At 40.9% G+C, this 72,089-nt stretch overlaps 1 protein-coding gene across 5 annotated transcripts; it reads left to right on the top strand.

Moving 5' to 3' along the window:
- The first annotated feature begins 36,116 nt into the window (after positions 1–36,116).
- Positions 36,117–65,043, top strand: PPARA (peroxisome proliferator activated receptor alpha). 5 transcript variants are annotated; one of them, XM_083859761.1, is made up of 9 exons: positions 36,117–36,187; positions 38,664–38,786; positions 52,576–52,820; positions 54,468–54,628; positions 55,637–55,779; positions 56,204–56,289; positions 58,227–58,429; positions 61,769–62,216; positions 62,394–65,043. In XM_083859761.1, the coding sequence occupies exons 3-9, from the start codon at positions 52,613–52,615 to the stop codon at positions 62,639–62,641; spliced, it is 1,497 nt and encodes a 498-aa protein (XP_083715887.1). In that variant the 5' UTR covers positions 36,117–36,187; positions 38,664–38,786; positions 52,576–52,612; the 3' UTR covers positions 62,642–65,043. The 5 variants fall into 5 exon arrangements, with proteins under 5 accessions (XP_083715887.1, XP_083715886.1, XP_083715890.1 ...); XM_083859760.1 differs by having other exon boundaries at positions 36,172–36,276; XM_083859764.1 differs by lacking the exon at positions 56,204–56,289 and having other exon boundaries at positions 36,172–36,276; positions 55,637–55,775.
- The last annotated feature ends 7,046 nt before the right edge of the window (positions 65,044–72,089 follow it).

Here is a 72,089-nt window from a genome sequence, read left to right as displayed (position 1 = left end):
TAATAACAGATCTTATAGAAAATAGTGTTACACAGAGTTTATGGTACTTTACAAGTAATTATCTCAACATCATTATGAATTAACAAACTACTGCTTTTGTGGGAAAATATACACTAGGCAAGATTGTATCAGCACAGCACCTAGAGAAAAGAATCTCTAATATCATTATCATAGAAAATAAGAGCATCCTATAGAAATGGTTAATTAAAGTTCACCATTTTTTCTACAGGGATGAACATTGGCCAGTATCCCACTTAGTATTGCCCCCAAAAGTGTAAGTGAAGTCCAGATGTATTAAAAACAGGCAGTGTAAATCCCTAGAACATAGTCCAGAATGTTGCTTTTCTTTCAATCTGTATTTCTGTCTCTTCAAGTCACTGAGATCAACTGTAAGTGTAGGTTCTTCATCCAAAATTCCCTGTCACTGGAGTTGGATGGGTCTGTGGGGTAGTTTGAGCTTTTCACTACTGTGAATGCATCGTTTTAGAGCCAGGCTGGTTCTTTGAACTGATTTCACTGGACCATCCAGCATAAAGAGTTGTTATTCTGAAAGGTTACATTGTTTTTTATCCTTCCACTATAAAGTAGATGCTTAAAAAAGTCACACTTTGAAGTCACACAATACTCAGCTTTCCTCCAATTATATTATGTAAAGCTGTTCTATTGATATAAGCACAGGGTTTATTTTACACAGAAAACACTTTCTGAGAGGTGACTGTGCAACACATCCAGCCTTGCTGAAACTGCACAGAAGTTTAGCTCCACTTCACATTCTTGCCTCTTAGGAAACATACTGACATCTCTGATTGCACACGTAAATAACTTGTTTATTTTTATATGTTTTATCTAAAAAAACAGGTACAAGGTAGGGATATTTTCAGAGGATTATTGGGAGAGTAATTGACCATTCCTAAAAGCTGGTACTCAGAAAATTTTGAGATTTAAAACCCCTAAGTACACAGAGAAGACTATCAGGCTTTCTGCTGGAGAGTTTTCCAAAGGGTTTTTTTATAGAGGTTAAGAGTGGCTTCTGGTACCAGTTTGAGGGAGAATTACATTGATGAAATGTAAAGTCTCTCAAGGTATTCCTTCAGTATGGTATTGAAAGAATATCACCCTTTTTGGCCTGCAAGGGCTTTGAGGTTCCAAGAGGTGAAATACAGGGCTGGACGGTGTTTTCTTCCTTGCAGTGATTTCAGCATGGTCAGAGTTGAAACCTGTCCTGTTTTGTCCAACAAGTGGCACCATGTGCAGTTATCAGCCACCAGTGACCTCTTTCCACATGGTCACAGCCCACTATAGTGAAATGATCTTTGACATTGATGGCATAACACTGTCCTTTATAGATTAACACATTGGTGTCCAATTTGGTCAGATACCTGCATTCTCCTTCCTCCTCTGCTTTGTTTAAAAGTGTTTGTTCCTTGAAGGTGAAGTACCTGATACCTCTCTCTGCCTGTCTCTGCAATGCTTATAACAGTCAAGTCAATCTAATAAAAAATTATTCTCTTTTCACTATACTTTCCTCTTGCCTGTCTCTTTTTTCATGGTTCCCATGGGCTGTGGTGTAATTGTGGTGGTAACAGGTGAATGGGAAAGCTGGTGCTGTGTGCTGTTCTCCTGGAGAAAGAAGCTGCTCTCTGCTTTTGCACATGCTCTCACCCACCCCATAATTGTTCCAGTGTGCAGTGAAATGCAATTGAGATGTGTGTGTTTTGTCTTGCTCCTCTCTTTTCAGATCCCCACATTAGTGATGCTGAAAACCAGGGCAGATGGCTTCATCCCCCTGCGGTGTGACCAACTGGCCTCAGGGTGGGATTTGCCAAGTGAAACAACTCTCCTTGGTCTGTGTGGGGCTGATGGATGCAGCATTTATTGTGTTCTTTAATTAACTGGCAAAAGGTTAGTTTGCTGATTAAGGTAGGGTGTTTGTTTTAAAAGTTTGCTTATTTATTAAAGCAATGTTTATATTAGATATCTCAGTTATTCCCACTTCTTTAGATCTGCCCTGAATGGGAGGTGGTGTTGTCTATCAAACCAGGTGGCAGGGAATAACAATCCCCTCAAACTCGAGTATCAGTTTGAGGCTGCAGAAGCTGATGCTGTAGTGGCAGTTCTGCTGATCTCCCTAACCAAGGCCTGTGTGGTACAGTGGGGTGTGTTTAATTTGGTCATCAATTCAGAGCTGGATTACTGCCCAGGTAGGAGTATTGCTGAGCAGGCCACAATTCCTCACAGTCCTGACAAATTCATTGCTCAGTCTTTGGGGTTTACCTGTGCAGAACTTGGGAAATTCACTTAGAGAACCTCAGCTCTTCCCCATTAGGATAATGGAGGAGTATCTGGAAGCATGTTAAACAATCCCTCTAAGTCAGCATCCATTCTTAGTCATAGTGATTCCTTTCCCTAAGTGACAAACTGGTTTGATAAGGTACAGTCATGTAGGAGCTGGAAGTACACAAGTGCAGTTATTAAAAATGAATGCTGTATCCTGTTTCCCTTGTGTATCTTGTCACTGACATGACTTCACAAGTTCCAAATCTATTAAACATTTCAAACATGGAACTGGAGCTCATTAAGCAGAATGTTGACTGGTATATAACAAACTGTTTCAAATTCAAAACTGTTAACATTTGTCTCCAGAGTTTTTTTATCTTCTAGGTTGTCACCAAGCAATCTAGCTGTCTGGGAATACAGCCTGTGCTTCCTGTGATCAGAGTGTGACTGTCCTTTGGGGTGAGGTAGTAGGTTGTATAGTTTTAGGGCTATGCCCTGCCTGTCAGATAACTATACAATCTACTGTCTTTCCTGAAGTGGCTGTGATGTCAGCGCTGGATGTCTCCGAAAGACAATACAGATATTTTTCAACTGTACCATTCTCTGGGCTCTGTCTACGTGTTTGGTTCCTGTACACAAATGTCATTAGAGTGTTTAGGTTCCTGTATTTCCCATTCAGGCTCAAAAACCATTTATTTCCTTCTGGCATTTTGGGAGAGCAGGTGGGGTGTGAGTTCCAGGGCACAGAGGTACAACCCAGTCCACAATGGATTTGCTCACACACGGCTGTCTGGGACTGCCACGGAAACAACTGATCCATTTCTCCCTTGTTTTCTGGCATTTGTGTTCATATTAAACATAAAATACTTTCAAACATAAAGTACTTTTGATTCAGCAGCTGTTTAAATCCACTTGGTGTAGGCTGTTTGAGAAGCGACAAAAGGATGAGCTGGACAAAACCCTAAGAGGATGTCTTCTAGTCAGTCATGGTCTGGCCTGGAACTGGTAAATTCTTGAGCCCTGAGTAAGAGGTCTCTTCAGTCAGTTTTGGATGCTGATTTAACTCACTTTTTTGTTACATATTGCTCGTTTGGGAGGGACAGTGTTTGTCACAGCAGTTCTCTTGTCTCTGGGGTCCCTCCACCAGTTCTGTGTGACTCCCAGGCAGAGCTTGGGGAAGGGCTGAGAGGTCACACATGGCCTTTCGGAGGCTCAGAAATGTGGGCTGGGGAGTGAGAAGGTAATTTACTTACCAATGGTGAAATATTTCCTTCAGAAGATGCTCGTGATGCTCTAACAGGATGAGGTAGTAGGTTGTGTGGTTTCAGGGTAGTGATTTTGCCCCAATCAGGAGATAACTATACAACCTACTGCCTTCCCTGATAGGCAGCATAACAACATCAGTGTCTTAATTCACAGAGAAATGAGAGCTAAAATGCACTCCTGAGATACACTTCTGAGACCAGCAAAGTAAGTCTAGATACAATTGTTGCTATCCTGTCCCTAATAGCTCTAAGTTTAGATTTTAAGTGTAGATTTTTGATAACTGCCTGCAAAATAATTACCCTTTTTTAAGTCTTTATCATGAAAAATTGAATTAAAGAGGTTTTATTTATTTCAAAGTTTACCTGCTCTCAATCTGTTTCATTTTTGGTTCATTTGGGTGGGATGAAGTTACTGGGGGAAATTATTCCAAAAATGCTGCAAAGTTGCATTCAGGAAATTTGTATTTCCTTGACATCTAAGTTTGAGTGCAACAAATTTTACTCACAATGCTCTGGTTTAGTTCAACCTTACCTCTCCCTCAGGAATCTTGCAGTATTTTACAAATAGTACCAGGTTAAGTCACACAACATTCTTCAGCAGGTAAGGTTTACTTTGCAAGGGAAAAGCTGTAACAATGAAAATCAAGAATGAGAATTAAAAAACCAAAACCAGACATCTGTTTAGTTCCTCAGTTTCTCATAACAGGCTCATTTAATGACATTTACTACCCCTGAAAGGATTCTCTACTATCTAAAAAGCACAAATTGCATCTGAAAAACAATAGGCAAAAAACGTTTGGTCATTAAAGGTGTTTTGAGAGTGTGAACTTTAGAGTCTTACAAGAAAAATCTATGGAAGAAATGGAATATGACAACGAGGTGCTGAGTTTGGTTGTAGGCATAGAAGTTGTTCTCCTATGTGCAAAATACACCCAAAAATAGGAGTCCTGTAAACCTTAAGGTTACCTTGAGACCAGAGGTATCAGACTGGTTTTATATAACCATTAGGATATATTTTGATTATAGAGCAGCCTGTTACTGTTGACTGGAGTCAAAATTGAAGGTAGTTGTAATCCTGTGTTTCTGTCTGCCGTGCTCCACAAAGGCAAGCCCACCTTCCCTGAGCTTTCCCCTCATCTCTGTAGCTGGGAGAGCTGTGACATGCATGGTGAAAGCAAATGGAATAACTCTTGGTACAGTCAGCAGCAAAAGTGGGTATTTTATTGCCTCTCTGTCCAAAAATGCCACACATTATCTGGAGTCAGGTGGTACTTGCGGTCATTCAACACCTTGAAACATTTTTGTTCATACCTTTACCAAAGGTTTGGAAGGTTTGATGATTTGGATTCAGGGAGACAAATGAAGGGTGTTGGTACAGGAGGAAAAGTTGGTACATGTCTGAAACACCCACAGGAGTGGTTTTAGTCTTCTCCATTCCTCTGGCTGTGCATCTCTTAATGCAGCACTGCAGGTCCTGAGCTCTTCCGTGCAGCCTCAGGGCTGCAGTGTGAACATGAGGCAAGCTGGGGTAGTGATTGCATTGTGTGTAGCCTAAAGCATCCTGCTGCTCTCCAGGGTGCACAACAGGCTGCATAGCACAGTCTTGCATTCTGTAAATACAGAGAGAATGTTCTCTCTGGGACACTGGGGTTAACAAAGGGAAAACACTGTCCACGTTCTACAGCAGCCTGTTAGACCTCAACTCTGAAGTAGCTTTCAAATCTTCTGGGTCTGCCTGGGTCAGCATTTTGCTCTTGGTAATGAGCTGTGAGTTTTCAGATTCTAGTCATTCTGGCAATCCCATTAAAATAAAGGGCCAAAAATATCCACAGTGTTCTCCTCTCTAGGATCAACTGTAAATGCAAAACCATGTGCCTGTACTTGGCAGCGTGTGAGCCTGCAGATAATCAGTGCTGTCCTTAGCAGTGGCTGTCATTACAGCTAATGACACTCCACCAGAAACTTGAAAGCACAACTCAGGGGCACTGACTATTTCCCAGAACTGCATACTGAAAGTGTTTGTATCCAAATGTAAGCAGCGGCTTGGCCTGCTGGAATCACAAGGGAAGAACAGCTGGGATTTTTTAAAACTCCAGTCAGCATTACCACTTCTTGAGGTTTCCATGCTGTTTGTTGCACGCATGAGGTGTTAGGAAAGAGCCTAATCATGAGTACACATAACATCACTTGAGGAATGTGTGTCATGGCATGCACTTTTATATAGTATGTGTCCACTTAAACACCTCTTTTCAATTTAGTGTGCCAGCAAGTATTCATTGATGAGCAGAAACTTAATGCCTCTTGCTGGAACAAAGCCTGTACTTTTGCCTATAACAGGCCAGGTAAAAAATGGTGGGTGTGGGATTTTCTGTGAGGCCAGGATTTCAGTTATTACCTTCTCTTCTGTGAGGAAGTTATTAGCTTTCCTGGAGAAAATGTGTGGTGTTTTGAAATAAGGCACAGAGAAGACGTGAAGCAGCTCTCTGACATTGAAGCCACCATTGAACTTTGGATCTCCACTCTGTGGATGTGTGTTCTGCCTCTTCTACCTTTTCAAGGCTCTTACACTTTTGTTGGGTTTTTAAACATGAACAAACCTCCTTTTTCTCTGAAACCAGTTACTCAGTGTAAAAATCTTTACTTCATTTGGCAAAACACTAAAGCAAAGGAAGACATTTACAAAAGACCCCAATAACTACCCTGATGACGTGTGCTGCCAGCCCCACCTGAGAACATCCAGCTTTGCCCCCATGTGTGAGTGCCCTGGAGTGCAGCTGCTGGGGCTCTTCCTCCATGGCTGCAGCAGAGGCAAAAGCATAGAACACAGGACTGGTTCCTGGGCACTCTGCTTAAATTTGCAAATTGCAAAGAGGTATTTATACTGGGAGAGCATCCAAAAGCCCAGTGAGACTGTAACTGGTGTGCCAGTCCATGCTGGAACAGGTAGGACATGGCACACCTCATCTTGCTGAACAGGAGGGGCAGTTGTGGCTGCAGGGAGAGAGCTGGTGCTCGTTGGGAAAATCAGAAAGCCTGGATTTGGGCTCAGAAAGGGTTTCCCACACAGGGCCTGGTCCCAGCATTGTGCTCTTACTGGGAGGTAATCAGTAGACTCACAGAATATCCTGAGTTGGGGAGGACCCATAAGTATTGTTGAGTCCAACTCCTGGGCCTGGCCAGGAGATCCCAACAATCCACCCTGTGCATCCATTGTCCAAACTCTCCTGGAGCTCTGGCAGCCTTGAGGCCGTGACCATTCCCTGGGAGCCTGTTCAGTGCCCGACACCCTCTGGGGGAAGAACCTTTTCCTGATATCCAACCTGACCCTGCCCTGACACAGCTCCAGCCGTTCCCTGGGGTCTGTCCCTGGGCACAGAGAGCAGACATCAGAGTTGCCCTTCAGGAGGAAGCTGCAGACGGCAATGAGGTCCCCCCCTAATCCCCTTTTCTCCAACTGAACTGACAAAGTGCCCTCAGCCACTCCTCATATGGCTCCTCCAGATCATTCACCATCCTCATGTCCCTCCTTTGGATGCTCTCTAAGAACTTTAGGTCTTTCTTATTGTGGTGGCCAAAACTGCCCAGCCCTAAGAGCAGCACACTGATCTTGAATGACAGGAACATTAATAAAATATTCTAAAGCTATATTGGCATTGCTGTGATCCATGTGACTCATGGATGGTTATCCATGAAGCCATCCAGGTATTAACTTCCATTACAAAAACTGGGAGATGGAAGCCCGGGAATTCTGGGATTCAGTGATGTGCATGCTCAGATTTCACAAAAAAATCAGCTCAACAAAGCAAGACAAAGCTACCAAAAAACCTAGGCCAAAATATCCAGTGGTTTTCAAAGAAATCTCTGTTCCTAAGTGACATGGACACTTTCAATTGTTCTACAATTAAAAGTAATGAGCACCAGTCATGCTAAGCATTTGATGGTATAAAGACTTGTTTGGTTATAGGATACTGTTCATGCCTAGTCTCCAACACAAATCAAAACTCAACAAGGAACCAGGTTAAGTGACAGTTGCAAATAAGTTCCCTGATGTGTCTTATGTTCATATTCCAGAGGTCCTTGCTCTTGGATTTTCCTTGTCCAGTTTGCTTATACAAATGTAAATAATAATATTTCCATCTTCAAGGAACCCAAGTGAGATTTTATAAAACAAACAAAGTGTGTTCAGAAGGTTTCTCAATCAGCTGAAAGTGAGCAGCTGTTTACTCATTAATATCTGGTGTTAATTAACACTTGGAAGAGAGTGAGAAACACTTGATGCACTTTGAAGTAAAACAAATAAAAGTACCACTCTTAGACGGTTCTTAATATAAACATCTAAACTGAAAATAAAATTGTTCCTGATAGAGTAAATTGGCATTTCCCTTTTGTGAAAAAAGGCAATTTAACCCTTCCTTTACACAGGGAGACGGGTCCTTTGAACATCTTACTTTAGGTGATGAAAATGTCTCACTTCTGGTGAAATTGTTAAAACACACTTCACAGCACCCAGGGATCTGGGAGGTTTCAGTCCAGTCTTGGACTTTACAGTCCTTCCTGAGCAGATTATTCCCATGTGGAAGCATATACTCTTCTCTCTGCCTTCAGCCTGGATTTGGTACTGTATTTCTCACATCTGGTAAAAAAACTACCCTGCAAGCTTGACAAATGATACTATAGCAGTGACTATTTGAAAATCAGATGGGGGATCCCACAGGTCCTATTTTTATTTAGGCTTGGCTTGCTGGCTCATTCCAGTGACCTCCGCTGAGGTTTGGCATAGGATACTCGTGGTTGAAACATACTGTTTTCCTCCTTTTTATTCAACTTTTTCCTCCAAAGTTTCAACATGGCCACAACTTTGGTTATATTTTCTTTTTCTCTCGTCCTTTTTTTGCTTTTTACCAAGGGGAGAATAAAATGATTGATGGCCCAGGATTCAATGATTTACCTTTTATTCCTCATCTTAGCAAAACTTAAGAGTTGGAATTTGGAAGTTCAGATGGAGAAATATGTTTTCATTTCATTCAATCCAATTCAATGCAATTAGTCTTTTCCAAAATTTAATAAGTTTTAACTGCAGCACAAAGAAACCTTATAAAAATATTATATCCATCATATTATACCATCTGGCAGAAAAAAAGAAAAAATTATTCACAATTTTTTTAAAAACTTGAGCAAAATTGTGGTTAGGAAAGTTTTCCCTTGGAAAACTACACTTGAAAGTTTTTTCCCACTGGAGCAAAGAAAAAGATATTTTCCTGTCTAGGATATGGCAGCATATCCCTAGTGTTGCTATTGTACACCACGACGACACAAAGACTCCGACTTCAGAAGGCTGAAGAAGTGACTCTTTTATTCTTGGGAAGCATTTCCCTTTTTATACTCTTTTACACAGACCAGTTTGATTGGTGACAAGAAGACAAACCTCTTCAATCACATTGGTCAAACCAGAGGGACATCAGAAGAAGCCCCTCCTAGTGGAAATATGTAAACATCCTTGCCGTTACCGAAACATGTCTCTTGTTTACAGAAAGTTCCCTGGGAAAAGAATTTCAGAAACCACAATATGTCAGGCACAAACCAGGGCTACACCTTAGCTCCAGCTCTTCCCAAATTTCCAGTGGAGGAGCTGCATTTCCATTGGTTTGGGTGAGTGTGTGGGCACTCAGATACAGCTCAGGTACAGCTGTGAAAGGCCCACGATGCTGGTGGAGCTTTAGGGAAAGCTGGACCTGGAGCCGTGTCTGCACAGGGACACCACAGTGCCCTGGCCAAGGTGAGCCCAGCCAGGTGTAATGTTTGGTGTCCCCAGGTGATGCCTGGGGGAGGTAAAACCTGGAGAGGCACAGCCTTGCTCCCGCCTGCAACTTGTGGCACATCCCACCAAAGGCAACTGGCTGTGCTTCTCCCCAAAGAGTATTTAAAGCAGTTTGTTCACTGCTCAGGTCTGGGGACATCAGAACCCTTTATTTGTGAGGTAGGTGTGCTCACCTCAGCCTGAGGGCAGATGGAGTCCAGTGGCATGGGCCAGGCTTTCCCAGCCTCCCCTCAGTTCTCCCATCTGAGGCCTCTCCAAGGTGATTTACGGCTCCCTGCCAGTGCCTGGGATGGAATTAGAGCGCCTTGTATTACACGGTGCCTTCCCTGTTATTCCTGCTGCACGGCCCAGATTTATGGCAGCTTTTAAGCCAGGCAGCACGTAAAGAAATATGATCCTAACAAAATATAGAAGGGACCAAAGGAGGGTCAAAGTGTGGGAGCTGAACACTATACGGTGATCCAGGATTTCCTTTTATTTACTGCTCACACCTTTTCGGTCTCAAGTGGATTTGGGCTGTCTCAGGCAGCCCTACCCCACGTAATCCTCTGAGCCCAGAGACTTTGCCATCAGCGGATGTCTTTCATTACCATTTAGCACATGTAGGAAATCCCAAAATGCCGCTGGTGAATTAAATGAATTTTAGACACAGAGTGCCAGAAAGACACACAGCATCAGGGTAGGAAGGAACCCTACGTTCATCTGGCCAGGCTTTCTGTCTCCTGACTTCTCTTGCTGTGGCAGCAGCTGAGTGTTTTCCAGGTCAGTGGTGTCCTGCAGAGCTCCTTTGTTCTCAGGGCTGAAGGGGAGTCATTTATGAGAGTCTTTCATGGAGATGTGGAGCAAAAGCTGTGCCCAATTCCATGGCTAGGACTGTGGGGCAAGGAAAGTAATGCTGTAAGCAATTCTACTTTATAGCTTTATTTACAGATATTCATCAATTATTCCTAAACTGTGGCACATAAAAAGAATAGAGGCCTTGCCCTTAGCCTGCAGATGGATGATGTGAGACCTGCAGCAGGTGCAAGGTGTCTGGAGCACAAGGGCAGAGCTGCAGGGAGTCACCTGCAGGACCATGGCCTGCCTTAAACACTGCCTCAAACAGCAAAGTGAAACAGCTGGCAAGAGGGAGGGAAGCTGTAATTACAGCCCACAATTGACTCTTGGGCCAGTGACTACTACTGAGAGCCTGGTCTTGAACCAGAAGTGAAGAACAGGAGCTTTTTCTTTCTTGGGTGAGGGCTGTAATCCCCTGCAGCTACAGTTATCATTCTCTCCATTAATGAAACAAGGTCTGTTGTGCTCCCTTTCATTCAGACTTATTATCATTATTTCTCCATCTGAGGAAAGGAATTTATCTCTCTTCCAGCCTAGGGCTGTAGCAAGGTTCCCATGGCATGGGGGTTTTGTTGGGTTTATTTTTGGGAGTGCTACTGGTCTGTTTCTTTATTGGAAGGCATAGAACAGTTTGCATAATAGTTCCCCTACTCTTCTGAGCTTCCAGAGCAACATCCTCTCCAGTCCTCCAGCTGCTTGCTGCTGCTCACATTGCACTTTCTAGAATGAGGAGAGTTGAACCAGGCTGGTCCCCAGATGTTCTTTGGGAATCTCACAGGCCACAAGCCCACATCTGAAGCACCTTTTTTTTAGAAGCCTGGACTCTTGTGAGATGTAAGGCAGACATCAGCACTAACAGTCACTACAGAACTGCCTCCTCTTAACCAATTCACAGGTGACTCACATTTATAAAGTAAGCAGCACCCCTTTAGTTTTCAAAGTAGAATATGGTATAAACAAATAAACTAGTTGCTAGGAGTAATTTGCAGGAGGTTTGGTGCTTTGTCATCCATTGCTGTTGTCATTTCTTTCCCAGGTGCAGTTCCTCAGAGCCTTGGGCTTTGCCTGAGAAGCTCTCAGCTCTGGGTGTTCTCCTGAGATTCCAGGTCTCTTCCAAGGTGGCATCCCATGAAGGGTGAGTGATGCCACCTTGCCAAAAGGGGACCTGTGTGGCCTTCCACTGACCTTGGGATCCTCGTGTTCCCCAGCTCTTTGTTTTTGAACTGATTACTGAATTTCTCGTGCTTATATCCTCACAGTATGTGCTGTTTATCTTGATATCAAAACCAAAACCTCTTGGAAACACTAACACTACTGCACAGATTTAAGTGTAGCATCTAAATCAGTCAGTTCTTGTGTATTTTGAATAAGCTGTATCACTGATAATTTGACATATGGCAAGACCTGGTACAATATGAACATCTTTTCTTCCTCAGTGTAGTTTTGATGACTCCCCTCAATTCCCTGGCTGCAATAAATGCTGCAAGCTCCAGAGCCAAGCAAAAAGATTAACTAAAAGTAGATAGATAGATAGATAGATAGATAGATAGATAGATAGATAGATAGATAGATAGATAATCTGCTGATGCAAACTCTCAGTCTGAAATTTCACTCTGAAGTATAGAGACCTCTTCTGGAGGCATTGGATGATTCAGATTTCAGCCTCCCTGAAGAAGCCTCTCAACTGTCAGTGTCCAGCAAGTGCCTTGCACATTCTGTGTAAAGACTTTCTGATCACCAAAGGCATTGATCTCCCATTACTATGCATGCCTGGCATTACCACCTCATGAGTTATTTGCCTCATCTGAGAGACTCAGCAACGCTTTCTGTGCTCTGAGTAGCCAGGCATCACTGGAATTTTAGGAGGGATAGTTCATGGCTATAGCAGCACCAGTGCACTGGATGATATTTTGGCTTTCAGGAAACTTGGTGACTTGGAGGAAATGTTTTGCTGATGCTTTAGCACTAGATAAGCTCTGCTCTTCTATAATCATTTAATGAAATGCAGCTTTTTGTTGATTTGTACTCTATCCTAGCACTGCACACTGCAAGCTGAACTTGCCTCTTCTTCCTTAAATGCGATTATCTAGGGGATTGTCAAGCAAAATCTTTAGTGTTTCCACTAAGGAAGGTCCCACCTCTTCTCTGGGAAGCCTATTTCTGGCTGAAGAATTATTTTTTCCTATACCCAGAAGGAATTTCCCCTAAACTGTCTTGTGCCCACAGCCTCCTGTCCTGGCACCAGGAATCCTTTGGAAAAGAGTGTTTCCATCTTCTCTAGAACCATCTTCTTTGGGTGTTGAGACACTGACTAGACTCACCTTGGGCCTTTCCTTCCCCAGGCTGAAAAAACCCAGCCTGGGGAATCCTTTAGCCTTTCTTAATATGTCAGGTTCTCCAACCCTCCCTCCAATGGACCCTCTCCAGTTCTTTGGTGTCTTCCAATGTCTTTAATTTTCTTGAGCTGGGGGCCAAAAGTGGGCATTAAATTCCAGGTTCATCCTAATATGTCCTGAGTAGCTGTGGCCTGATCAATATGTTCATGACATGTTGGCAACTGGCACTTATTCATACTGGAATAAAAGTATTAAAAAATCTAAAATTCAGCTTCAATATACAGAATTAATTTCTTTCCATGCCAAAACAAGTTCAGAAACAGAGATTAACTCTCTCCTATGGCAAGGTTCTTATACAAAAATGAGACCTCAAAAAACAAACAAACAAACAAACAAACAAAAAATCAACAAAAGGGGTGAAGCAGTGAGATATTTGTTCAAATCATTTAAGAGATCCCAATATTCAAAGCATAATAAAATTCTGCGAAAGACAGAATTTAATGGATGTTCTGAGGAGAAAATTCTACCCATCTCTTCTTACATTCCTTCTGGTTGAATGATAGAGTGAGTTTATTAAAGTATTTATTAATTTATCTCTTTTAAGTGTGCATTGCCTGACGTGCAGGAGTTCCTGGAGGCAGAGTGAGGCCTGGATGTGCACTAATGAGTTGGTGTTTGTAATTAATGCCCTGAATACAGAACTGTGTCCAGCCTGATTCTAAAGCAGATTTTTAGTGTGCTAAAGGTGCTGCCAGCCAAGCTAAGAATGAAACCCTTATGACGATACTTGTCCATTCTCTCCTAAAGGAGAAGGAAATCCTGAGAATAGAAAATTAGAAGCAGGAGGAAGGGAGAACACAGGTCATGGAAATTCAACTGAGATTGCATATGTGCAATATGATCAGGCTGGAAAAATAATTAGTTGAGCTGGGAGCAAAATGAACCTCTGGTGGAAGAAGTTGGCTTAGTCAGGAGATAGAAATCTGATGCTGGAGAGAGTCTGAAGCTGAGCCTGATCAATCTGATTTGAGTTTTTCAAAATACAAATTCCTCCTGCTCAGCGGGACATCTTCTGGTGAACAGAGTAGACATTGGCTTAAAATAACTCCTCCCAAACTGGTCTTCAAAGTGAAAGTTTGTCTCAAGCAGTATCTGAACTCTTGAGAGTGTGAGATTCTGCAAACCAAGCAGAAGGACCTCCTGCAATTCAATATTCAGCAGCTGTCAAAGCTTTTCAGTTCCTCATGTGAAAGAGGCCGTCATGGAAAACAGTCAGGAGAAAAGAGGTTTCAGAAACACTGTCACTGACTTGCAGGTGTAAACATCCCCAGGAGAGGGAGGTACAGGGGAACTGGCAGGGAGGCTTGGGAGAGACACGAGGAAGCTGCTCAGATCATGTTTCAGCACTGCCAGGACTGTCAGTGTGTCTATTAAAGATGGCAAGAATGAAAAATTAAATACTAGATGAATATAGCACATCAAGCTGAAACAAACTGGATCTGAAGAGAAGCTGAAGAATGGTCAGGCTGGGGCATCCACAGCCACAGCAGGGATGGATGGATGGATGGATGGATGGATGGATGGATGGATGGATGGATGGATGGATGGACGTGGAATCTAATGTTAAATCTACAGATGCATCCCAACTACAAAATAAACATTTCAGCTGCCAGACATTGGGAATCTGGAGTAGAGCTTCAGCTGTCAGACTTGTGTGAGAATCTGGGAGATGCACATGAAGCTCCCTGGCAAAAGGTAGAAACTGAGGCATCTAAAATATGAGAAAATTCTGTTTAAGGAAGTCCCTAAAGAAGCAGTATAAATTATAAAGAACAACTCTGAAACATTAGCTGTGACTTACAAACCCCCAGTATGATTCTGCCTTAACATCTTCCTTCCTCCCTTCCTACTTATTTAACAAGTTTTCCATGTACAATAGTGCCTTTATACAAAGTTTCGATTCTTTTGCAGCAAGTGTTACTGACTTAATATAAAGCTGCTCTTTGAAAGAAGTTACTTTCCCTGTCAGCACTTCTAAATATTTCTGTTTCGACTTTGTGCTCCTTTCCCCCCAAAATATGAATTACAAAACTACTTACTTCAGTCCCCAGTGGAGGCTTATTTGTATTGGCTTTGATGTGAGCAGTTTGCTGCTTGGTTTAATTTTAACCTTTCAGGGGAAGGGGTTATTCAAAATTAATTACACAGCATGAAATCTTAAAAGGCACAGTGAGATGATCACGGAAAAAATACATAACAGGTCTGGTTGGGGAAAAATGTTACAGAACTGATGTTCTCCTTGTGTAAAAAAGGAAAGTATAGGTGGTATCTTTGTCAGTCTCCCCAGTGGAAATAATAGGCAAGATTTTAAAAGCTGATTAACTGCTCCAGCTAAAGAAACTGAACTCTGACAGTCACACAAAAATCAAAAAGACCAAAATAGTCTTAAATAAGAGCTGGATGCTTTCTAAAAGTATTAAAATTTACATCAGGTGGCTTCCCAAGAAGTAATTACAGGTGATACAGACTTGAGGAGATGAAGCCTCTGGGGCAGCTACAGTGTCTGGGCAAATTAGAAGTACTGTACTGTTCAGAAATATGAGATGGATAGGTAAAGCCACTGGCCAGCTCGCTGCTGCTGATCAGAAATGTCCTAAGCAGCAAGGAAGTACAAAAAAATCTTTACTTCTTTGGCTCATACCAACAGAGAAAAACTGCAGCAGCAAGGAACTTGCAAAAGGAAATGAAAAGCTGTCAAGATTCCTTGACGTGGAGACACGAATCCATCCAGTATTTCAAATTTTCTTTTACTTTGGTTACAGATGTCAGTGATTACAGCCCCCAAAATTACTGCCGTAAGAAAGAGTGGAAGGCCATTACTATAAAAGTCTAAATTTTCAAGGGCCACAGCATCAGTCAAGACTGAAGAATGATCTTGCTGCATTTGCTTTGGGAACAATAAACTACAATACACCACAAACATAAAGAGTTGGATTGGGGATAGGAAAGATGGAAGCAATTGCTTTACCTCAGAGTAGCTAAAAAAGGCAAATATTAGCTGTAGAGGAAAATGTCTTATTTCAGCATATAAGCAAAAGATTTCCTTGAAGTTATAATCCCTGCCTTTCTACCAGCCAGATGTTCTCCATAAAGGAAAATTCACCACTCTTCAAGTACCAGAGGTATATGAAAAGCCACTCATTTTATACCGTCTGATTAATTCAAAATCGTTCCACAAAGTCACTGTAATTTAACTCATCAATGCTCTAAAATGGCTGGGATGAGTAGGAATACCAGTGCCAGATAAAACCCAAGAAGAAGGATGGAGACATTGAGTTTCTGTGCTTGCAAAACCCAGCCCAAACCCACCAGATGGTGGCAGGAGAAGTTTCTGGGGTTGGTCATCACTTAGAGTGTTTTTACTCTCCCTTTTACGGTGTAACAAGGTGCAGAGTAACAAGGTGATGATGTTTTAGGTTTCACTGGAGGCATTTATAGAGGGAAACCACACTGGGCCTGACTATAACAATGAAAACCAGCACAATGTCTCCATAGGTTGCAAGAAGAAAGTACACGTGGAAGAAAGTATAAATTATCAAAGTGCAATAACATGTCAGCTTTTTCTGGGAAGGCTGCAAAAATATGTCAAATGCAAACAATAAAGACAGTATAATTAATTTGCTTAATAGACAATGTAAAGCCACACAAGACAGGCAACCCAGAAAGGCTGATTTAGTGCAAGGAGAGGGATTTGACAGCCTGTGCAAGAAGGAGTCTCTCAAATTGTGGTGGGGTTTTTGTGGAAAGCTGTGCATGGAGGAGGTTCTCAGAAGTGGCTGAATCAAAGCATTTGGAAATTTGTCTGTGAGCAGAGGCCTCTCTGGCCTGAGTGCACCAGGACAAATCTGTAGTGTGGGCACCTTGCTCATGGGCTGCCTCCCCTGGCCCTACTCAGTGTTTTGAGATGGGGGTGAGATGTCATCGTTGCTGTGTCTTTCCATGGGACATGTGTGTGTGCTCTGCCCACCCTGCAGGGTTTGGGGCTGCTGGTGACAGGAAGCTCAAACCCCTCTGGATTCACACCACCTCTTTGTACACCCCTAAAAAACCCCAAATTCTCCTGCAGCTGCAAGGATTGCTCAATGTTACCTTGCCAGTAACACACAAGGTGCATCTTTATCGACTTAAACTCCTGCTCAGTATAAATATTTGTTAATCCAGGGCCCTTTCAGAGGTGTGTTACAGCTTTACCTGTGATTTTCATTAGGCAACACTGCAGTTTTTATCTGCAGTAATATCTGAACCCCTCATTTTCCTGGAACATCTGTTTTCAGCTGGAGAGGAGGGCAGGAAAAGGGCATTTATTGATACTGTTGTGCAGCTAAAACACACTTCTGGCTCTCTGACAGTCCTCTGCCAGCCCATGGCCTCTGGACCATGGGGCATGGGCTTTATCACATGCAGCAGTCAGCTACAAATTAATAGAGAAAAGAATACTTTTTGTCCTGTGAACCACATTAGCCACAGAATTACACCATTATTTCTTTCTTCAACTGCTTTTCTGGTTCAGTTCCAGTTCAGCTCTGCCTCAGCAGAATCCCAGCCAGGCTGAATATGAATTTCAGCTGAACCAGAATCTCTGCTGGTTCAATGTTCCTTTCTTGTTGTGATACACAAATTAACTGGGAACCAGAATGCAATTAAGATTGATGAGTACAAGGATTATTCTTTTACTCTCACAGTTGTATTTGTTCCAGCTTCTAAGTCTTCCTGTCTACAGCAGCAAGAATGAGGGATGAACAGAACATGTATTCTATGTCACCAAGTTACAACATCAGAAAGAGAGTAAACAGCCCCTGCAAGCACCTCCTACAAATCTAGGAAATGGATATTACCCATACCAGAGACCTGTGTAGAGACAAACAAGAGTAGACACAATCAACTTTGGGTATTTTAAAGCCAAAATGCTACAATCTGACTGAAACTCTGTGACTCAAATCTTCCTCTACCAAGGACAGGATTTGTTTTGAAAATCTAACGTGAGGTGAACCCAATTTCAATTTACAAAACGTGAATTTAGTTTTTCAACCACCATCCTGTCACACCAATAAAACTGGGAACAAATTATCAATTAATAAAACACATAAAGAAGTATCTTTTGAAGAGGAAGAAGTCAACTAATGTTTACTCAAGGATCATTATACAACTTTATAGCACCAGACTATATATGATTTGAACACTGTATTTCTAAATGAAATAATTTTGGAATTCTCACATTTTATGTGGCTGTTTTTCTGCGAGAGAAAATGAGCTGTAATGCTGATTTCCTCTCAGCTCTCTCAGTTTTCCATGCACACTCACACCTGTACATATATACACAGTGCAGTGTTAGTTCTTGGTACGTTAATGAAATGCCTATTTTAGTAAATTTGACAACCAAGTCCACATTGGAGAATCTCTTCCCCGTAACTTTTCTTGGCATTTAACACTGCCTGCAAAGTTAGTGAATAAATTCTGATACAATCCTGTGGTGCAAAGGTAGGTATTGTTTCTACTGCTATAAATGTACTCTTTAGGAACAAGGCAAAAGGAATACACTTTGATTGACCTGTACTACAGGAGTCACAGTACATTCTCCCCCTCTCCCCCATCCTTTGGACCTTGAAACCTTTCTGCATGTAGTAATTTAGCAAAGGTTGTGATTCTGTACTGTCATCTGACTTCTGGGTCACCTGTGCCTGGACACAGCCAGCACGTGGCTGGATGAGAACCAGGCAGCCAACAGTGCCACAGTGTTCCTGCTGTAAATCCTCAGGCAGAGCATCGCTGCTCCTTGGGGAGGATGGCAGAGTATTTTGGATTTGGGTAAATTACCACCATGAACTTTGCATGCGCCAACTAAAACAGCACAAAAATATAAAATTCCCCCCCACGCCCAGCAGTGGCGAGGCTTTCACCGGAGCGAGCTCAGCCATCCGACTATAAATAGCAACTTCCCTAAAATTAGATGGAACTGGCAGGCTGTGGGCCATGAATGGGAGCACTGTTAATATGCTCATCAGGTACTGGAAGGGCTCCAAATCTGACAAGGCCTGCTACGGCACAAACGTTCTGTGCCTGGAAAAATGAGCAGGAACGGCTGAATGAATGGGGCCAGGGATGTTTTCCTAACTGGATAATAATGTCACAGACTGCCTGACAATGCTGCTTACATTTAAAGGAGTACTGCAAGGAGGGAGATTTCTCCGTGTTTCTTACTGCTTTGCTTATGCTAACAGAAAATGCTGTTGAATCTAATGAATAAAGAAAGGTGGGAAATCATTTAGGGGGAAATTAATACCAAGATACTCAGTAAAGTTAAACCAAGCTGGGTAACAGTGTAAATTTTAGTATGTAACTGCTTTTGGCTGTTTTCATTCAGAAATGGCTAAGGCTTCTCTGCACTCCTCCATGGTGATTTTCTGAATAGTGAATAAAAATATGAGTCGATGTTACACTAGGTACTTGGTACTAATTGGCTGTTCCCCTGCTATGGAAACATCAAAAAAAAAAAAAAATGCTGTTTGGCTTTCTGCAGTTCAAAACAGACCCCATAGCACAGAAGGTGCCATTGTGGTTCCAAAATGGCAGAGAAACTTCAAGTGCACAGATGATGTATGCTGACCTTTTCTCTAGCATAGCCCCACTGAAATCCAATCACTTCTGCACCTGCCGTCAATCAGCCCACACTTCCATACATAGCCTTTTTTTTACCCCTAAAAAAATTAAGTTACCTCATACAAAGGCACCTTGAGGGCATGTTGCATTTCCACAAGGGAAGTCAGAGCACAGCAGCTGATGAATTGTGAATTTACACCAAGCTTATTGTACAGTGTCTCTCCCATGTTGATAAACCATTAGTTCACTTCAGTTTAATTCATTTTGAGCGTGAATTAAGTTAAGGTAATTATGGCCGGCTGACTCCTAAATGAGGGTCCACAGAGAAATTATATATGCTCGAGTTATACTCACTTTAAATTCACATCTTTTTTTTGTTAATTCACATTGACTTCTTGTGCAGGACAAGCCATTGGGTATCTTGGGCTTGTGCCAGAGCACCTTGAAGGTAAGGAAGGAGATTTTGAACTAGTCTCAACAGAGAGCAGAAAAATCAGATTCTCAGAGGCTACTAGATGAAAAATATAGCAAAAATTTTATTAAATAGAAAACATAGAAATGACTCAAACATTATAAGATTTTTTTGGACATAACTATGATAATTTAATGGGTTTTTATGAGAAACATTAAAATTAAACAGCATAGCACTGTTTCTATGCCCTTCTCAAGTCAGCACTTGTTGGCCATAAGGAAACCCCAAATTTTACCCCACTATGCCCCAATTAATGTGATCATTTAAATGGGCTAAAGTATTTGCACAGCTATTTTTTTTCCTGAAATCATCTCTTCATATGGCTGTATCAACTTGTTTAAAATGTACAGAATTCTTTGAGTAATTTCATTTTCACTCTGGCTTCAGGAAATAAGCGTGAGTTACTGTAACTCCAACTGGAAAATAATGATGCCATTGCTCCAGTCCTCCTGCAGCTTTGCCACTGTCACATTAACAGACTCTACTGGTGGTCTGAAGGCCTCACACAGCCGTGATGAAAAGTAGGTTTAAACACAGCTTCCAGACAATGGTTTTTGCTTAGGAGAAATTTTGTGTAAACCAGCACTTTGAAATTTAATCCTACAGAGTTTAAAAACAAGAGTATTTTTTTCTCCATGAGGGGATTTAATATTTGGGTTAACCACTTGATTAGCAAGGTTGTGACCTTTGTTTATGGAATAGCTGCTGTATTTTTAGCCCAATGGGAAGGAAAGCTTTGATGTCCAGGGTGCTGATAGTGAAGTATGTATTTTCACTGGGGAAATGTTCTGTGTCAGTGAGGAGCAGGAATGAAGTCTAATGAGGACTCAAATGGGCTTCTTGAATAATTGTGTCTGCATGGGGGGGGGGGGGGGGGGGGGGGGGGGGAAGAGCCAAAATGACAGACTTACCAAAAGCTTTCTATATGAAGATATAAAACCTTTTAAGATATTGCTGTAAGTCTTTTAGAAGACTGTGCACACACTTCTTAAGCATAGTGATAAATGTGAATAAAAGTTTCAGAAAACGAAATACCCTGGATTCTGAACTGAGATTTCAGCAGAAAAGAAAATTGACAAAGCAATTGTCAGTTTGGGTTGGGTCTTTCCCAGTAAATGCAGTGAATAGTCATACAAACACACAAGTAGAGCAATCATTCCAGGTCACTTAATGGAAGCTCAGATTCCACTTCACAGTTCCAGATTACTCCATAATCCTTTTTTCCGTCACATTTCCAGCCCTCTCCCTTCCCAGGGAGCCCGGGCAGCTGCCACTAGAGGTCAGGTGTTTATCACTCTCCTCACTGCCATCGATCACCTCTCCTGCTGCTCGGTTAGAAACGAACCTGCCTGAAGACAAATAAGAAACCAGAGCAAGGATGAACTGCGAATTTACACCACGTTTATATGTTCTTCACAAATCGGAACATTTAAAACCTAGTTACGATTTTGTGTGAGAAACCTGCAATATGAAGATGGGATTTCCCAACAGGCAAAGAAAACATTCATTGATTCAGGTGCTGCACCAAAACCAATAGTGAAGCTATCAATAATGGTGATGAATATAATAGCTAGGTACAGTACATGTAGGTTTGGAATGGTATAGAGCAGGTTTTGCTGCAATTTTTACCAGTAATGATTATTCTCCTCACACAATTAGTGTTTGCCCGACCAATTTTTTTGGTCTCTGCAAAAGTGAGTGCCAGCTGGACAGGCAGCATGAGCACAGGGGCAAACCAGCTTTGCCCCAAAACAAAAGATGCTGGAGGATGTTCGATTTAGGGCTAAAAACAATTGACATAGAGCTAAAGGAACTGGGGGAGAGGATGTGGCCAGCTGAAGTTCCCATCACACAAAATGCTTGGGAAATCAGGTTTTGCTTGTTTCCTGGCAAATGTGTGTATGGCTAGGAACAGTTCTATTAATTCTTCCAACTTGCTCTCATGCTCTTTAGTAACTACACAGTCAATATTGCTGCCTTGTGTAAAAATACAAATGTAAAATTTTATTGAGTTGGGTCTTTCCCAGTGAATAGTCATACAAACTAACACAAGTAGAACAAACATCCCAAGTCCAAATGTAGGTCCATTTCATCCATACTATTTTATGGAGGATCATGGTAATGTTCTGAGCAAGAGCCTAAGAAACAAGAGCCTAAAAAAACCAAGAACTTAATTGTTTTAAATGAGATGTTACTTAACTAAGCCAGCACAGGGTGGTGACATCAGAGAACCCCACTTAAGCTGTTGCCTCCCAACTCCACATCTCCATAGGGAGATGCATTAAATGAGTTTCTGGGGATGGATCCACAGACCAAAGGCATGTGCAAGGGTATTTAGCAAACTGCAGTTACAGTCTCCTGAAAACACAGGTCAAGAAACTCCATCTCATTCATGGTGCTTCTCAAAGGCCCAAATCCAGCTCAGCACAAGGAAGGAAACTGCCCCCTTATCCTTCTCTTTCACTAAGGTGTTCCCATGACATGCCCCCTGTTCCATGGATCCAAGCAAAAGCAGGCATTTTGCTTTCTGTAGAAAAGAGAAAAAATCATCTGCTATCCTTCCTTTGTTAAATAAAACAGTTGGGTTCAGTCTTCTGTCAGAAACCATTCAGTAGCAAAGACAGAGCTTTAGGCTATGTAGATGTAGCCCTGATCAGCCTCAAGCATCACTGCCATTCCAGCACTTTAAACTTCTGGTTTTGCAAGTTTTCACTCGAGAACTCTCCACAGAAAAACCTGGAGAGTATCCAACTTCACTTTAAAATTTATTTCACCTGACATGCAGAAAGTCTTGTGTAAACCACACTGAGATGATCTTCAAAGCCTGTTCTTTCCTTCACAGCATCTTCCAGAATGCAGCAAATTCTCTTACAGAGATTTCTGTGATGGTAACAACAGTCATTAAGTATGTCCCAGGGCACAGCCTTTTATTCATTGGCATCACTGTGTTTTCAAAATATTTTCCAGGTGTGTTTGAAATAACTAATTTGAATTTGTTATTATATCTACCTCCATGCTAAATTGCAGGGACCTTCAGTGCAATGTCTTGGAACTATGACAGCATGAGAGGTGGTATAAAATTTCATCACTGAAAAAGTCAAAGCACATTAATTCCAAATTTTTTGAGAGATTTAACTTTATTAACAACTAGAAAACCAAATTAATCTAAGAGTAAAAAGCTCCAAGTACTAGTCATACACATTAGGAATAAGGGAGAACTATGTTTATTTAGGTTTGGGAGGGTGGGCTTTGGGATTTTTTGGTAGTAGAAGTCTTTTTATCTTTGTTTAAAGAGTGAGTGGCTACTGTTCTAAGCAGCAGTATGGAAAAGGGTAAAAAAACAGGTAGTTTTGTGTCAGGTGTTTTCTATTGTCTCCACCTTGTTTTTGATTTGTACACAGTGCAAATCACCAGTACATAAGTCCACAGTTACTCAATGTCCATTTACTCCATGCAAATATTTTTGTTATGATAGAAACATTATTTTAGAGGATGGCACAATGGTCGTGTTACTATTTTAAATCAGCTGCTGGTAATATGAAACTACTCCCAAGAGTACTTTAAACTGCTACTCTATGGTTTGCTAAAACTGGATTTAGGGTTTGTTTAGTGGCTTTGATGACTACGCTGCTCAGATCCTGCTGTGCCTTGTGCTTTGTCTGCTCAGAAGAAGTACTACAGCTTTTCTTTTCAACCAGAGAGAAATTTTAACAGCAAATATTTAATTTTTAGGCTTAAACAATTTCCAGGGGGGTATTCTTTATTATTTGTGGGGACAAAGTTTTATAAGGATTAAAAAAAAAATTAGTTTATGAGAAAATACCTATTTGTGTTCTTGCAATGCCTTAAGACAAATGCAAGGAGAAATATTTTTAAATAAGAAGGAATGGTTCTATCAAGCAAATGGGAAAATAAATTCAGTAAGTAGGTATTCATCCTCATTTTGCAGACAAGCCATGTATATACCTTGAGTATTAAAAGGTCAGCCTAAAAGATCACCTGTTATACCAAACTTCCACTAATTTGAGGGCAAAAGATCTGCACTCATTGTTGCAGCTGTTTCTGCAGGGCTGAATTCTTACCAAATCTGATGATTCTACAGAGCCTGCACCATCCTGGCTGGAGCCCTGCGAGGTTTCTGTGCCTGCTGACAAAATAGGAAGAGTAACTTTGTTAACACTCAGTGACTGCACTTCGCAAAGCTAAGCCACAGCAGGTGGTTATGAGTCCTTACTTTTCTGAAAAACAGTGCTTTTAAAATCCATTTCATGCAGCAAGGTGTTCTCTGCTGCTGCCTTCATGTCTCTATAAGTTCTGGCCCAGGTGTTTGGAGGCACATCAGTGAGAGGTGAATATATACAAGGAATACATGTATCCATCTACTCCTGACAAAAGGATAGATGACTGGTTTATGTGGTGTGCAGGAGATATGATCTATCAGCTGCAGTCTTGCTGTGTTAATCACTTATACTTTTTGTAGTGATACAAGAGAAAAGCAAGAATGCAATTTTGCTGCTTATTACGGTTTTGTAAAATAACTTTCTGGCTGTCTCTCTTGTACACCAGTGAATCTGGCAAGGCATAAATAACCACATTGTTCTCTCACAGCACCCCCAGAAATAGGTAAAATAGGTAAAATGGGGTAGACAGGGTGCAGGGTACTGATTGACACAAAAGGGTGGAAATGTCAATAGCCTTCCTGCCTCCCTGAGTCCACTCAGAGTTCCTCACTGTCACAAGAGTACAATTTGAAGGCCTCTGTTTCTTTTCTCCTCAGTGTCTCTGCATCTGGCATGTCTCAGCAGTCCATTATTTTCCTTTTTCTAATACCAGCTTCCCACTCCTGAGCCTCGGTCTGAACACCACCCATAAAAATTGATGAAGGTGCCAAGTCCAGCGCGGCATTCACGGAACAGAGATGCCACGTCAGGCTTTCATTGTGACCTTTATCGTGACCCCTGTGTCCTCAGGCTCTCCCTGGGAGTTTGCTGCTGCTGTGGCACAGGCTCCTCTGAGAGGAGCTGCCCCGTTTTTTTTGCTGCAGAGCACTCTGCTCTCCGTGAGGAGCGAAAAATAACAGCGGTGGGTTCCAGTATGCACGGCATGAAGGATGTGGCTGCCAAGAACAAAGGCTTGATCCTCGTGTTCCACAAAAAGAACAGCTCAGTATACTTAGCACATTGCTCCAAGTGATTAATCCAGGGAATAAAGGTGGGGTTTTTTTTCTGAGGCACATGAATATTTTTTAAAAGCACAATTTTATTCTCCTGGAGCAGCAAAGCCTTAGAATTGAATAACCTAATTTCTACTAGTCCTATCACAACTTGTGATGAGGAATGGAAAAATAATATTAAATAGTAGCCCACTGTATCAAACATATTTGTTCAATAATCTTTTTGATATCCAGGAGCTTATCAGAAACCTCATGTCAGGTACAGACTGCGCTGGGTACAACCTGCTGTTCTGGCTGGAGCAGTGACCAAATCAGAATTCAGAAATCCAAATTCAGAAATCTGCACATATTGCAGGAAGCATTAGGTATTTTCATACATTTGTGTTATCAACCTTTTATTTTAATGTAGGGTTTTGTCCCTTCACTCTGAAGTAACTCTACCTAGTGGCTATTTAGTGAAGAGCCTAGCTGGATTCAGGCCCACTGGAAACTATTTATCACTGTTTACAGAAGAGAAAAGCAGGGCCACCAGATTAGCAACCAAATCTAAAACTGACTTCAAAGTACATTCTCCGATAGCACAGTACACATCTTTCCAATTTACGGCCATGAACAGATATCTAAGAAAAACATGAAATCATCATTTATCCAAAGACAGCCTGACTTTCACAAACTATGGGTACAAATAAAATGTGCATACCTTCCAGAAGCAAAAGCTGTAGTAGCTAGGTCTCAAAGGTAATTCAAATCTGACTAGATTAATTTAACATCTGTTAGTTGTATTTCTAAATCAAAGCATCATTAGTGCAATATACATACCAGCTGTAAAGTTTTTATTTCTGGAGTGAAAAGCCAATGTAAGAGCTAGAGACAGAAAAAACAATAAAAAGTGGTTGGTTGTTTCACTTGGGCTCTCCGAGGATTTATACAGTTTAGGGAGAAAATAATCAGCATTGTATTTTATTTTTAATCAGAAATTCACTAGGTCTGGATTAAGTAAATTTTGATACCAGTATTCCACTCTGATTTTTTGAATGTCTAGTTCACCTTTAATTATGTAATAAAACATATTTTTCTCCATATAGTTGCTGGGATTGATAGTGGGGCAATGACTGACTTGAGTCTTTTCTCTAAAAGCAAATCAAAGTTGCTAAAATGTCTTATCATCTTTAGTTATGTGTAGGCAAACAGCACTTTACAAAATTGAGAGAAATTCTAAGATTTAGCCCCAAAGAACTGAATAAACACATAAACAGGAGCAAGAATTTAGTATAATTATGTTAAAAGTAGTGAATGAAAAGTTGACCAATTGGAAAAACAAAGTTTGCAAAAGAAATAGGGCTTGAAGGACTGATACAAGGAGAGCAGGAAAGGACAGTGTGTGCTTGTGAAGAGGAACATTGACTCAACCAAGGGGTTTGAAGATGGGGGAAAGAAAAGAAGAATAAAACTAATACTGGTGCCATGGGAAACCAAACAACCCACCAGGGATTTCAACCACTCTTTGATCTGTTTTTTAATATCCAAAGAAAGTGGATTTGGCCTTTACCACCTTCTTCCAAGGTATGGTTTAACAAACAAGTGAACTGATGTAACACCTTACAGCTGCAAGGAGGAAAATATCTCTTCCTTCTGCCCTCTCCTGGTGTCCTCTCCTCACCCTTGTGCCTGCTCTGGTGCTCTGTGGCTCCCAGCTGAGGCAACACAAGTCCCTAACCTACAGAAAAGTAGCCAGTCTTTTGGGGGGACTGAAAAATGCCAAAAATACTAAAGCCCAAAGAAGGTAAATGGTGGAGCCTGAAAGAAGAGGTAGGAGGAGGGAATGTGGTTTTCCATTTTCAGCAGTTCTATACTGATATCACCCCAAAAGGCTCCTCTGCTGCCAGAACACTGTGAAGTGCAGTTGTGTGACACCTGTGACACCTGGCTTGGTGATTTCTTCCTGACTCAGTTTCCAGTCTGAACACTAGCCTATGGCATTGCCCTTGATAAGAAAAACAGGATACTTCTTCACTTTGTGTTGTAATTGGAGTTTTACTGGGTCAAAAAAAAAAAGGGAGGCTTGGGTTTGTTTTTACTTACAGCTCGTGCTGGAGCACAGTCACAGGTAATAGCTAATCTAACTGTAAAATCTGAGTGGAGAGACAGTTCTTGTAATTGCACCCCAAGTAATTAGAGGTGATGTCAGCACACTCACACCCTGGGTTTGTCTAACCTCACTTACCCTGTGATAATATAACAGTGCCTTGCCTTCCCCACTTGCAGTGCCACGGGTGCCTTGCTCTGTGCTGGGCACCTGAGGCTTTCTGTGTGTGCCATGACAAACCTGGTGATATGTGGGACAGTGACAGTGCACTTTACCTTCTCCACAGCTCCAAAAGGCAAACTCCCAGAATGTAAACATGAGTGAGATCTAGAGGGCAGGTATATTGACTAGATCTTTTTTTCTTTCCAGATTAAATAGAAATAAATTGGAGGTATGCCAAGATATCAGAAACGTTTGAAAATCCCAGCCTGGACATTAAACAAACATTAGTAATGCTGAACCCCAGGAAAAACAACAAATATTTTGTGTTCTCTAACAAATATTTGCAGAGTTGCACACAGATGAATTAGGTAATCAGGGCAACTGCTGTCAAGTAGCAACTCAAAATGGGTGCAAAACCCTATGATATATCCCTAATTAATCACTCTTGTATGATGCTGCTTATTCTTGGAGGCTCTCGGGATGGCATCAGTGATCTGCCTGTCCTATTGTCAGCATTTCCCAGTGGCTTGGGAATTTTTGGAGTCTCCAGCTATGGCTATAGAAAGGGCAAAGCCAGACAACCAGTGTGTGTGTATCCTGAGAGGCAGGTAGCTGGCAGGAGACCAACTTTGGCGTATTTACTACTCTACATTCAAACCTTATGGATTTTGTCTGCTAGTTTCTAGAGCTAAATGTACCTCAAGACATAAACAGGAGGTAAAAAGGGAGGAAGGTGGAGAATTATATTAGCTATCAAGAGATAGTAACTTTTTTTTTTTAATGGGACAAGACTTGTGAAATAATTCAGTTAAAAACTAGACATCTCATAACACTAGTGCACAGAAAAGCAGACTTCACAGGCTGCTCCTTAGAGAAGTTCTTGTTCTTGCCTCTTTTAAACCATATATCCCGATTTTTCTTCTGGCCCTTGCTGCACTTGGAGTGAATAAAATGATACGAGAAAAGAGAGTTTCTTCACAATTTTGGGGTTTTTTAACTGGAAAGACATTAGTTTAGGGATTATTATGAGAAAAAAAGACCGTTTGGAAAATATACTGAGTATTGCAAATGTATAGCTTAGAAATCATGCTCGATTTTCATCTGGTTCTGAACACAATTTCTATTTCTTGCAGATTCAGTATCAAATCGTTTCCACAAGGTCATGAAGTTTTCAGAAGCAAATGGAGCATTTCAGGTTCGGTTTCACTAAAGAGAGATGGGTCTTGCTGCACAAGGATTTGTCATGTGCAATTTTGTTTACTTGGGACTGTTTGCTAACCTCCAGCTTCAATGAGTCACAGTATTTTTACTATCATGCTGTCCATTCCATAGGCTTTAACACACTCCTCCACTTAATTATTAACAAAGTCCAAAGGTATCCACCCCTCTCCCACACAGATCTTCCAGCTAAACACAGCTTTGAAACCTCTTCTTATTTAAAATTGTTCTTTACTGTTTGGATAAATAAAGTGTTAGCAGTTGATGCTTTCATGTTGTTGCAATGACGTCCTTCCCCACGAAGGCTCCTGCTGCTGCTTACATTCCTTATGTCCAAACAACCCAGTCTTGGCCACACTCCAACAGATATCCTCTGGCTTTGCCCCTCATGATCCAAATGAAAATCACCTCCTTTCCCAGGGTTCCCTGTAGCCACTGAAAGAAGCCCTTCCCTCTATTTCCTTATCCCTCAGGTTCCCTGCCAGTCACCTTTTCCGTGTCCTTGGTCAGGCTGGGTTTGATGCCAGGCTTATTTCCAGGGTAGTACAGATGGCAGGAATGCAGCCAGTGCTCCTCCCAGATGTGAGGCACATGCCATGAATTATATAATGAAAATATTTTTATTTTCTGCTGCTATTTTCTATTATTTTTCACTGGAAGAGATTCCCTGATCTCATTTACAGCATAGCCCTGCAAAGAGCTGGAACTGGGAAAACTGAGGAGTGGCGCAGCATGGGCATGAGGATAAGTAAGGTGGTACTGGATCTTGGGATGTTTCTGAGGCCACAGGATCAGAAAACCGTGGCCTTTCTGCTGCTGGCCTGGGGTTAGCCTCAATTTTTGCCAATAAAGAGCTTGTTAATCTGTCTTTTAATAATGTGTTTTCAAGGCTCATCTGACCTCCCTTTTCTATGTTTTTTAGCATCGTGTTTACAAATTATTTTATCAAACACTTTAAACAATTTTAGAAGTACAGTCTTGTTTTAAAACAGCCTGTCTAGGGCTTAGTTACGAACAGCTCCTATTCACACAGTAAAGCTGGTCAGTGTGAAGAGCAGTGAAAAGTACTTGAACAAAAACGTGCACAGTCAAAGTTTGAAGGAAAAACTGGTACATACAAAGCATCAGCCCCGTTATATGTGCTTTTGTTTTGGAGTCCAACTTGTAGATGTGCAATGATTGAGCAGAGAGCCCCAAAAGGAGCTGTGTAATTGCTCATCCCAAAGCAGCTGTGGCTGAGGCTCGGTGTATCAGTTGTGAGTGCTGGAGAAGGCTGGGTGTGTATCACAGTGGGTGTTAGTCACGGCCTGGAAACAGGGTAGGAAAACAGTTTAAGCTGAATGGTTACTCAGCTAATTGCTTTGACTAAGTCTCACGTTTACACACCCAAAGCACTCAAACTCAACATTTTTACTTGACAGCATGGTAGAAATACTTGCCCTTCCTCTGGGGGAAGTAAGTACAAGCAGTACAAGGGAAAGAAACTGCTTGCATTAAGGATCCTGGAGAACTGCAAATCTGTGATTAGACGAGTTCTGGGAAACTCACTGATGTGGGGACACAGCACCACCACCACCCGGCAAATATCCTACTGTGTGCCAGCTCTGGAAAGAGCAGTAACCTGTACTTTCCCTTTAATTGCCTCAGCTAAAACCAAACAAACCCAAATCCGCTTAGCTTTGAGCCCCCTTCAGGAGCCGCCGGACTTTGCACCAAAACAAGCACACATGAACGATTGGCACAGCATCTCCTCAGGTGCTCTGGCAGCAGTACAACCTGTACAACCACTGCATCTCCTTACACCAGAAGTGTGCTTACACCTCTGGTGCATGAAGTGTACAGGATATGGAGGCGAACAGAAGCTGCAACTTCAGTTTTAATTTCTGCACTTGGACTGAATTATTTAGGGCAAAAAATATTTAGGGCAAAAAATATTTAGAGCAAACTGACATTTTCCCAGCAATTCCTTCTTGAAATCTGCATAAAACACGAGTGAAGGCCCAGAAACTTCTGCAACGTACATTAAGGCTATAACTAGAGCTAGACAAGGATAGATAAGCATTGATGCTGGGAGAATTGACCAGTGACAGCCTAAGCTGATCGAGGCATGTAGGAGATAAATACACACTGCAGAGGTGGACACATTTTAAAGAAAACCAAGTAGAAATTGCTAATAATTGTATTGAGAAACACAATCCACGGAACATTCTCTCCTGCTTCTTTGTTGTGCTGTGTCATGCTCACGTCCAGGCTGTGCAGGGAAAAGGGCAGATTTCCTGCAGGATTGGGAAAGGACAGTAGAGAGAGCACCGGAAGTTTCAGGGAAGAAGAGTTGGGAATTGGAAGCAGACGTCAAAGGGGGTATAGAGTTGACGTAAATAGAAAACAGACTTGAGAGGGGACAGTGAAAGTTGGCTTTAGCTGGAGAGGGGAGAATGAGGGCCAAAAGAGATGTCGCAATAGTCACTTGTGAGTAGGAGTAGAATCACAGTTATGGGGGGGACAACAGGGACAGATTTTAAGTATATCACCCAAGAAGAGAATCTCAGTGACACAGATAAAACACCAACTCGGAAACTGGGACTGGGGAAAAGGAGGCAATGAAGGCTTCACTGAGCCAACAAAACAAAAGTAGGAACAAGTGGGAAACCTGGATCAGAAAGAAACTCCTTATTTGAAACAGGAAACATTCAAATAGTATTCAGTTCAAAGGACTCGAAATACAGGGATCTATATATTAAAATTCATTAAGAAATTAAATTAAGAGTACATTTATTTCCAAGGATGATAGGGAAAAAATCTGCCAAAACTTAGTTACACTGTGACAAGTACCACATTCATCAAAGAAACGAAGGAGCAATCAATCCCAGTAAGAGAATAACAAAACTTCTCCCCAGTTCAAGATACCAAGGAGTGATTTGTTTTCTAAAAATGTATATGTTTATTATATTAACTGATTTTTAGCAGTTCTTGGAGACCAAAACCAAATCCCACTAATAAACCTGCTAAACCTTGCTGAATCTGGAAATGCAATGTCGGGCATAAAAAGAAATGTATAGAAAAGGAATCTTACACTGCAGAAAGAAATTATTCAGATGAGAACATAAGGCAAATTTGGGAAAGAATAGCCACAGCTGAGTTTTAAAAGTAATTGCTTATTTCCATAAGGTGTTTTCGAGTCAGTAATTTCCTCTCTGCTTTGTCCCCATCCTGGAGAAGACTTCAGTATGGGCTCCCCCTCAGTACAGAGTTTTGGGACATCCTTGTTTACTGTAATAAAAGTAGCTTGCTCACTGCTAACAGTTTTCTTTAAAGAACTTTCTTATTAAAACAAAGAAATGAAACACACTGGCTCTAATAATGACGAGGGGGTAAACACTAAAAAAAAAAAAAAAAAATATTAATTCACCAGTTCTCAGCCTGATTGGTAATCATGCAGTGAAAACCCATAGTGACAATAAGAGCACCAGCAAAAAGAGTAATAAGAGGAATTCTACTCATTTTGGCTTAAGAAGAGTTAATAAATTTAAAGCACCATGATCTTACATGCAGCTGTTCTGAAGTCTTTTTGACACAGAAAGAGATGTGTGAATACCTGCAATGATTGATCTTGATGCTCTGACAAGTAATGAATTGTTTCCGTAAGTGAAGAGTAATGAGCAAAGTAACTTTCAAACACAAAAAGAAATTATCTGAATGACCAAGGCCATACCTTAAATAGATGGAGTGGCGTAGTAAACTTCTCTAACAGAAATTAAATGTATGTAACACTTTCATTGCTTATTTTGTTGGAAAATATAATCTCATTTTAGATTTTATAAAAAATTGGATGTCTGAATAGTTTTGTGGAACATTAGGCTTGTGTAAACCTGTAAGTTGCATCCTGCTTCCACCCAAAACCTGTCATAGTAAAATGAGGCAGATGAGCCTCATGTGACTTATCTAAATGTTTTCATTTATCACCTTTAGCCTTAGAGCTTTGCTCTAATCCAGGAGAGAGACATGCATCTAAAAACAACCAGCCCTCAAATCCAGCCTGACCTAAAACCAACAGCAAAGCAAAGCAGCACAGATATTTCTGTACCCAGGCTGCTATGCTGAGAGAGAGCTTCATAAGGAAAACTCAGGGTGACTACATCTCACTGGTCTCTGTTTCACCAGTTTTCTTGGCTGTTGTTTGGGGTTTTATAAGGGGTTTGATTTAATGAGAGAAAAGTGTGCTTTTAACAATAGTTTGCATACTGTATATTAAATAAAACAGATATAATCCTCTCCTGTTCATTATCATATGGGACTTTTGGCTTCAACATATTTTTACCAGGCACAAAGGGGCAGGATCCAGCATGCACAAAGTTATACAGAAAAAGATTTAAATTACACTCTAGAAAGTTTTCTAGACTTCTGCTAGTGACCTCTGCTCATCAAACTTGTTCCTTTGTGATTGTCCAGCCTCTTCTATTCTTTTAATAAGGATGATGCAAAGATTAATTCAATGAATTTTCCATTAGTGCGTGTTAGTTCTGTAAGGCTTCAGTAGGCACTCAAAGAGAAACAGAACCCTATGTATGCTATTTCAGCTGATAAAGTGCTGGCTATGATACCAGGTCTCTGCAGCTCCCACTTCAAATAAATACTCAAATGGGAAAGGCTCTACGGCTCTATCGACTTTGTAGGGGAAGTATTCCACGATGACCCAGCAAAAAACAAGGCCCATTGTCTGTTAAAATCTCTATCATCAAATCAGCAAGAGAAACCACAGCAAATATTTGAGTGCAGGGTCAGCCCACTTCCTGCATTCTACCCGTAGTTGGAGGAGGTGGCGAAGGTGCTGCCAATTTTTCCTGGTATGGTCTGTCCTCCCAGACTTCTGAATGAGTCTGTGCTGGCTTGGAGCTACTCATCTGCTCCCACAGAATTGTTATGAGAGACTCCGTATCTGGCCTTTAAATAAATGAAAAGGCATTTCTCTTTTGCAAATGAAAATGTTTTGTGATAGAAATGCTGTGCATGGCTGTGCAGGTCTCTGACAAAGCCAGCTGGCTACTGGAAAGATGGAAAATCCACAACTGCACAAATCTGGCTGCTTCTTCCACAACTGTTGAGCTGTTAGGCAATTGCAATAAGGTTATTGCATATTAATAGAATAAAACAGTCATTGAAGGTTATTCCAGCTAAAAACTTAGTAAGTAATCTAACTTCTGATTTCTAAAAGCTTGCACAATCAAATAGCTAATGGATTTTTATATTTAATATGTGATTAAGATTTGAACTGCGATACAAATTTACACAATCCAGTCAGTAATCTACACTTTAAAAGCTCTTTCAGTACAAAAGGAATTACTACAATCTCCTGTGCAAATATTTTATTCATGTAATAGATTCTCTTCCTTTACCACTCTCTGCAACACCAGTCATTTTTGTGGACAAAATGTTTCCAAGTTCTTCGGAAAAATCACTTCCAGAACCAGGGTTAAGAGAGCTCTCCTCCATGCCTGGAGTAACACAGCTCTCCTCGCTGCAGATGGAGATTGCTACATGTCTGGTGTGGGCTGAGGAGCCCACAGCTCATAAACAGGAAACAACCCACAACTCATTTTGAATTCCAATAAATATTTTGTGTTTTTACTGCCTTTGGGACAGCGCCTGTGCATGAGTCAGGACAAGATGAGGTGTGGATAAAAAGCTGAGTCAGCCTGGCACGCCTCACACTGGCAACAGTGGTGAATCCCTGAAAATGTGCACATTCCCCAGGCAAAAGCCTGCATCCATTCCAACGTCTTACTCTAGAAAATTGTACTGCAGCACTTGCACCATGTCACCTCACCTGTGGGGAAATATGCAGGTGTTAAAACTGGGAATTAACCCGCTAAATCAACTGATCCTTTTGGCGTTGGGTGTTGGCCCAGCTTGGGACAGATCATGGAGCAGCTCTGGTGGTTGAGAAGTTGAACTGTGACCAGAAGCAGTTTGAAACATTCTGAAAAGGCTTTAAATCTATATAAGGCCTTTAGTTAGCTTCTGTTTTCCATGGTCAATATTGCCTTTTGCTGGCTGGTCCTGAGCCATGCCTATGGGGGCTTTTCAGCTTCTGCTGTTACTGTTGTTTCTGCACTGAGTGCTCTGGTGTCCAGGGCCATGTGCTAACCCCAAGTTTATGACGAATTCATGGAATTAAGTGTGGTACTCACTGTAGTATGGACCAAACCCCCAAAACAGTGCTCTCTTCCCTTTCTAGGCATCATTTAACATCCCATTGGAAACATCTGAAGTGAGCCTTGTTTTATCATTCCCATATTGTGCCATTGACTACTCAGCTCACTAATTAAGTCGAGTTCCTGATTAAATTTTGGGTTGGTTTGTTTGCTTGATTGGTTGGTTCATTGGTTGGTTGGGGTTTTTTTCTTCCCCACATGGAATGCAAACGTGAAGGCAAACACGCATTTATATGATTTTGAGAAGTGTTTAGTAGAGCGATGGCTGGGCTCAAACGCGGCCCCTCCGTGCCGGCCCTCAGGGAGCTTTATGCGAACAAACGTCCCGGGGTCTCAGGCTTGACCCCCTCAGCCCCGTGTCCCTGTAAAAATGCAGGACACGGAGGCACCCGAGGTCGGCGGGTTGTGAGAGGAGTGAGAGATGCGAGAGCAGTGAGCGGTGTGAAGTGTGTGAAGGAGTGAGGGCAGTGAGGGGACTGGGAGCAGTTGGAAGGGTGTGAGGGGTGTGAAGGCAGTGAATGGAGTGAGGGCAGTAAGGAGTGTGAGGGCAGCGAACCAAGTGAAGGAAATGAAGAGCGTGAGTGCAACAAGGGGTGTGAGAACAGTGAGGATTGTGAGGGTTGTGAGGACAGTGAGGGCAATGAAGAGTGTGAGGGCAGTGAGGGGTGTGAGGACAGTGAAGGCAGTGAGGGGTGTGAGTGCAGTGAAGGGTGTGAGGGGTGAGGGTTGTGAGGGTTGTGAGGGGTGTGAGGGGTGTGAGGGCAGTGAGGGATGGGAGGGCAGTGAGGAGTGTGAAGGTTCTGAGGACAGTGAGGGGTGTGAGGACAGTGAGAGATGTGAGGTGAATGAGGGCAGCGAGGGGTGTGAGGGCAGTGAGGGTTGGGAGGGCAGTGAGGACAGTGAAGGATGTGAGGGCAATGAGGGGTGTGAGGAATGTGAGGACAGTGAAGGATGTGAGGGCAATGAGGGGTGTGAGGGCAATGAGGGGTGTGAGGACAGTGAGGAGTGTGAGGGGTATGAGGGTTGTGAGGGCAGTAAGGGGTGTGAGGGCAGTGAGGGGTGTGAGGGGTGTGAGGGCAGTGAGGGGTGTGAGGGGTGTGAGGGCAATGAGGGGTGTGAGGGGTGTGAGGGGTGTGAGGGGTATGAGGGTTGTGAGGACACTGAGGGGTGTGAGGGGTGTGAGGACATTGAAGGCAGTGAGGGATATGAGGACAGTGAGGGGTGTGAGCGGAGCGGGGCCGCCCCCGCCCCGCCAATGGCGCGCGGCGGCGGCGGGAGGTGTGTGCCGACCTCACTTCCGGGACCTGTCACCGGCCGCTCCCGCCCCGCTCCCGTTCCCGTTCCCTTCCCGCTCCTTCTCCGCTCCCCCTCCTTCCCCGCCGCCAGCCGGGGACGCAGCTCGGCCCGGCCCGGCCCTGCCCTGCGCGGCCCGCGACAGCGATGCACGGTACTGCCTGTGGGGCGCCCCCCGCCCGCGCCGCGCCGTGTCTCGGCAGGAGGCGGGAGCGCCCGCCCGGGCTTGGGTGACGCCCCCGCCTGGCGAACGCGGCGGCGGCGGCTTTGCTAATGACCTGTCCTTTCTTCTCCTCCCCTCCCTTGCTATTCGCTATTACTTATTTCTCCGTGCCCGCGGTGTGAAGCCCTCGGCGGAGCGGCGGCGGACGGCGGGACGAGGTAGCCGGCCCGGGGAGATGCTGTAGCGGCTCCCGCTGCGGGAACGGGGCCCAGGGGCTGCGGGACGGGCTGAGCCAGCCCGGGTGCAGGTAAAGAGCCACCGGGGAAACCCCAGGGGAGATGGATTTCGGGGCGCTGGAGGAGGGGGAAATGTCCTGTCACAGGAGGGGCTGGTTGGCTGCTGTCATGTCTCCTAAATGGAACATCTGGATTGTCCTTAACCTGGGATGAACTCGGGCACTAGGTAGAAAGTGTGTGCCTGCAGGATCCCGCTGGTGGCTGGGCTCAGGCAGGTTGTGCTGTTCCCGGTCGGCTGGGCAGAGGAGGGTCCTCTGTCCTGGGGGAGAGCAGATCACTGGAAACGCCTCCGGGGTTGTTTTGTGATTTGCCGAATTCTTGGTTCTCCCCGTGGGGCTGGATACTTGCTTTTCAAAAAGCATTCCAGAAGTAACAATGGAAAGGAGTGCGAAAAGGTGTTGCCTTGTATTCGTGTTAAGATTGGCCCAGTCTCACTCACTCAGTGACGCGGGGAGCTGTTCCTCAGCTCTCTGATGGAAGTAGTGTGAGCACAGGATTCGTCACACGGGATTATCTGCCATGATAATGTTTGGCACTTTTGGCGTTGGGTGTCTTAGTAGTACTGCACTCATAAAGGTGTTGCATAAGTTCTGTTGTGAAGGAAAATCGTGGTCAAACTCCTTGTGTTACAGAACATGCACAGACTTTCTCATCGGCGTCTGGCACTGCTCACCTTTTAAAATTTGCTTTGCAGGCAGCAAAACGGATCAGCTGTAAAAAAAAAAAAAAAAAAAAAAAAAAAAAAGTGTTTCCTTTGTAAATCCTGAATCACGGACTCAGCACTGAGGCTGCTACCTGGTCTCGTGCTGGAAGTGAGGCAGTCGTGGTTCATGTGATGTGGTCACACGTCTGCTGAACCTAAACCAGTGTCACAACCTTGGCTGGCAGGAGCTCCCCAGCCGCCCTCGGCTCCTGGTGACTTGGAGTGGCAACTTTGGGAATGTCAAGGAATACAATGTAGGGTGTTGGAAGGATGAGAGTGTGCAGAGCTTATCAGAGGATTGTGGAACTCCACAGACAGCATGCTCGCTGTCTTTTCCCATGTTTGGAAGGAACTCTTAGCATGGTCCAAAAAAAACATTCTTATCAAGCTGTTGCTGCTTTATATTGACTGTCATCCTCTGCAGTCAGGTGCATGGGGAGTTTGGGCTGCCCATTGGAAACACCTTGTGGGTTTGTCACTTGCTTTTTCAGCAGTTCTTCAGTGTCCTCATTTTCTGTTAACACTGTTATGTCTTCATGAAGGGTATCATGGATTTTAAACCATGCAGAGAGGGTTACACTGCAGTTGTGATTTTGTGTTGCTATTCTTTTAATATTTCATGTGTGGAGTGTTACATAAGGGACAATAATGTCCTACAGGAGAGTAGGATATATGGCCTAAGATACTAATTTTGTTTAAGAAATGGATTGTAATGCTCACTGTTGTCCCAAAGTGGGCAAGGAAACATAATTTTTCTTATTATTTTTTCAGAAGCAGCTTGTACTTCAGAATTGCAAACAGTTCTATTCTTGTCTTGTCTGTAGCCTTCCTGATGAGATTTTGGTTCTGAGCTCTCCTTCTATTGCAAATGTCATATTTTTGCTTTCCTGATGAGATTTGGGTTTTGACCTCTCTTTCTATTGCACATGTCATATTTTTGCCAGGAGCAAAAAAAGAGAACACCATCCTTGTCTTGGAAAATAAATGAAGTTGAATTTATATTTATTAAATGTACAAGCACATTTTCTTACATCATTTTGGAATTTAAACTTTTTTTTTTTTTTTTTACATCCACTTTCTCAAGATCTCTTTGAATCTTTAATTTGTTTGGTATTTTTTTAGCTATGTGTCCTTTTCTTTATGTAGGTTTTATAAAACATATAAAAACACAATCTTTACCTTTGGAATGTAAATCCTCAAAATAAAGCTCAAAGTTGCAAAGACATCTCATGGGGCTGTGTGTGCACCTTGGAAATCATAACTACTCTAAATGTGTCCACAGAAAGACTTGGACATTTGTGAGAATGCTCTTTAGGAGTAAAAGTATTTTACTCTATAACAGATAATTGAAATAGCACAGGGCTGTCACTATAGTGGTTCTCAGTTGAGTGGTTTTGAATCCTTTAAGTATGAAGGAGAAAAGATCAGAATTATATTGGGATATACCAGTTGTATTCCCTGGTTAGCTAGATGTCAGTGTGGCCCTGCTGTAAAACTAGGGACATATTAAAAAACTCAGTCATTTAAAAAATAATTTTAGCCCAAGTGAAATGAAAGCTTTTTTTTTTTTTTTTTTAAGAAGAAGAAGAAGCATAAAGAATTATTTTTCTTAAGTTATATTACATCATAGCTATGTAAAATCTATATAATAAGCCCTGGGAAATGTTGTTGACTCTTAATTTTTATTTTTTTAAGAATGTCAGTGGCTTTTTATTGATGAAGAACTGCTTGTTATCACCAATCTGCACATGAAATGGAAGGGGAAGAGATTCTGGAAAACAGCTTGTGTTTCAGCCTTGCAAGATGCTGCATGAAGGGGTGAGTACATACATGGGCTGGGCATAAAATCTCTGTAAAGAGTGATTAATGTATAGTCAAATGACAAGGAAAGAAATCTGTGCATGTAGTGCCAATCAATAACTGATAAACTGAAAAGAGTTGCACAATCAGGAGAACAAAGTAGAACTTCCTTATATTCTGATATCTACTGCTGTCTTAGGTGCTAGTCAGTAGAATTCTGAATTCTTAATATTTTAGAAGTAGAGTGCTCAGCATTTCAAAGGGCCAGGTCTGTTAAATTAAATATTGAATGACTTTTTATGAGGTGGAAGGCTGAATTTTTCACTGAAGTAAAAAGGCTGGTAAGGTTAGGCTCTTAATCATCACTATCCTCAAAATAAAACTAGAATCTCTCAAAGAGTGTGATATTTGCCATGTTTTAAAGATACTCAAGTGATATGAGGAGACTGTTGTGTGCCCAGATTGCATGTGGCATGGAGATGTTGCCAAATCTGACTCCACTTCCTCATACCACTTCTCATAGTTTCTGCTTATGAAACAATATTTATTTATAAGTGCATTGCATGTGTCTTTAAATATCTAAGAAGTGTAATTTCTGTGTCCAGTGAAGGACTTCTCGTGCACAGATTAATATCAATTATAAACCACAAATCACTGGCACTCTAATCCTGGCTGGGGCTTGAGTTGGTACATGACTGGTTTGTGTGGGTCTTTGCTAAGCCTTAAAATGTGTATGGTGTTAAATTTTTTTATACTTTGGAAAGATGCAAACTACCAAAGAGGCATGGTTTGTGGTGGTGCTGTATTCATCTAGATTTATTATTTTAAGTCCAAGTTGTCTCATGCCTGTGGAGACACAAAGAGTAGGAGAGATTGGCAAACATTTGACAAATTACTTGTCCCTTTCTAAAAATGCTGATATCCTGTCATGATTTTTTAAAGACATATAAGCTGAGAAATTTATTCACTAAATCTTTCCAAAGAGTAAAAGAAACTTGTTCCAAAATGTGTCTGCCTTGAGGAACTCAGAGCAGTGAGCTGAAGTTGTACTGGAGTTTTACAGCTCTTTGGCATTTGTTTCCAGGCAGATGAAATACATGTGAAAGCAAGTTAGTCCAATATTTTCATACTTCATATTTCTGTATCTCATTAGTTTGTTTTCATTTTGTTGAGAAGGATGTAGAAGGAAAGCAGAGCTGCTGTTTGGTGTGCTGGTTGAGCAAATCCTTACTCATTTGTGAGTGTGTAACATCCTGGAGCTGAGAGAACTTACCGTGGTGAATGGTTTAGAGTTTGATGTATTTTAAATGGAAAAATAATATCACAATAATTTAATATTATTTACATTAGCAACAACAACAAAAAAAATCATTAAAATGGAGCATTTGAAACTATGCTACAGCCTGTGATTAAGATTTAGAGGCAACTCTTACTGTTTTGTTGTGTATAACCATGCATCCAGCACTGTTATGCTAAGTTCTGTTACCTGAATATAGGCCTGTATTGCCATTCTTTGTTTTGTTTTGTTACACAAATAAGTGCCCCATGCCTGTTTTGTTTCAAAAATTACTTAAGGGAAATGATTGATATAACAAATCACAGAACAAACGCTGAACATGAATGTTCAGAAAGCAAGAACAACTCATGTCTTATTTACAAACCCTTATTTGAAAGTGAAGACTTGAATTACTGAGGATGTTTGCTAACCTGCTGTTAGTGTTACTGCTGCCAGGAAAAATGTTACAAAGTACCTGACACTGGAGTCACGGGGCAGGCTCCCATTAAACAAAACCAAACAAAACCAAGGCAAACTCTCTGGCATCTTTATTCAACAAGCATGGAAAACGTTCCCTGGAGTAGTAAGGCTGCAGAATATACTGTGAAACCAACTGGATCTGTGGAGGAGGAGGAGGAGAGGGGAGAAGGTGGGTGTTGTGTCAGGAGATTCTCTGTGGGTGTTGTGCTTTGGAGACTCTTGTTTATTAGTGCCTGGTGGCATTCTGTCCAACAGGGTGGAGGAATCCTCCAGTACAGCTGTCAATTAATTCACACACTCCAGTGTTAAAATACAATTAATTGCAGCCCACAGGTCATAGTGAGTATTGTTGGCTTGTTGGCAGTTTTCAGTGGAAGGTTACAAAACAGCTATATACATATATGTGTGTATTTATATAAAACAAGTGAAGTTTATATATTCTTGCCCAGCTCAGGCTAAAGGACATGTTTTTGTGCAGTTAAGGCGGTCAGTATGATCAAATCAGGCAGCAGCTTTAGTACCTGGGTAAGTGAGGGATGAGCAGCACAGGGCTGCTGCCTCTGAGCAAAGCAAAGCAGCTCTGTTCTCTGCTGGAGATGCACAGATGTAACTGTGCATAAACAGGCCAGTATTTCCAAACAGCTGTCAAATTTTCAAGCTAAATGTACATTCTGGGCATCTGATTTTCAGCATGCTGAGCTGCTGTCATTCTAACCAAATTTACAAGTTGTTGTATTTAAGTCCTGTAATAAATCCTGCAGAAATGTAATAGTGATTATCCCCTATAGTGATTATAATAGTGATTATCCCCTGAGAGCATAGAATTGTTCTGTTTGCAGCTATCATTCATTTTATTTCCCTTTTACGTGGCGAGGGGTGTGTGTATGAATGAAGACATAAATGCAGAAAACAATGGGATGTCCTCTGTCAGTGGCTCCTGACAGCCCTGCAAATACGGGCTAGAGCAAGAAGTGTGGCTACACAGCATGGCTGGATCTATTCTAGGCTCCTTCTTTCCTCCTTCCATCCACACTCTTCTATCTGTCCCGTTTGCTGCCCCTCAAAGGGTCAGTTCAGCTCTCTATATCTGTCTGTGGTTTTCCTGTGTTACACTTCTAGCGGATTCAGCGAAGGGGATTGTTTCACCGAGGCTGCCTGTGCGTACCCTGGGGAATAGAAGTGGCCAGGGACTGTTCCCGGGAGCTGGCTCGGAGCGTGGGGATGGCAGGGATGCAGAGCAGCGCGCAGTGCCCGGGGCTGGGCGCTCTGCTGGGAGCTCGCCAAGCTGCTGCGGTGTCGGGGAGGCTCCGGAGCAGCTCCGGCCCCGGGGTCACTCACGGTGCCAGGGGCGGGATCCAGCAGCGCCAGGGCCGGAGCAGCGGCTGGAAGGGCAGAGAGAGGGAAAGTGCGGGGCCGGCAGTGCCGGGGAGACACTGAAGGGGGTATCCTTTTGATGTGAAGGAGTTACTACGTTGCTTGAGCTGACTTGTCTAGGTACCCTGAAGGTAACTAACTTTATTTTGCAACCAGTGCCTCAGCTGTGCTCTGGAGAGGGACTGTGTGCTATGTCCCCATAACTGCCCTTTCAAAGTCTGATTCAAGCCAGCTGAAATGCCTTAAAAAGTGAAGTAAAACTGGAATATGAAAGTATATACATGACTTTTTTAAGAAGTTTTCTTTTCCTGGCCGTTTCATTGGACTCACATTCTTCCTCCACCTTTCTACAGCTCAGATGCTTCCTTGGTTAGGAGTGGGATGGCAGATGTACAGCAGTGCTGGTGTTGCTGTTAAACTGGGCACCAGATACCCTTCACGTCATAAAGGATGAGCAGGGAAAATAATTGGTTATAGTTTGCCACTTTTCGATCAGTCAGGAGTGTGAGGCTTGTGATCTGTACACTGTAGTGAGTGACCTGATTTAGAGCTGTGAAGTCATGTGTCCCAAGTATATCCTCTATCTGACACGTCAGGAGCTTGCAATTACAAGTACTTGATGTCCATTTGCCAAAAAATGTAGATTAATTGCATTCATGCCTGTTGCCAAGGCTCCTGTCAGTAACGCTAATTCAGTGTAAACTTTGTTTTTGTGTGATACATTTATCACAAAGAAAAACTTTTAAAGATAGGGATGTCTGAATTGTCAGAATAAAACTGAAGACTTTTTCCTTAACAAAAAAAAAAAAAAAAACCAAAACCAAAACCAACAAAAAATCCCCCAGTAACAAAAAGTGAAAGAATTTTGTTTAACATTCCACTCTGAGTTGTGGCATGACATTAAATTGAAGTTAGTTTATTTTTAGCAGGTTTCATTTGTTTATTGACTTAAACGTAATAGCTGAGCAACAAGAGCCTGTAAAAATACTTCTAAAGGAATAAGTAAAACATATAAAATAAGTAGCACAATAAAGAGTAAGTAAACTGCACAACTTCAGGTGCTGGTTACATAAGACATTGGATTTTTTTTTTTTTGTGCTGGTAGAAGACTATAAAAGCTGGCCCATTGGAATGACTCAATTTTCAAAAAGATACTTGCAAGGAGAAGGGGCCTAAATCTGTAATATTTTATCTGAAGGTCATTATTTTTTAAAGGATATAAATCTCTCTGTTAAGCTGGATTTAATTTATCAAATAAGTCATGTTATTATGTCTGGACAAGGGAATAAAGTTTATCAGTGAAATAAAGCCACTGAAAATACACAGTGGTGGTGTTCTCTGCTAAGAAGGCGAATTCAGGCTTCTTGAATCTCTTCCAGAAAGAGATGTAAATTCCACTGTAGCTTTTCAAACAGTGAATAATCATGGTCTGTTATGTTTGGTGATGAATCATGCAGATGGTGAGGGGTGCAGCTGTGCAGATGCTGGAGGAGCTGGAGATTGGAGACTGGAGGACTGAGGGGGTGAAGGAGGTGATTTGGGGATGGGTTGATATGGCTGATAGAGGAGAGGGATAAGAGAGCTGAAAGAATATTGAAAAGGACTGTAATCTGAGATTTGGGATAAGGGAGTGTGCTGGTGACTGAAAGGAGGTATTTTTAAGGAAGACACGTATTTTTTGTTGTTATTGATCTTGGAAGCAAAAAATGCAGTACCAGATACCAAAGCAACTGGACTTTTGTCCTGAGCCAGAACAATAAGGAAACCAAGCTAGAAGTTTAAGCTATAAATGAAAAGAGAAAACTAAGAGACTTCATGTCTCTTTTAAAGGAATACCGGTCTTAAGTAGAGGAGCTTTTGTTAGGAAAAGATACAGAAGCAAAGTTGGGGGGGGGTTTATTTCTATTTTTCTGAGCAGGACATGTAATGAGATCAAGGTGTCAAAATTTGGGAGTTTGTCAGATGGAGAAGTTGTATCTAAGTTGTCTAAAAATGGGGTTTTGCAAGGCCTAATCATTAAATGGCAGGTAAGACTCAAAACTTTTCACAATCTTAAATCAATGTGCTAAACACATCTTTCAAATTTTTGCATTAAGTAACTTTAATTTATGTTTTTCCTTTTTTCCTCTCCTTTTAGATTGAAAATCTTGTTCCAAAACAATAGCTCTTTATTCAGGAAGAACGTTGCCATTAAGATGTCTGCAAGAATTAGGGGGTAGTGCAGGCAAATGTCCAGATCAGTCTTGGGAAGAGAGTTTTGCCCCAAAACTGGGAGCAATTTTCAGGATTGTTTTCTCACCTCTTCTGGTCTAGTTACCTGTCAGGTGTTTGCAGTATGGTCTAATGTCCTGTGGCCTCAGCCCAATAATTCTGAACTTGAAAATCTTCTCAAATTAGAGAGAGCAGTAATGGCTGCAAAGGCATTCAAGTTCTGTCATTTTCATGGAAGTTGGTGACTGGGAAGAAGAAATGAAAGCACATGGACCCTGCTGAGGAAGCCGTGCAATATAAATTCATCAATTGTCTGTTCTGTTTTCCCTGTCAGTTTCCAGCCAGCACAGGAGGACAGGGGAGCTCAGGCTGAAGCAGCCACGGTGTGTTTGTGTTGCTTTTGGGGTGCCATGTGGGCATGGGGCAACAGTGAACACCTCTGTGAATGGTGCTTCTCAAATCTGGTACTGCCTCAGTGCTCCCAAGCTTTTATCTTGCTATTTAAACTCCCCAAATCATATACAGCTGCAAAAATTTCATTGCCAGTCAGTAAACTCAAAATTAATTGGCACCTGTCAAGTATAATACGTGGCCTTGAATGGGGTTGTATTCAATTAAGTATTTATGTCATAGGAACATAATAGGAATCCTTTGCTCCTCTCTTAAAGAATAAGCAAGGTTGAAATAATACAGGAAGATTAAATTTGCTCAGAAAATAAAAGATTAAGTAATTATTTCTTATCCTTCTTTTATGACAGATGTCAGTTAAGACAAGTATTTTTATTTATAACAAAGCAAGGATTCTAATTTCTAAAGAGTATATTACTGCTGTATGTTATAATATATATGATATATATGTATATATATAATGATATCATACTAAAGAATATGTTGTTATCGATAATATATACCACACATAAAGGTCTGCAGATAACAAAAGGGATTCCTATATCCTATCTTGTAAGAACACATTTTAAGTTATCTGTACTTACACATGATCCCTAAAGATTGTTGAAATACCATCAGTTTCAGAAAGTGCATCCAAGTGTTTGCTTGACCTTAAGTTACTGGAAATTGGCTTTTTCTTTTCATAAATATAGTATGTCTGAATTTTCCCATTTGTAAGGAAGAGTTATTAGACAGTTATGCTTATAAAAGTAATGTTTTATTATACAAAACACTCATATATGTTATGTTTTTGTGAGTTTATTTGATTTGGGGTTTTTTTATCCAGCATGTGAGCAAGTGGATCTTCTGAATGAGAGATTTATGTAGCAGCACCATCAATATGCCAAAAATCTTGCCTTGCACTGCATCTGTGTGTATTGGATTATAATTTTAATTGACAATTTCAGTTGCGCAGATGTCTTTAATTTGTTACCTTATGAAGTTTATTTTTACCATATGTAGTGAAAATGTCCTCTGCAGGAGACTTAGCAAGGGGCTTACATATTATTTACTTCAGGAATTGATTATATTGAAGATAATAATTTAGTCACCAGTCTAAAATGCAATTTCTATTTGCCGGTTACCCTCAGATATCTGTATCCTTCAACAAATGAGGTCTCTGTAGAATATCATAGTTAGAAAACTGTCTAGCAGGCGCTTTTCATAATCTGAGATGCAGTAATCACATGGATAAGGAAACAATTGCAGCATTCCAATTCAGTCTTAAGGATCTGGTTCCCAGTGAGCAGCATGTTGGGGCAAATGCGTGGGCTGTTTGTAAATGCTGTACATGTTGTAATCAGCTTTGACTTCACCACTCAAACTTATTTTACCTATTAATTAAAAAAAAATTTAAAAACCCCACCTGACAGTGGCTTAGGACATCTGATCTATGCCTGCAGTTCATAAGATGAAGTTTTTGTGGGATTTTTCATTTGTTCCTTTTTCTTAATTCTAGCCATACCATGCAACCAGATTTAGCCTCAATCTGAGCTCTGATCTCAGAAATTAAGGTGTACCTCACTGTTAATCAATTCATAATCTTTGCTTATATAATCAGCTCATCAGACATTTGTACAGTATTGCAAAACTTAGAAAAACCTGGCAACTTCCAAGTAAATGGGCAAGGAGTTTTTGGGACACACCAAATAAATGGGTGAGGAGTTTTTGGGACACAAGGAAAGTGAAATAACTTTACATTCATCAAGGGGGTAATAAAAATAAAGCAAACACTCAGATGACACATTAGTGTGAACGTGACCTTGGCTCTTGGATCAAATAGCAAATGTATGTCTTGTTTGTCTGAATGTGACCTCTCCTTGCTTCAAATATCAATCATAAATCAAACCCCAGCTTTTGATGTGCATGCAGCAGGAGCAGCCTCCTCAATGGTGCACAGAGATCTCAGTTTCTCAGCAGTTGTGGTCTCCACATGTCAGCGTTCAGCACGCACTCCCAGCATGTGTGTCAGCATGTTCTGTCAGCTTCATGCCCTGCCAGGTGTTGTCACAGGGGCTTTAGAATCTCTACAACTTTGAAGCACAAACTGTTGTGATTAGCACACTTAATCTTTTGAATCCTCCTCAAGCATGGAATAGTTTGACTGGAATATAGCAGTGACTGGAAGAGATACTGACATTGGAATGGATTGGATGAAGAGCAAAACCTGGGGATTCATTTGGGAGAGGAAAGGAAAAAGAGGGAGTGTGTTGCAAGTGCAAAGCTGTAAGTGTAACTGGAGTTGTAACTGTAATTGGAGTGGGGTTTTCATGAGAAACTGGTGAGCTGTGAGCAGTATTGGTGGAATTGTAGTGAACTTGAAAGGCAGCACATGACAGAGTACACAGACTACTCTATAACATAAGTGATTACTAAGATGTTGCCATGGCTTAGTTTCTTGCAGAAAAGAAATTCTTATTGTCCTTTTGAATCTCTTGTTAATAAAATATACTTTCTTCAGTGGTTATGCCACGAAAATACTGGATATTATAAGCTCCAATATGAATATTTGCTTTAAGTACATTAACAACTTATGTAATAAACTGACTAATCTTCCCTCATACTGTTTTACAGGCTGATTTTTTTAAAGCCATGTTAACAGTAGTATCTTGATTCCATAGATTAGGCTGGTAGTAAATTTGATTATAAAAATGGAAACAGACATCATTACAAACTGAGAGGTTTTTAGTCTTTCTGTGTATCTGGACTACAAAAGTTGAAGCAAGACAAAAGACTTTTTTAACACAAAATTTTTCACTTGAGTCTTTGGCTGTGCTTGCTTGGGTTTGGTACCATCTAAATTTCAGACTGGAGTATAATGTAGTTTAAAAAAACACCTAGGAACTCAAAATATGGAAAGCAACCAACAAAAGAAAAATCCTCAAAGTCCCACAAACAAACAAAAACCCAAAGCAACAAAGACCCCTCCAAAAACACTTACTGAAGAAAATAGTAAATTGAAGGAAAACATTATAGGTTTTTCAATAACCCTAATTGTAGTATAATACAGTTTTTTAATTTATATTACTCTTGACTTATACTGAAGTTCTGAGTAGACAGTTCTTTAAAGGATTCAGCAGACACAGATTTAAAAGCGATTTGAAAGCTTTACTTTGTCATACAGCTATTTCTGACTTCAGTTTCAGTTCAACATTCACTAGACAGAAAATCAAATCTTCCTATTCCCAGTTACAGGAGCCTCCAAAGCATTTACTTTTTGGGTATGAAAACTCACATTTAGCAGAGAAAAAAACAAACCCAACAACTAAAAAATCTCAGTCATGTTGGCATTCTAGGCAGACTTGAACGTCTTTGAGCTTGAAGGCAGTTCAAACAACACCTCTATCTCCTCTCTTTACAATATGGGATTTTCCTTTTATCAGAAGGGCCTTGATGCAAATTTGAGTAATGCCATGTTTGATACATCCATTTATGTGGAAGAAAGCAAGCACGATTGCAGATAGGTGTAAACTTGAGGTGATAGACCTGTAAGTCTTGTCTTTGGAGCCTGGAGGCAAAGGTTGCAAAACCTTCCTGTCCCTGTGCTGATGAAACCAAATCTGGCTGGCGTTGTCAAAGGGATTGCAGGGGCTCCTTTAAACACAGCCTTCAGATCTTACTGCACCCATACCCAGGAGCTGTGGTCTTTCATTACCTCTGGTACAGACTGACTAGTCTGATGGTGTGGATGGAACATGGTGAAATCTATTTTCTGGTCTAACATGAAGTCAGTGTAAATATAAAGTGTTCTGACTGGAGCTCCTAGTTACCAGGGGCTTCTTGAATTTAAAATTCTCCATTAGAAAGCCACTTGATGCTAGGATGTTGTTTTATTCTTTACAAGCAGCTGAAGTCTTTCTTTGAGCTAAATTCAACTCTCAGCTCGAGTTTCCAACATTGGAACTTTAATTTCATTTTTGTTATTTATCTATTTATTTATTTATTTATTTCAGCACGTTATGTCAACTCAGAGTAAATGCCTGTATGTTCATTTACTGGATTTCAGTGGCAGTTTTACTGCTGGAAGTTGGGCATTTATGGCATGTGCACATAGCAGCCTGCATGAGAGTTCCATGGCCCTGCCAAAAGATGGTAATACCCCTTAACCTAAGAGAGGTGCTGTGTGATCTGTAAAGCAGTTTTCACCTCTCACAGGAGACCAAAGAACCTTTGGCTTCTTCACTTCAGGCAGTGCAAGTGCCTGGTTTGCAGACCCAGCCTGTCCACACAGTCACTGGATTCTGCAGAGGAGATTCAGGCTGCATTTGCAGTTATATACATGTATCCCTCTTCCCAGCTCCCTGTTTGTGCCCTCTCCATTGAGCCAGCACTAGTATTTGTGAGGCTTTGCAGTGAACTGCATCAGGGAAGTGGTTGGATTGAAAAGTACCATGTGTTTGGTGTGTAATCATGGCCTCGAAGATCAGTCATGGCTCTGGAAATTCCACTGAGCTCCACTCAACCCAAACATGTTAAGTGAGCTGTTTGACGTTAGGTGAGATGAATTACCTCTCTTATTTCTGTTTGCTGAAAATTACTTTCCTCATAGTATTTTCCTGCATTAGTAACTGCATCTGTTGTGTGAAAACTAGAAAGTATGATATTTGAAATAAATAGTTTTGTTATCTGCTGAATAGCTTTGTTGCTTTCCTGTTACTAGTTACTTCTTAAACAGTAATCTTGGCAAAACAAACAATTTTCCAAACTATTTAGTGTGTAATAAACACGTTACATAAGTGAAAGAAAGCATTGGAGGAAATTGTGGATATATAATCTTGAAGGTCTAGAAAGCAGCTGAATAGTTAAAAGCAGGAAGGTCATATTTATAAAAGGAGGGTTGAGTGGTCCTGTTCAGAGACTCTGATCTGTAATACACACTGGCCAATGCCATTTAAAATCCAGTGGGACAGAAAATTCTGGGTCCAAAGAAATACAACTTCCTAGTTCAGTAAGTTCTCCTTGAGTTTGGCTGAGTAATATAAAACAAGAAAACCCCATTCCTATGTTGTTTTTATCATTTTATCTGGGCTTAACCCCAGGAGGCAACAAAGCCCCACTTGCTCACTCCCCTGCCATGGGGCTGGGGAGAGAATTCAAATCAAGAATTTGAATTTTGCATAGAATTTTTCCTTATGTGACTTTGAAGATCCTGACTTTGCAGCTTTGCTGTCAATTTTCAAAATTAGGGGGTGTGAATTTTGATTTCTTTTAAAGGCAAGGATACCTATAAGTTGCTCATGGTATCTTGGAGTACAGCTGAGTAAAGGGAAAAAAGATGAAGTTTTTCTGGGTGGGTTTTTTTGGAGAGGGGGTGTGCAACTGGCAGTTTTGATGAAGGAGTGGCTTATGAAAATTTTTCATCATATGCATAGAAAATGTTCTCTGTCTTATTAACACTTAAAAAAATAATAATAATGCTAGTATGTAAGGTTACAAACTATGAAAACTGAATCAACTGTCACATGATAGAGGAGAAAATCTGCATCCTTTCCCAGATGGAAATCAGAGTGTCAAACTTTAGGTACCAAATCTTATTTTCCTTTCTTTTTTGTGTTGAATCATGATATTGGAAATATTCTGCAGCTTACATATTCAAAGATTTTCCTATCCAGTGAAGTTTTCTAAAAATATCTATTGCAATCACGAGTCTTACATGTGCTGTTTTCAGCCCCAGCATTCCCAAAATGACCTAGAGGTAATGATTGTTTCAACTTTAACCCTGGTATTTGCAAGCAAGCCCTTTACACGATCAATTTGTTTATGCAGTAAGATCAGACTTTGTTACTGCTTCCCAGAGACCTTTGCATCTCAGAGACCTCTTTCCTTACAGAGGTTATCCCTGGTGTGGCAAGTATTAAATGTGCCAGGGCTGGAGGTTTAGTATCCCTCCATCCCTTTCCAAAAATGAAGCAAGTAACTGATAGCTGCATGTTGAGGTATTTTTCTTTAATAATCTGACTGATTTCTTTGGGATCGATTTCAAGTTTTTATAGGTAAGTTACTCAGTGGGTATTCACAGTGAGGTGGTGGGGAAGGACCTTTTGTGAAAATAGATATATTTCAGAGACAACACGATGTAAGAAAGTAAAAACCTGTTTAAGCTTAAAATCATAATTACACTAAATGATGTCCTTATTTTTTTATGTTCTAATCTCTTGTCTTCAGTTTGTATGTGTTGGTACTTGGCAGTAGGAAAGAGGTTATGGAGACTAAAGTATTGTATGAGAAACTGGGAAAATCCTCTGCAGGTGTCTTTGTGGCACAGAATTTTTGTAAATACTTAGAAGACACAGATCTTTGAGTGGAATCATCATGCTGCACCTACTACATCTACTGTTGTAACATGTACAGGGCTTTTTGTAAAGCAAAATTCTCTCTGTGACTATTCAATTAACTTCATATTTATTACCCTTTTTTTTTTTAGAAGCTTTTTTTTTTGTTCAAGCAAGGATCAATGCATATTGTGTGAAACCTGCCAATGAAAGCATATGCATGTGTAAACATGCACAGAACACAGAGAAGCCAGAAGGCAGTTTGCTGCTTAAATACTAGACATTAAAGATTTTCTGTTCTTATAAGAAAATTAATTGTCAGTATTGCGAATATTAGTGTATTTTGACAGTCTTCAGAAATTGTTATGTCGTCGCCATGCTTGCCTAAGTACCAGTTAATCATTGACAAGAGCTCTAATGATTAAGCAGCTGTAATTTACTTGTAGTGTTTGAAAGTACAAAAGGGTATGTAATTTAATAGTTAAAACAAGAAGCACTCCATTTATGTTTCACTAGCTATTAGGTTGTTTTTACGGAAATTTAGCTGGAAAAGGGCTGCTGAATTTTACATATTGATCGTAAACGCTGAAGAGTGTCGTGCAGTTTGGGCGATACCAGGCAGCTGTTGCCATGTTCAGAGGTCAACTCTTGAGCTTCCCTGACAGATAATGCCTGTTGTGGTTGAGGGTAGACTTCAGTGTTTGCTTTATCTTATAAAAGTACATGTTGTGGATGAAGAAGTGGTATTTGGAGAGATGTATGTGATTCACTAGGGAACACTGGGCACCAACCCAGCTATCCCGGGACTGAGTGTCTGCAGAGGAATACAGTGTTTCTGTGCAGTTTAGCCCAGGAGAACTTCATGGAGAGCACACTGGAGGAGCAGTGCCAATCATGTGCTCTGCCATTCCATCTCCTTTCTGCTGATGTCTCCTTAGGGAGACAAATTTTGTAGTCTCCTTTGGGTTGCTGGAGGATTCTCTATACTTTTCCCCCATCACAAAATAGATACATCACACAGATAAGAATTTATTTTCACAAATTGCATACAAGGAATTTCTCATTTCTGAGTCTGAGTATGTTCTGATTCTGTCAGGGATGTGGGGAGATAACTAAGAGCAAACAGCACAGTTATTTCCAGGTGTTCCTGGGTTTATCCATGCTGTGTGTCCAGCAGCACAGTTGGTACAGTAACCTCCCTGTTGTCTGTAACTGGTGTTGGAAATCATGGATAAATTCCCATACTTAGTCTCCTACATATTCCTGCTTGCTGCACTACATGACATACAAAATTATTTTCCTTTTTTAGTTAAAACGATTCTGTTTCAAAAAAAATGGGCAAATAGATCTGTACTAATGGTCTTTGTAGAAGGAGATGGCAAGTTAGTAATAGTGACAGCATCTCCTTTATTTTTCCTGCTGAAGAAGAGTGAGTAGAATATTGATGTTTGTTATAAGTTTTGATGAGAAGTGTGTAATGCCTTCTGTAGAAACATTTTTCTCAGCAATGGAGAGAAAACAACAATCTACAGATTGATCTTGTCATAACTTTCACTCATCTTGAAGTCTTTTGGGGAATTTTCCCCACCCTGTGCTTGTGATGATTCATGTTGCATAAAGCTTCCAGAGCAATAGAATGTTGTATAATATTTCACCTTTTTACTAGAAATCCTGTATTCACTGTGCTGCAACTGGTTCAAATATTTTTTTTAAATATCTGATTTTTTCTTAATTATTCTTTCACCAGTAAAAAGAAGTTTAAGTGACTGCTCTACTTGATCAAAATGGTGGACACTGAAAACCAGCTCTATCCCCTCACTCCCTTGGAGGAGGAGGATATAGACAGCCCTTTATCTGGAGAGTTCCTACAAGATATGGAGAACATTCAAGACCTGTCCCAGTCTCTAGGTGATGATAGTTCTGGAGCTTTAAGTTTAACAGAATTCCAATCACTGGGAAATGGTCCAGGATCTGATGGATCGGTTATAACAGGTAAGAGAGTTTAGTTTAACATAAAACTTTCTTATATAAATAAGAATGGTAGAAATTGATAACTACTTTAATGCAATAATTATTGTTCTTGATGAAATGACACTAGAAATACGTAAGCTGATTATGGCATGGTTTTAAAATACTAAAGGCTGAAGTGAATATGTTAGACAAATGTCACTGAAGAATGGCTGAACATAAAGTAAAGCCTGTGATCCCTATTTCACCTCGGAATAATAGAACTGAGGCAGCTGAAATGAGCAGTGTGGGTTTGAAGGGAATGGGGAGAGATGCCTCCTGGCACTATTGACTGAAGGAACGTTTCTAGAAGTATGACTTTGTTCCCTTTTGGTTGCAGACCTTCTCATCAGAGAGATGCCTTGTACAGGAAAAGCTTTATGCATGTGTGTATTTGTTTATAACGTGGTCCTTCAGAGGCAGGAGGCTTTACCATTATTTGAGTGTAGGTGTGTACAAGGCCTACAATAATTTAGATCAGCTTCTACTGTCACCTTCTCATGGAGTATTTATTCAGTGCTCATTTCAAAACACACTGGTTTTGTGGTTAGAGAACATGCAAAATGTAAACTTGCAAGGCTCAAGTTCCATAAGGCAAGTAAAACGAAATCACACTTTCAAAAAATCCTGGGGTTTAGGCTGTTCTTGATGACTCTGATGCCTGTGGGCTTTGGCAGCACTGGCAATGGAGACTCTGAGTCCTGTGCCAAGGTTTTTTCCAACATAATACTTGCTGACCTACATTCATGAGTGTTTCTTAATCTGTCTGTTAAAATAACACACCCATTAATTTGCTGAAGTCTTGTGGTGCAGGTTGCAAGATGGAAGATAAAATAAATTCTGGCCTCAGAAAATATTTTCCTCAAACAAGGTGGAAATATTAATTGAAATAATTGAGGTTGGAAGGTGTTAGTTTTGTAACGTGTTCATCTACTGGTGGCACGCCTGGCAAGTTTATTTCTTTGTACAATTCAGAAATGCTTTGCCCACTATAAGAAAAACACAAACTATCTGAGCCAGGCTATTTTAGAACCAGGCATCTGTGTTACCTTCCTTTTAATATCTGTTCAGCCTTTCTACTGATGTGCAGGACTCATCCATCTGCTTTTCAGGCCTCAGTTTAGATTGTCATTTAAAATTATGAGTAGCTTTTCAAAGGTCAGGGGTCCTTACAGGTATCTGAAGTGTATCTGTGTGAGGAGGAATGTGTCTCTTCTGGTACTGCAATGACAAATTCCCTGCTCATCCCTGCACCACAAGAGGTGGAAGTTGTAAAGCCAAGATGAGCTGTTCACAGCCTTTCTGCAAAGAACATTGGTGTGGTGTGTATTTATTGGGTCCATTATCACCCATCTAGTTCTTGTTGCCAGAGTCACTTCAGCAAGGCCTTTTCCTTCTTGACATCCTATGTCACACCAAAATTAGCAAGGTACACTCTGTATTTTGTGTCTGTTTGCACTGGGATTATGAATTATTTTCCAAAGACTTATGGTCAAATTGTTAGTTCATTTAATGACTGTTAACACAAGATTATTTTTTAGAATAACCTCATTTTTTCGTGTGGTTTTTAGTCTAGAAATTGTATCAGTCTTGATAGTATAGTATTCATTAAGTGTTCTTTTTGTTTTTTAGACACCCTTTCACCAGCATCCAGTCCTTCGTCCATTAATTTTGCCACAGCTCCAAGTAGCATAGATGAATCACCCAGTGGAGCATTAAACATTGAATGTAGAATTTGTGGGGATAAAGCCTCGGGCTACCATTACGGAGTACATGCTTGTGAAGGTTGTAAGGTACAATCATCATTTTCTTCTTAAGAACTGAAATCATGTTGCTTTATTTATGGGGTAATATGAAGATAAACATTTGATACGTACATGTTTTACTATATATATTTATACTAATTACTGTAACTCCAGCCATTACAATTATTTAAATAATAAACCTGCCTGTGGTCTTTTTTCTGAAGTAAGTCATCCAGAAACTGTAACTCAATACCAGATCTTCATCAAGCAGGAGCAATTCACAATGATAATTTTAATGCTGCTTTTCTGCATTTGGTTAGTGAAATGCTAAAACAAAACACTAAATTGTGACCTAAAAATAAAATTAAAAAAAAAAATCAAAGCCTTCTTGCTCCACTAGTGTTTTATTTGTGTTGGGAGTATGGCTGGGAGGAATATGCCATATTCCTGTTAAAACAAATCCTGAATTTCTCACCTCCACCACATGCTGCCTGAATCCCTTAGTTATTGTACCTCTTGTAGTTTTGGGGCCAGGGCCGGTCTCTGGCACAAGTTGCTCTTATCATTAATTCATAATCCTTGGGATGATAAGACCCATGAACTATAAGATTCTTTTATTTTTCCTCTAATGTTTTAGATTTCCATCTCTTTTCTATATTAGAAGGTAACAGGAGAGAAATAAAAGTCTTTGTGTACAGCTTTCTCTCATGCATCCTGCCAGTATGATCATTTGAATGTAGATCTTATGGAATAGTGCAGAATGTCTGTTAGAGATGGGGATCCAGTTCCTAGCCAGGTGTGTCCTGTAGCCTAAATGACATGTTGCTCTGTGATGTGACACAAAATGTTGAGGTGGCTCTGGATTTGCTGTCCCTGTGGTTGGGCAGTGTGTGACCAACCTTGCACTACACACTGGAGACATTCTGGAAAGAGCAGTTGAGTCAGAGGCTGTTCTAGAATAAATGGTAAAAAGAAAAAAATTTACTTATATGATTGAGGCATAGTAGTCAACATTCATTAACATTACATACTGTTTTTTTTCAAACTTTTTTATAGGGCTTTTTTAGAAGAACAATTCGTTTAAAACTCATCTATGACAAATGTGATCGCAACTGCAAAATTCAGAAAAAAAATCGTAATAAGTGCCAATACTGTCGTTTTCAAAAGTGCCTTTCAGTTGGAATGTCACATAATGGTAGGTAAGAGTGCCCTTAATTTGTTTGTTCCTACCCAGAGCCTGCTGCTGGAGGCAGGCACTTGGATAGCATTTTTACTCACACACAGGAATTGAACCTCAGATTTTTTACAGGATAAATCGCTGTGGGGGATGCTGGTTTCCCTGATGAGTTCATGTGGTTGATACAGAGCTGCCAAATGTGCTTTATACTTTATGAGCTTTATACAGTTGTGCTACATGTCATTTTGTCCATATGAATGTTCATTTGTTTGCTTTCTTCACCCCAGAACTTTGGCACCAGTACTCCCATTGAAACAAATTTCAACACTGGAAGAATTCTGATCGAGGGTTTTGTAGAAGAGTAGGAGGAGAACAACTGCTTTCATTGTGAGGGGGAGTGACGTAGGATAGAAATCTGTAGGAAAGCAGCCTTCATTATTTTTCAGGTTACAGTGCAACAGCTCTTGGGCAGATGGTTCAGAAAGTGGGGAGAGAGGGCAAAGGTCTGTGCTGACTGTGCAACAGGAATCTGGTAGGTTGTTTGTTAAACAGAATGGTAAAATTTCAGAGCATTTAGATATCCAGTTTAAAAGTTATGTTGTTGTTTGTGCTAGTGATTTAAGATAAGAGTGACAAGCTTGTGGCTTACGGACCAATTTCAGCACATGAGGCAGTTCTCTGTGCAGGACATGGCTTGCTGAGCAACATGGGTGAAGAGGGAGAGGCCAAGCCATGACAAAGCACATCTCACTTGGCCAGATGATAGTAGTTTGCTTTCCCTGCTTGGCTCTGATACTGTCCAGGCTGGACTTGGGGACAGGTATAATGTGAAAGTAGGTAAATATGCTGGGCTAGGTGAAAAGCTGTAGGTTTGGAGACAAATTTCCTAAGGAAACTATGCAGATGGGATAAGTGGGGTGGGAACAGGGCTGGGGAAGCTGCTTGTGACATTGTAGTCTAGAGTCCCAGCAGGAGGCATTGTGAGAGTTGAGTTTCTGGTTCTGCAGAAGCCTGGCTCTCCTGTGGTGAGCCCTGACTGAGGTGCACTGGGAGAGGGTTAGTTGTCTCTGCAAGAGTAGGGATAACCATCCTCAAAAAGTGTGCTGGGAGAGGGTTGGTAATCTCTGCAAGACTGGGGATAACCATCCTCAAAAAGTGTGCTGGACAACAAAGTGGCATCTCAAGTCAGGAGCTGAGCGGGAGCTGTGCTGGTTGGCAGGAACTGACATCCATGTGGAGCTGTTTCATCCTACTAAAAACACTGTGGTCACTTGTGCTCCAGTTGAAAGGAATATCCACAGTTTCATTGCAGCAAATGTGCAAGGCAGCAGGGAAAAGGGAAGACTCCTAGCTTGCTGGTAATACTTCTCAGGAAAAGTACTGCCACTAAATTTACACCCATAATCTTAAGTTTTAGTTTAGAGCAGGTATTTTTCAACAGGTTGGTGTGACCACCCAACCTGGAAGGAGGAAGCACCTAAGCCAGATTACAAACAGCCTTTCCTTGTTGGACTTCCACTGAAGTCCACAGCTGTATTTTAGATCATGCCTAGAGTCACCTCCTTGTGTCATGAGAATACCCCTGGGCATATTGAAAGGCTGATGGTGTTCATGCCTTGAATTGCTCAGTGTCGGAATGAGGTTCTGTCCTCACTGGTTGGATGCTGAAATGTGGTTCAAGCAACTCATTGTATGAGCCAAACCTTTGCACGTCGCCCAGCGGGGCTGGCTTAGCTTGAAACTGAAACTGAAGAAGGATGTGAATGGCAAGACGACTTGCCCAAAAACCTGGAGACCTCCATACCCAGAGGTGTTTCAGCCTTGCATCTCCTGCCTCTTGGAAGAATATCCCAATGACTAGATTGGGTGTTCAGACTGTTCTCCTCTCCAGTCTTGAAGGGCTGGTCTGTTGAGAAAGCAGTAGGGAGTGTTGGGTGTAGAGGAGATTTTGTTGCCTTTGAGCTGTAAATGCAGGTCTTTGGGCTGGGTCTCCCACTGGCAGTACAGATGTGTTGAAAAAAGAACTGGATGCCCCTGCAGGTTCTGAGCCAGCAGTGGGATTCAGGCCTGACTTTGTTGCAGCTCCCCAGCTCATGTGTGTGCTCTCTGCCAAGCTCCTGTCATTGGGTGTTTACTCACTGTTTTAAGAGTTCCCAAGGTGGACTTTGAGTTTCACACTGGGAGCTGTAGAACTCAGCAAGGAGAAAACAAAATACAAGTATATTTAGGTGATGTAGAAGGGAAAAGGAATGTGTTCTAGCTCACTGCAAATAGCACTTTGTGTTCTGAAACACCTGATTTCCTCCAGTTTAGCCTATTAGTCACCGACTGTGTTGGGAAGGGGACGATTTCTTCACCTCTAGCTCAGCTTTTCTAGACAGAAAAATCTTACTGCTCTAATCAGCAGCAGTAAAAGGCTTAAATTCCTGTATAATTTGTGTTTGTTTTACAATTATGTCTTCCCATCAGCAATACGTTTTGGACGAATGCCGAGGTCAGAGAAGGCCAAGCTCAAAGCAGAAATTCTAACAGGTGAAAATTATGTAGAAGATTCAGAGATGGCAGATCTTAAATCACTTGCCAAAAGAATTCATGATGCCTACCTGAAAAACTTCAATATGAACAAGGTTAAAGCCAGAATCATCCTTGCAGGGAAAACCAATAACAATCCAGTAAGTATTTTTTCTGTTACTTCAAAATAAAACTGACAGGTCCATAAGGTGATGGTTATAATTTGGTAGACTCTTTAGCAAGTCTTTTAGAAAATGAGTATCATGGTAAAACAGATGTGAAATATTCAAAGGGAATATCTGTAGTAAATATGGTAGCTTTTAACCACTGCCAGAATAGTAAGAAGCTTTGGGAAAATCAGGTTATTACCTTGTAAGCAAAAAACTCATAACCCTAAATTATTGTTCTTAATCAAAAGTGAAGTAATGCCTGAATGAGAATACCTCTTGATATAGGGAGAATGGTTCAAAATTATTTTCCTCTTATGACAGTGAAAAAAAAAAAAAGTTTTTCTGTCACAAATGCCAGGATACGTACTATTAGCTTGTAGGGCGAGCAGGTGCTCTGCATGACTTTTGTTTTAATCAGAATAAATTTATAGCAGGAGGGAAAAGAGAACTTGAGTTTGTAATTTTTTGTTTACAATGCTGGCCATTTCCTCATCCAGCCTTCCTGGTCTTTTCTGTCTGGTTCCTTTGAAAGACAGAAGCAAGCAAGGTTGTGAAGACACATATGCTGTAGAAGTTATTTTTCTTTCAGGGTAATTTAGCCAAGGTGTCCCCGGTTTGATCAACTGCTTTTCACGTGGTAGCACATGGGAGAGTATAATTGATGTAAAGACTTGCTTGTTTCACTTCATGCATATTTATTTAAGCTCTGCTGTGATTTTTGTTGCTTTTATGTAGAAGATTAGTATCTTATTTTATCAGCAATTTCAGTTTCAGTAAAAATTTGCAGGGAAGAAATTTTACATATGCCATAATATGAAAACCATGTAAGTGTGGGGATGAGTGTTATCAAAATTGTAAGCAAACTGTCTTCTGCATTATGGAATTTGGCATATAATAGTCTAGTCTAGCCAAGCCTACAGCTTTCTGCATTAGAAGAGAGACACATGAATTATCCCAGTCTTCTTCATCTTCATTGCACTAAAGAGGGGTGTAAAATGAGGCTTCAACATTTTAGGCTGATGTGAGCCTACAGTAAATACCATCTTTATCTCCTCACTGAGTGAGCTTCTGCAGAAAATCAGTTTTGTGCTTGTTGCCCTGTGTCAGAACCATAAGCCACAGGATGTGTCATACGAGCAGGGGTGGATCCTGGAGCACTTAATGCCAGTTCCTGTGTCTGAATGTGTGCGGGACACAGGCACGGGACTGACCAGCCAACAGTGACCAGCACACGCCTGCCATGGGGAATTTGCACATAAAAATCAGTGAAGAATCAGCTCTAGGGCATTACAAACAGGCTGTTTCAAATTTTTTCCATGTGCAGGGAAGAGCAAAGGGGTTTTAGGCTATTTCATAATCTCCTGAGAAAGCAAACATTTTCATTTTCTTTTGACTTTTCAGCAGAAAAACAGATTTTAAAAGAAGGAGGGTTTTGCTTATAATTTTCAACCCACCTGTTTCAGAACTGTGCATTAACAGCTGATTTCAGTGAATCGTAATTTTTGTCACCACTACAAATAATTTCAGAATGAATGAGCATTTTTCATGATGACATGGTATAATTTTTTAATTTAGCTCCCAAGTCCTTAGCTATACCTCTTTTCTGCATACTGTAATGATGTGGTTTGGGTTTTTTTAAGTGTGTAAGATAGTGTAAAGGTTTAGAGATGTGTTGTGTTTCTTGCTTTGCCACTTTCCACTCATATCCACCTTCCCCTGGAAAGTTCTGCCCTGTTTAACTGGTGCTGGAGTGTGATGGAATGTAGCCATAAATATTTAAAAATGTCCTGACCTGTTGGACAGTTTTCTGAATGAAACAAGTGAATCCTATGAGTTCCTGACAGAACACTGTGTGTTCCCCATGCTATTTAATCTGAAATGAGCAAAACAGCACAGGGAAGGTGTTTGGTGTGTATGGAACTAAATTTCTGTTCAAGGTCAGTAGCTGTGACTTTAGTAGGCTGGGAAGCACTGGGATTTGTTGGTTTTCTTCAGTGGATTGTATTTTGTTTTGGTTGTTGCTCAGCAGTTGTGTATAAAAATATTTTTGAGTTCTGATTGTTCATAAGAAAGTCTGAATGCTGCTTTTGCTATGAGTGTTAATGAGTTTTAAGAGTGGCTCATCTGTTTATAAAGCATATACCTTTCAAAACAAAGGGGAGTATGGGAAAGACTAAATTTTGTGTTTGGCATTCTAGTGGGATTTTCTGTTTAGAGGTGACTCAGCACCAACTGCAGCTAAGAAACTTGGGACAACTGGGACATTGTCTATGAAAATCTGATAATAAAACACGAGAGTAGTGCAGGGTTCACATTCTCATGCAAATATGCTGCCCTGTGTATTGAAATGACTGTCTGTATTCCCCCTAGGGTACTTCAGGAAAGCATCATGATGTGCATCAGATGTAGTTAGTTTAGGGATCAATAGGAGTGTAGGCAGATGTCGTGGTTTGAAGGCAAAACGAGTGAGAGGCTCCAAGTCAGAAATACAATTTAATAAGAAGAAAGGTAAAAAGGTAAAAATAAAATAAAATAAATGCAATAATACAAAAGACCACTGACAGAGTCAGAACACAACCTGAGCAGGGTGGTGGAAGCAGTCCAGATGAAGTGCTCTTCCTGAAGCAGTGACCCTGTAGAAAGGTCTGGTAGCTCTGGTCTTCTGGAGATCCAGTAGGTAAAGGCTGCTTGTCCCAAATCCCAGCTTATATCCAGGTGGGAATGCTTGGCTCCTCCCCCAGGGCGGAGCATCTCACAATGGGATGATGAATCATGAAGTGGGTCCTTGATGGCCCATTAAACAGAGATAACTCCTGAAGGGAGTTACCCATGACCTGTGAGTCATGGGCCATTAGCAGAAGACAGCCCAAAGGCAAGGGGCCTGGGAAAACACTGCCCCACCTGGTTTAACAGTTCATGAAGATGGTGATAGAATAAATACTTTGTGTACATCCTACACTGCAACAACCAGGACAGCAGAACAAGCTGGACTTCTGGAGAAGGTAATACAAGTCTTTTGTGAACCCTCTGGGACTGGCTCTGAGATGGATATGTGCATACCAAGCACAGAACTGCTGGAGCTTTGCTGTAACTGTTAGATAAAGCTAAATTAAAGATATGCCATACGTCTTTACATCTGGTTGTTTTCATTGCTGTTTGCAGGGCAGATTTTTCAGGTATTGCAGTTTGTCATACGCTGTTTGTCTTGGTGAGAAGTATAAAAGAACTCAGGGTTTATTGATAGTTGAGGACTGATTAGCAAGGCAGTTAAAAGTTTATCAAAATTCTTATTCTTCAGTGATTGAACTAGTGGGGTTTTTATCTCTGCAGCCATTTGTTATCCACGACATGGACACCTTATGCATGGCAGAGAAGACCCTGGTGGCCAAGCTGGTAGCCAACGGGATTCAGAACAAGGAGGCAGAAGTTCGGATCTTCCACTGCTGCCAGTGCACGTCCGTGGAGACTGTGACAGAGCTGACGGAATTCGCCAAATCCATCCCCGGCTTCTCCAGCCTGGACTTGAACGACCAGGTGACGCTGCTGAAGTACGGGGTGTACGAAGCCATATTTGCCATGCTGGCCTCTGTGATGAACAAGGACGGGATGCTGGTGGCCTACGGGAATGGATTTATAACCCGGGAGTTCCTGAAAAGCCTAAGAAAGCCATTCTGTGATATCATGGAGCCAAAATTTGATTTTGCAATGAAATTCAATGCACTGGATTTGGATGATAGCGATATATCCCTTTTTGTTGCTGCCATTATTTGCTGTGGAGGTAAGCGTTACGTATTTGCTCTCTAAGGTAGTAGATTTTAATGTTTCCCCTCTCGTGAATTAAAAATTTTAATGGAAAAGCTTCTATCCTCTGGAAGATTCAGTTCTACCACTAACAAAACTTTGAGGAATCGTTATAAAATTATGACATGTATTCTTTTGCTTGTTTTGAGAACAGATCGTCCTGGTCTTGTAAATGTAGGACACATTGAAAAAATGCAGGAGAGCATTGTGCATGTACTGAAACTTCACTTGCAAAACAACCATCCTGACGACACCTTCCTCTTCCCAAAACTTCTCCAAAAAATGGCTGACCTCCGACAGCTGGTCACAGAGCATGCTCAGCTTGTTCAGATAATCAAGAAGACTGAATCTGATGCACATTTACATCCTTTACTACAGGAAATCTACAGGGATATGTATTAAGGATTTTTAGTACTTTTTTTTCCACAACATTTAAAGACAGAGAAATACAGATGGGAGCAAAACTACTTGTACAGCTACATGCTGTTCACTCAGCCCAGAGCAGGAGAAATCTAAAACTGGGGAACTGGAGTGTTACACTTCTCTTGGTTTGGGATCTTTTGTCTTCTTTTGAAAAAGTGCTGCAGAAAAATACTGGTCAGAGTGCTCAGTGAAGTGTCTTACAATGGTTCTTTTATTTGGAAATTTGAAGATTGGTAAAGGAATACATATTTGTATAATAAATCAGAATGTTAAGTAACAGAAATGAACAAAATTGTATTTCCTCTTGGTTTAGTCATTTTAGTATTAATGTAACAAATTCAGCACCTTCCTTCCAGGTATCTGCACAATCAAAGACAATGCACTTTTGCCTAATGGTAATTACTGAGAACCAGCTAACACTTTTTCTTTGTCTAGGTGTAGCAAATGGCTGGATATTACTGTCCATACACTTCTAAAAATTTGGAAAGATCTTTGATCCATTGCTGCTCTAATTCCATGAAATTATGTTCAGCTTCATCTAGTGTTACCTTGCCATACTTAGGGTTAGCATGTTTAGAAGGTGGTTCTCTTATGAAACTAAACAAAATCCAAAGAGTTATCTAAAATACAGCAGAGATGCTCCAACAGGTGTGTCTTGAAGGGTAAACATGATAAACCGATGGGACCTTTTTATTTCAAAAGTCTTTTAAGGAAATGTGAAAATATCATTGATGAAAAATCATCTTATCCCTTGTATTTTTGTAGAATTTGTAATAGCTCAGGGTGCAGTTTTGGCATAAAAAGACTATTTTGAATTAGCAAGAATTTTGGAGAGACTGAAAAATCTGATCCTACCCCAGGAAAAAAAAAAAAATTAACCTTCCAGCAGTGATAGTGCACTCTACTGCAGTGATAGCTGATTCCAAAGGAATGATTGGATAGGAAAGGCACCAGCTTCCTTTAAGTGTCTTGGCAGTGTAGTGGTTTGCACCTGTTTACTTTTCTGATAAATACATTGCTTCATTTTTTACTCACTTGGCTGTATTTCTATTCCTGCTTTGGCCTCATTGACAGAAGTATTTGGAACTTGTTTTCACCAGATTTTTTCCTTGTGGGTAAGGTGACAGTAACACCAAGAACAGTGTTTGTAGGTGCCAGACTGTGTCATAGTATGAAAGGGAGCACAGCTGAGAGTAAGTTTATTGTGTTCATTGGAGTAAACTGATTTTTCCAACAGCACTTGCTGTACTCCTGGTGCAAAATAAGCCATAAGGAAATGGCTTTCTGACTCTACCACTTCATGGGCTCTGCTCTCAGAGAGCAGCCCAGAAACTCCAGCTGCATGCAAGGCACTCTGCTGTTTCTCTTTCGTTTCCTTGATTCAGTAACTTCACATTATTGCCTCCTAATTTTACTTTCTGTTTCCCAACAACGAGGTCTCAGGAGCAGTCCCAGCATTTTCACTACACTTAAGCTTTCAGAGGCACAGGAGGACATATATATAGATATATTTAGTGTAAAATATTGAAGCACTGGCCTCAAATTTGGTGAGCATCTAGGGCAGGACAGAAACAGTAACTGCATGTGCAGTTAAAACAAAACTTCCTCCCCTTCCCTGTTGCCAGCAGGAAGAACAGGCCTTAAACACTGAGAGAGGAATGTTGGTCTTGCCAGGAACGCTCCGATGAGAAATGGGCTGCCTTTTGTGTCCCAGAGCAGCACACAGCGTGCCCTCAGAAACAAAGAGAGGATTTTAGGAATGCTGCTGCTTTATTCTCCCAGCCAACCCCATTTCACTGAGAAGCTCTGGGGTTTAGGCCATAGAAATAATTGATCTGCAATATTGCTGAGGCAAAAAGCTGTCAAAATATCAGCCATTCAGGGATGGTGTTCTGAAACTGTAGGAGCCAAATGTTAGTTTATCTTCTAAAAAAGAAGTATAACTTGAATTTTTTTTTCCTCCCAAAGGGCAAATTTTAAACTTGTATTCCATAGTCTAGGTGTACTGTAGGTTCTCAGGAAAATCAGACACAGTCAGTGTACGTAACGATTTTTCCAGCTCTTGTTCTCAAAAGTGGCTAAAACACTTTAGTAGCACTTAAAACCATGGAAAATTAATAATAAATACTTAAATCCTCATCAAAGCTATAAAGAATTGCAAATAGAGTAACTCAGTGAAAGACAGCATTTAGCTGTTTTAGCAGCTGTTTGTAACAAGGTCCTGTTATTAGCATGAGAAAAATGCATAATTTTTTTTGTATTTGAAAACCAGCAAGAAATTTTTGACTACTTCCTTGGACATTAAAAGTTTGATTTCTATTTTAAATTGAATTGCAGACCCTTAATAAGAAGATAAAAGTTAAAAAAAAAAAATAAGATAACATATCTCTGAATTACAGAAATATGAACAAGATGTTAACACAGCCTAAAATTCTGGATGGATTCCACTGCCCACACTGCTGGCCCCTGCACATTCCCACAATCACTTCAAAGAGTGGCACAGGGCAGATAATTGCTGAGAATTAATGGGCAAAAGAACTTCTCATTTCTACATTACCCTTTTAATAAATTACATTTGCTCCTTCAGGAGGTGCCTACAGCAGATTTTTTGCCAAGGAGATCTTAAAGTTACTCAGTTTATGTCCATTTTTTTTTAATTTGGAATCCAAACTAGATCTATTTCTGATCTATTACTTCAGCATCTCCCCTATGTGCAGATAAACTAATACCTTAAAATACCCCATCCATGGAGGAAAGTAAAGTGACCAGATTTTAGGATTAAAATGGTATTAAAGATTTACTGGCTCATAGGTACAGGTTGGATCTAATTCTTGCCAACAGAACTCATTTTACTGTCCTAGCATGGAAGAACTCTGGTTAGAAATCAGGCCCCACAAACAGCTGAAGGCAAGAGAACAGCAGATGGATAGGGAAATATCCTGGGAAACAGTGGTATGACTTGCTTAAGTTTTCAGCAATCCTACAAATTACTGATTTTTGGGCATTGTCTGGGGGGAAATATTTTTTATTTATTTATTCTGGTGCCCTAGGTATTTTTTGTCAAAGAGCAAGGGGGGAAGAAATGGAAGGTTTTGTGCCAAGTATTAGGGAAATGTGATGTTCATTCTTCACTCCTCCTTAAATATTTCCTTTAAAGCTGCTGTTCAAAAAAGGTTAGTCACTTTGTACCTTTCAAAATTTCCGATCCCACTTTTGCTGATAGGAAAGTTTCCACTTAGAGGAACTGCATCTTTGGTCGCATTTAAAGAAACCATATTTTTGTGTTAATTGCCATTTCCATGTGCCTTTGTGCTTGGGTCCCAGCAGCTGTTCTAGTGCTGCCAGAGAGCAGAGTTTTGCATTATTCCTGCCCCGTGCAGATCTCAGAAATACCAGCAGTTGCACTAAGCCTGTTCTCATGAGAGAGCTGGCACGAGGCTGCACATCAAAGAGCTTATAATAAGCATCTAAACATTTGTTTGTTTATTCAAACTTGGGGAGATTTATTGATCACGAGAGCTGGGTCACATACGATTGAGTTTGAATTTCCTCCTCATTTCTGATGGAAAGCCTGGACAAACTTGGGCCCCATCTGAGGCAGAGCAGCTGGGGGATATCTTGCTGTGGCTGCAGAGGAACAGTTTCAGTCTCTCCTGAAAAGTTGCCTGTGACTTCGCTGAAAATCTGCAACTGCATTTGACAAATGCATTTGCAGCTGTCGTGGCACTGTTTAAGCATAAGGTCTTACAAATAATGGTCCCTCTCAGAAACCCCTCGTCCTTTAGGAAGTGTTGGAATGTAAGGTGGAGCGTGGTATCTGTGCTTGCTTATGTTCCCAAGTGCTTTCCTGATAATCAGCTGCATATAATTTTTGTATTTAGGTTTAATCAGCTTTATTATCCTTCTTTTACTGGAGATTTAAATTATATGTGGGTTTGATCTAAGATTATTGATATCATTATGTGTTGTGGGTTTTTTTTAATTTAATGTAATACCATTACTTCATGTTTCAATTTATAAAATACAAGAATATAATTGCAAAGTATAAACTTTCACTAAATTAATTACAGAGGTGCTTAAAGAAAAATGTGTAAATTATTTAATTTAAATATTTGTTACATGCTTTATCTTGTGAACCCTTTGTACAGTGAGGAAGTATTTACTTTTATGGGCTAAGGATGAAGGGGCTGATGTCAAAGACAAATTGCTATTTATTCCTGTCTGGTCTTCATTGCTGTATCAATTGTGAAGAACTATCACAAATTCAAAGTTATCACTGTTTGGTGTTGATGATTATTACAAAACTTTAAAATATATTTTCACATGGAACATAGACTTCCTTTTATTTAATTTTAATAAAAGCAAGTCTAGTTGAGGAATAACTACAATCCCGAAATCCAGTTTTTAACTCAAGTTCAGCAATAGGAAAAATGGTGTGTAGAACTTAGTTCATCTTTGTTTTGCAGCATGGTAGCTCATTTTTCCTTTGAAAAGAGCTAAAAAGAAGCTTCATTTGGTTAGTGCACCAGTGCTGGTGTTTTCTGAGGAACTGACTTGTGGCTCACTGGGAATAACAACATGTACTCAGGATTATTCTCTGCCACCTGCCCTGAGGGCAACCTGCTGCTTTTATAGATGTATTTCAAACGTGATTTGGCAGTGCAAAGCAAAATGTTGAAATGGCATTATTGGCTTCCCTACAGGAGGGTTCCTGTGGGATTTAAAATAGAATTCAGAGTCTGCTCACAGGGATTCTGTGTCTGGTGCATGCAGGTGTGGCAGTCTGTGCCTACATCATCCTGCTAAGGAAATCTGATATAGGGACAAAGGTATCTACCTTTTATTTTGCTGTGTGAACCACCAAACACAGCAGCTATCACAAGCACCATCTATTACAAATGTTCTAGCTATCATTTGTAACATATAACATTTTATTTCCTCAAATTGCTGCACCTTGGCATTTTCACTTCATCATAGTCACCACACAGGTATGTTGTCTCCTAAGGTGTTTTGTTTGTCATGTTTGCAAAAGCCCTGCTGGACTTCCCTGTGCTAACCTGCAGCCACTTCCTTTACACTGTCACTTCACATGGCACAAACCCACTGTGTAACTGAGCCCACCCTAAGGAAGGCTGTTTCCTCTTCTCTTTTTTCTATTGTGCTTTTTCTGCTTCTGAAGCTGGGGTGGTGTTGTTTGGTTGTTTGTTTTTGTTTTTTTTTCTTGAGCTTTTGTATTGCGTCAGTCAACCTTGTCAGATTCCATTGCTGTGGATGTTTTGAAACAGAATTCCTGTTGCAAGGACCTCAGTTTCAGATGAGCTGCCTCTGCCAGGGGATAGTCAGGATGCACAAGACACTGATCTGATTACAGGCTGGACCTTCAATAAGGACTGCAGGATCAAGCATGAGGTACTGGAAGTAGTTTCACTACTCGGAGTAGTAGTGTTTTGATGTATTTTCTCAGGTTGGATGTGCAGGTAATCCCTGTTGCAGTAAAGACACCGGCCTCATGCTCAATGCCAGGAGTTTTGTGGCATTCTTTCCACTTGAAAGAAAAAGGATTGGCAGGATGAGGAAGTCCCGAGCCACTGAAATCCCGGCGGCACAGCAGTCCTGAGTTGTGCTGGGGGTGTGTGGGAGTGCAGTGTCACCAGGAGCCTGTGTGGGCTGTGCTGCAGAGCCGGGAGCAGGTCACCACCCCTCCTGCGGGTGACTCACTCACAAACAGCCACCACTGCTCACCCCGGCCCATCCAGGGGCTCTCCTGCCTCATCCCACACCCACAGCAGCTCTCTCCACGGAGTCACAGTGCCTCGGCCCTTCGGCAGAGGAGGAACATGCGTGCTTTAGTTACTTCTTTAGAAATAAAGAACCTCACCAACGTTTCAATGCTATCGATGTGCTCCAGAGCCCCCTCTGAGTGGTTTGACAAAATCTGGTTTAGCAGCTTCTCAAGGGAGCTGCCTCCTGTGCAGCTCCTGCTGTTCCACAGCTCTTGCAAACAGTTGCTCAGAATTTCCTCTAGGAATGCAGCACCACAGCTTAAGTGCCTTGGGATGTTGAAGCCCTTGATCACATCTTAAATGGTCTGTTATCTGGTAGGACACACCAAAAAAAAGCACAGTGTTGTTAAAGTTGCCAAACCCTATTTAATAGAGCTAAAGGTGTTTCATTAAATCAAGATGTCAATATTAAGGTGAAAACAAAACAGCTGATTGTTTCCACTCATCTGTTTTTAGGAGGCTTTAGGTACATTTTACTACAATAAATACAGAACGTAGAACGAGCAGGCATTTTTGGAAGGAGTAGTCAAACCTAATTCTCATGGAATGCTTGTTTCCCAGTAAAAACCACTAATTCCAGCCAAGTTCCCAAATTTCTTTCTGTTAGAACAATGCAAATGACACTTCCAAGGACGAATGGATGCCCTGGTCTCACAGGGATTTTTAGGAAAGACAACGTATCTTGCACTTGCGAATGTTAAAGTCACATCTAGCTACATACAATGACACATTCTCAAATGTTACCAGTCTACTGATCTAGGATGAAAAAACTTGAACTAAACTTTTTTTTTCTTTTTTACATTCTGATTTTTTTTTTCTGCCTTCTTTAAAAATAAGAGGTTGAATTCACAGTGTTTGTATAGAGACTGGTAGGAACCTATGTGCTTTAATCCTTTCAGACTGAATGTAAACCAACTTAATTTGAAACACGGTTTTGCCTTAATGGTTTTAAAAAAATAAAGTATTTTTAAAAGTGAATTTAATGACTTGTGCTGATCTTTTTCTCTCCAGGAAAGGAACTCACTGCAATGTGACATTCAAGAGGCAGCATATTTGAAGCATATTAAAGTACTGTTAGACACCTTGTGAAGCAGGAGTGGATGTGTAACATACTCAGAGACATTGCATGTATATTTATCTATATATATTACCTAAGTTTGGTGCTGACCCACCATCCAGCTGTGATCTTTCATATTCTCATGGGTTGTATGGCTGGTTTGAGACATCCATGGAATTCAACCAGTAACAAGAGCACTTCTGTGTGAAGTGCAGCACTGACTAATTCAATGAGCACTTCTTCAATTAAATCAGTCAAGGAAATACATCACAGGTAGCTGTTTTCCTTCCAGAATCTGGGAATATTTTAACCTGGTAAGAGAGTGCTGAAGTGAAAATTACAGCAGAGGAAAAAGACTCAGGTTTCTTCATCAGCTGTGCTCAGGAGCATGGAAAACCTGATGTTGAGCAGCAGAAAGTACTTGGAGACCCCAATGAAAACAACCTGTAAAGGCTGTGCATCCAAGAAGAGCAGGAAATGTTGGGCATATGGTATCATTCAGGCTGTGAAATCACATATATACCCAAATATGATGATACTGAGACCATATTGCTCATGTTCAGTGGGAATACAAGAATGTGGAATATGTAAGTTCTAACAGCTGGACACAGATAATAATCCATTGTCATTCCAGGAAACACCAAGTGGCACATAGGGCCATCTTCTTTCCCTAAAGCATAGACCAGAGATGCCAGAACACATCTGCTGTCCCTCTGTGGTACCTCTGGTTTCTCTGAACCTACCAGGTCTTCACAGCCAGGTAACTGTGAAGCAGAGACATCCCTGACTTGGTTTTTCCTGCTGTGCAATAAATAACTGAACTGTACTGAGCCAAATTAAATATTCTGTAGTTCTGCTCTGAGGTTCTGCTCCCTTTTAATAATGAGTTTTTTCCCCCTCCAGTTCAACATAACAAGTACTTAAAGGCATGGCAATTTATGAGGGCTTTAAATGACTCCTCAGTCATATTGTAAACGCAAAGATAATGGTTATGAATAAATAAGATGACTGCATTTGTCTTAAAAGGGCACAGAGGAAGCTGAACAGGAGGGAAAACAGGTCAGAGAGATGAGGTCCCATTCTCACTGACATGGGAACTGCACTAGGCAGGCTTTTAAAACCTGCTTTTAAGAGTACAATCTGTCACAAACAATGGGAAATCCAGGAAATAAAATATTTCAAGGTATGTTTGCTGGTATAAACATATCCTGTGATCACACATAACCATGTTGCTCTGGCAGCTTGATTATAAGACTACAGTTCCAAGGTGGGAAAGTGCTCTCTTCAGCTGTGGGTTTAGCACAGGATGTGCCTCTGGGGTTTATATAGAACAGATACAGACACACCACAGCTTTTAAAGTGTTCCTAACATGAAACTGAAGTATAATACCAGCCCATCTTACATAAATTTAGTATCACTTTCCTTGAAAGTGTAGTCTTTTGTAACTGCAAAAAGGAATCTGAAATGTTGCCTCCTAACATGGATCTTTTTTTCCCACAATTAGAGGCATACATATATTTTATTTATTAAAGCACTTAGGACTTGAAAAGGCCACTATTCATTATTGCTCCTCCAGTCACTGCAAGAGATTTCAGTCCTGAACAGAAGGCACCGATATACTAAGTTCAGAAAAAAAATAAAGATTTTAGGACACTTAAATGTCTTAAACAACTCACTGAAATAATGTTGATTTCTTTTAACAGACACAGGTTCATTCTACTAAAATTATCTATTTTTGATATTGTCCTATTACAAATTATATGGATGGAAGAGTTGGAAGAATGATGTTAACCAAAGCACTAACAGGTTCTGAAGCAATGACCAACAATACCTCGAGTAAAAAAAAAGGTGATTTTGTGATTAGGGAGCATTCTGGACATATTCTTAAGGCATGTGACTCTAGTTTTGCAAAAAAAGCCACCTAAATATTAAGACAGCCAAAACAGATAACTGAAGAAGCCAAATTTTGAGCTAAACAAACTGCTGTTTCCATAAGAACTTTTTACCCTTTTTTGCCTGGCACTGTGTTTCTGACATCCCTATTACAGCTGCAGTTTATTTGTCCAGTTCAGGAAAGAATTGAGTATATTAATGGAACTTTTCTGTTTACATATTAACTGCTTTGAAAGTGAAAAGGAAGTCACCTTTATTGTAAAGCATAAGGCAGATGTATTCAGGGTCCTTTCCAATTGCTGTGCTGACATGGACTGGAAGGTCAAGTGAAAAGTGTTGGAATTTAAGATGGAGTGTGGTATGTGTGCTTGCTTGTGTTCCAAGTGCTCTCCTGATAATCAGTTGCATATAATTTTTGTATTTAGGTTTGATCAGCTTTATTATCCTTCTCTGAATGGAGATTTAAATTATATGTGGGTTTGATCTAAGGTTATTGATATTGTTATGTGTGAGTGCAAGGGACTTGTAAATACTTTTATTTATTGCAGAAGCACAAACCTTCAGAGGCTCAGGTCTCAATGCTGTGATAGCATTAAGATTACCATATTGAAAAATTTAGGTATTATATTCATGACATTTTCTCACAGCACTTTTATTTTAGACTTAAAAATAAAGCTTTTAATTCCCTGCCTA

This window comes from Zosterops lateralis, assembly GCF_965231275.1.
Source record: "Zosterops lateralis genome assembly, chromosome: 4".
NCBI classification, from domain to species: domain Eukaryota; kingdom Metazoa; phylum Chordata; class Aves; order Passeriformes; family Zosteropidae; genus Zosterops; species Zosterops lateralis.
Note: the sequence above shows the minus strand (reverse complement) of the source record. Positions and strands in the feature narration are given on the sequence as shown.

Coding starts and splice junctions, on each gene's coding strand:
- PPARA (XM_083859761.1), top strand. CDS start 52,613: ATGGTGGACACTGAAAACCAGCTCTATCCCCTCACTCCCTTGGAGGAG. Junction 58,430..61,768: donor GGAAAACCAATAACAATCCA/GTAAGTATTTTT, acceptor TTATCTCTGCAG/CCATTTGTTATCCACGACAT. Junction 62,217..62,393: donor TGCCATTATTTGCTGTGGAG/GTAAGCGTTACG, acceptor TTTTGAGAACAG/ATCGTCCTGGTCTTGTAAAT.